This window comes from Carcharodon carcharias, chromosome 34 (genome assembly GCF_017639515.1).
Source record: "Carcharodon carcharias isolate sCarCar2 chromosome 34, sCarCar2.pri, whole genome shotgun sequence".
In the NCBI taxonomy this organism is placed as follows: Eukaryota; Metazoa; Chordata; class Chondrichthyes; order Lamniformes; family Lamnidae; genus Carcharodon; species Carcharodon carcharias.
In genome coordinates, this window is record NC_054500.1 from 4,810,988 (window position 1) to 4,871,935 (window position 60,948).

The 60,948-nt window shown below is 44.1% G+C and overlaps 1 protein-coding gene across 1 annotated transcript; it reads left to right on the top strand.

The window, feature by feature from the left end:
• The first annotated feature begins 9,411 nt into the window (after positions 1–9,411).
• On the top strand, positions 9,412–43,335 carry adad2 (adenosine deaminase domain containing 2). The gene is made up of 9 exons (XM_041179136.1): positions 9,412–9,455; positions 9,549–9,565; positions 17,518–17,643; positions 27,295–27,436; positions 31,376–31,543; positions 34,801–35,015; positions 37,229–37,463; positions 40,362–40,494; positions 43,225–43,335. Exons 1-9 carry the CDS (start codon positions 9,412–9,414, stop codon positions 43,333–43,335), a joined length of 1,191 nt encoding a protein of 396 aa, XP_041035070.1.
• The last annotated feature ends 17,613 nt before the right edge of the window (positions 43,336–60,948 follow it).

Below are 60,948 nucleotides of genomic sequence, written 5' to 3' on the forward strand. Positions count from 1 at the left end.
AAAGTTGTACGCAATAAAAATTGAGTTAATGGGTGGGATTTTCCCCTCTGTGCTCTAAGTGCAGTGGTGGGTGTGAGAAGCGATGTTTTTCCTGCCGGGCAAAATGGTGGGTTTTTGCACCATATTGTCTAATCCCTGCCTCACTAATTATGCAACAGCAGGAAGCACGAAAGATCACAGGCAGGCAACCTCTGATTCACCTGCCCTGCTGTGAACTCAACAGATCATCGCTCCAGGTGCCATATTTAAACTGCACCCGCACACAGCCTTCTCAATGTCTGCAGCCCAGGATTGCTCCACGGAAGACATGGCTCCCAAAGGGAAGAAAAATGCTACCCCAAAATTTAGTGACACTTCACTGGCCCACCTACTGGCCTCCAATGAAGCCGGCCAGGATGTCCTCTATCCCCATCGAGGCTGGAGGAGGCCCACAAATCTCACCACTCTAGCTTGGGAGGTGATAGCAACGGCAGTCAGCGCTAACGCTGCACAGAAGAGGTCAGCCACCCAGTGCAGAAACAGATTGATTGACCTCATCTGTTCCACCAGGGCTAGTCAACCAACTCATCGCTTCAACTCACATACTCCCAAGCCCATCAGGCATTTGCAGGATGATACTCCACAGGGATCTTGCAAACTGGGACATCACCACTCACTGTCTCACACATACCTTCACATCTCCATGTGGCCTCATATCCTGTATAGTTACGTCCTCATCCCATATACGGGTCCACTCACCGCCCACAAAAGGCAGGCATCCTTACCATCTGTCTTAGCATGCTTACTGCTCACACTCTATTTGTCTTTATGCAGGACAAGCTTGCCCACAATAGGGCAAAGAGGTCCCAGACCAGGGGTGGAGTGGGTGAAATTAAGGCCCTCACTCTGTATGAGGAGCGTGCCAAAGTGCTGTGCCTGTGGCGACAGTGGGGTTGGCGGTGCACGCCTAAGTGAGGACCCTGCACCAGCTCATCCTTCGAACAACGATGTTGTGTGGGTATTGTCATGTCTTCAAGTTACCTGTCATGTGCTAATTATTTCTACTCCTTTCATGGGCACCTCTGGAAAGCACCCGAGGACATCAGGAAGCCAGGCCTTTATTTCCAGCCCCGGGGACACCTTGGATGAGGAACCAGAGGATAGAACCATAGAAGACCTATCACAGCATTCACCCACACCTTCCACCAATGCAGGCAGACACTCTTTGGTGGGACCTAGTCCTAGAGCAGCCTCAGGGTCACATCCTGGTCCACAGCAGGCGGAGGCAGGGTCCTCCAAGGACACCGGCACTTGGAGGACTGCTGTAGGCTAGGATTCTGTGGAGTCCAAGTTGGATGATGAACCTGTGGACTCGGTCCTACGCGCTGATGTCAACACTGTCCTGCAGTGTGCCAGGAACTGGACTCCATTCGTGCAGGCATTGGTGGCATCTATCAGTGGCTATGCAAAGCGGGGAGGGCAATGGGAAGTAACTTAACTTCACTCTAGCTGCCCCTTCTCAAGGAGTCAGCCAGGGGCCTTTGGGCACCAGTAGGGACAAGAATCAGCAGCTGGGCACCCTGGACCAACCACCCATGTGATTCTGGGAATGTCTAACTGATCCCTATCCCCTCTTCCTCTGACCCCAGCTGCTCCGGCTCCACAGGCTGAGGAGGGTGCACCTGCCCCACAGCAGGAGACCCAAAGTAGGCTGGGGTTCTCTTAGTCCCAGCCATCCAGAGGGTTCTTGCCAAAGTCATCACAGGCAAGGGTGTGTAGCAGTCAGCGGGCTGCCTTCACCTCCGCTGTGGATGTCAGGGATGCACCCAGACAGATAGGGTTAGGAAAGTTAAGAAATATTAGGAGCACAATGGTGACACAGGTATTAACCACATATGTGATCTTCATCAATGTAAATAGAATCGTACCCATTTGACATTTTGTCTTGTGTATGCCCCCTCTTTATGTTGAGCTGTGTTGTCAATCAGGTGTGACACCCCATGGTTCTCCCCCCTACTTATTGTAGATGTCGCTCTCATGTGCTTCTGGTCAATATTGTCTGCTTCCATATCACCATAGTGTGCGCCTGTTCTCAGATAATTTCTCAGATGTTTTAACGCTTGGAGAAGAGTCGCATCTCCTGAAACGCTATGTACACTCTGTCATCTGGCAAGGTTTTCAATCTATGAGCCCGTACTCAGAGCTCGTGTGTGCTCCTGTCTACCTTGCATGTTCCGACTCTCTGAGTGTATATTTGCTAAGCTCACCAATAAATGTGAGCACCTTCCCACCCCAAATGTGCCAGAGATCTTCCCTTCGCAGCTACATTATTGTTCTGGTGCTCGAACTTACAACCTTGAGCATTTCTCACCTTGTAATTGTCTGTATTGTGGTCACAAGGCTTTTGTCACAATGTAGGGATGCTGTGCTTTGCCATACATTCTGCGTAGCGTCCCCTCACCTAAACGCTCATCAAGGTCAATGATGGTAAGTTCAAATGGTGATGCTTTGTGGTCTGTGGAGCCTTTGAGCATGCTCTGGAAGCGCATATGGTAGCTTTAGACAATGTTGAGGACAACAGCAAGATATGAGCAAGGATGTAGTAAAGCTGAGTATGCTTTTTATTATTAACAAAGCATAACCTTGAGGGCTTCATGTTGTCTTAGCATTTTGGAGTTTGCAAGGGCCAAGACTGGCCATGAGAGCAGACTGCCTGTGTTAAAGACAAGGCATTTTAATATCTGGCAGGCAAGTGCATGAACATCGTCATCCTCAGGTGGCCCACATCCATAGAAAGGTCAGGATAAATGCAGGCCCGTAACCATAACTGAGAGCGCCGGTTGTCAATGTAATGGAGATGAAGGTGGCACAGAGGACTGAGTGGTCTCAAAATGAATTAACACCTGCGGAACGTCCTCGGCTGCTTTCGCCAAAGTGTGATCTATCATTATCACCACTGAGGCTGCACAGAATTTGTTGTCCCTTTTCTGGAGATGGATCTCCTTGTGCATTGGCAGACTGAAGGGATACAGCTACAAGTCCATTGAGGATTGTAGAACAGCTCTTGCCTCTACTAGGCTGCTGTGGCGACTGGGATACTGGAGAGATGCTTGAAGAGGTAGCACCTTTTAACATCTGATGCCAGCTGCCCTCCTTCAGTTAGGACCTCATCTCAGCAAGGACACATGTTCCCAAGGCTTCTTCATCCTTCAGTGGATCAGGGCAATGGTGAGCCTAATGTGTAAATATCCATTCTCAGATTGAAGTGCATGGTTGAAATGAGAGGGATAGCAATGCTGGCATTGATGTGGGCCCATGTTGGAGGGCACTTGTCCAAGAGGATGCTCACTACAACTCTTAATCCTCCTTGTGGAACCTAGTGGCTATGAGGGCCTCATGTGCATGCCTGCCTCATCCGGCCCGTGCTATGGCTTCTTCCTCTGCAGCCTTGGCTTGCTGGATCTCATTGTCCTCATCCTTTTCAATGTCCTCATTGGAGAAGAGGTGCAGCATCTTCCTCTATGTTGGCATCTAGCAAACCCTCTCCCCTTTGCAGTCCTAGGTTGTGCAGTGCTCAGCAAGCCACAGTGACCCATGAGACACTTGGGGGAGTGTACTGGAGTGCTCCGCCAGATCTGAGATTACATCTGAATTGCATCTTTAAGATGCCAATCATGTGTTCAGGTAGCACAGTATGAGATTTATATCTTCTCTTAGCTGGATTTAGTGCCTGCCACACGGGCATCATCAACCACATCCTTGTTGGTACCCTTTATTACCGAGGAGCTTACCCTGGGTCCTGGGTGATCTCCCAAAGATGTCCGGTATCTGTGATCTCCTCAAGATTTATGAGTCATGGCAACATTCTGGGTATCTCACACAAACCTGTATGATTTGTTTCTTGTGGTCGCAGACCATCTGCAGATTGAGCAGATGGAAGCCTTTCCTGTTGATGTATTGGAGTACCTATTGCTGTGGAGCTTTTATAGCCACATGAGTGCAATTGATGGCACATTGCACCGGTGGGAATCCAGAAATCGCAGCAAAGACCGGTACTGTGGCTTCCTAGCTTGCTTGATCTCTAATATGGTCATTGTAATTGTGGGCCTTGGCAAAAAGAGCATCTCCTGTGCGCACTTGTGCGTGGAAGCGAGAGATTCGCAGAGGTCCTCAGTGGAGCCCTGAAAAGAGCCACTCACTTAAAAGTTAAGAGCAGCGGTGACTTTCAGAGCCACTGGTAATGAATATCCTCCCAGTTCCTGTGGCACCAACTCCTGCAGAATGTGGCAGATGTGAGCCACCAGATCCCTGGACATGCGGAGGCATCAGTGACACTATCTCTCGCTCATCACGCAGAAAAGACATGCGTGTTCTGTACACCTGTGATCTTTTGAGCTGCCTACATGTGATGTTTCTGTGAGCCTCGTTCTCTGCATCAGGAGGGGACTCTGCTGCCCCTTGCTTGTGAGGATGAAGCTGCTCACTTTGGCAAACCTGGTGCCACCGTCACAATCTTCTTTGCCTTCTCTCCTGCCTGTAAGCAGTTATGCAGCCAGCAATAAATCCAACCTCCATCTTCCTGAAGGTCGTCTCTCTGCAGCATCAATGAGAAAAAGATATGAATTAGCATGAGCCTCCAAAGGCCCTATTTGTGTCGATGACTAATGAGTATGAGTGGGTTCAAGGGCTTGGATCCAGTGTCGGGACCTATTCGCCACTGAAATCCTGGGCAGCACAAGATATATTTCAAGGTGTTTCTCCACCCTTCCCCCTACCCCGTTTACATGACCAACTGCTATGTGATTGCTTTGGCCAGGCACTTGGATGCACTGTTTTCAGGCCAGGTGCTGGGATCCTCATTCACTGCACTCTATGACTGCAGTCCTTGGAATACACAAAAGGGCTAATATTTAGTGAGAAACTAAGATTATTTGAGTGGTGGCTGAGGCTTCATCCTCCAAATTGCTGTCAGAGCCCTCCCCAGCAGAGCTTTTCCTCAGTTTAATTTTGTACTGCACCATTGCTTCAGATTGCAAGATGATGGTGCTGAGATCTTACTATCAGACCAGCTTGGACCCTCATCCTTCCCCATCTTGAGGCCTATTGCGCAATGAAAAATAGAGACCCCCCCCCCCCCCACCTCCCATGAGAGCGGCAAATGCAGATGCCTCCCCTGACTGAGTGTGGCACTTGCGACCCAGTTTTATGCCAGAAACCCCCCCCCCCCCCGGGCCGACATGCCTGATGTTACGACTATGCCCTGCACGCAGCATGCTGAGCATAACTGACACTGGACTGACATACCCTCCCCCTCCTGGACTGGGACAAGACCAGTCTTTGCAAGGTCAGCAATGTAAACGGTGAAGCACTTCTTCACTCTGTGACCCTCCCATTCTGGCCCCAACTCGCTTATGTCCCTCTGTAAGAGACTCTTCCACATTCTGTCCCAGAGGGCACTTGTACCAAGCACCCTCCTAGTCATGTGTCTCAATGCAACCTTCTCCATTTCCCCCCTGCTGCTTCCAGTTGAGCCTTGTTCTCCAGCCCCTTTCCTTACCTCTGTCCAGTTCACTACCGCCTCCCCCCAGTTGACCCTTTGCCCTGCAGCACATTGCAAGCCACACCCCTGTCTGGTAGGAAGAGCCTTGTCTATGAAACCCCTCTGAAAACAATGTGGTGCTGTCTGCGAAGCCTGGGCTGAGCCCGAGGTACCGCGAGTGCTGCACGATGCAAGGTAGGTGAACAAACCTTGAAGTGCAGGTTGCTTATATACATGCCCTGTTGATCCAGTATGGGGGGTAATTCTGGCGAGCAACCATTGTAATGAGTATTGATGATATTCAAATATATTAAAATGGTGTTCCCGACATGATACAGCAGGAAATGTGTGCCACCATTGAAGTCTGGAACAGATGCTCGCAACCTATTTTCCCGCCAACATGAAACTGATTTTTTTTTGCTCTTGCAATACTTTCCACTCACGCCTGCCATGATGCCCACTGTGGGCGGGAGTGGAACATCCCAGCCTACATTTTCTAGACATGTGGTTACACTTGTTCTGCCGGGGTGAGGATTTGCTCAGTTTCTTTTTGTTGTCTTACTAACAGACCAGCTTGGACCCTCCCTCCATCTTTTGTTGCCTGTTCTCTTGTCTGGAACTACAGGTAATGCCCTTGGATGAACTTGGATTGCTGGTCTCACTGTCCTTAACCAGCTATTCTGAGTGCACTGAGCCTAATTGAAGCCAGGTCCTAACCTCCCTGTATATGCTTTGGGTTCAGCCTACCTGTCTTGGACTTGGTTCTCCTGCTATGCTCGAGAATGGAGTCAGTGCAGAGGGCTGGTGCACATATTGCATTGTGACTACTGCCAGGAAGCTAGCTATAGATGTGCATGATGTTCTTCTTAACACAAACATGTTGGATGAGAGTAGAATTCTTTTCTATGCAGAAAAAAATGTCAGTGATGTCTCGGAGCATATCCATGCAGGGCAATGTGAGTGCATTGTCTAGCACCTAGTGTTCTATGGAAGCCTGCAATGCTGATGAAGCCTAATGCTTCACTCTTTCGATGGGAAGAGAGATGTAAGTGTTCCTCTTGACATTGGTGCAGCTGACTCTTTCCAAGCTGCAGCAGGTGACATCAGTGACATTATGGTGGTCTTCAAACTACAGTGTCATTGTTGTCGCCTGCTGCAGCTTGGAAAGAGTCAGCTGCATAAAAATATGGATCACAGTGACCTTCATAATCACAAGGATTGGTATCCATGTTCTGGTCTAAGGCTCAAGTTGTTGCTGCAGCCGGTGACATAACTTGGTGTTGTCCACCCTTGTGAAGTGAAAATGGCTGAAATGTTGCTTTTCATCAAAGTTGAGTAGAAACGCTACCTGGAGTTTGGCTATGGGTACGGCCTCCTATAAACGATTCTCTCCCTCATTTACCTCCCAGTTGTCCCTGCTCCCTCATTACTTGGCCACAATACTTCTGTGTTCCAGCCATAAAGGCCGGCTCTACCAGAGCACCCATGACTGCAGAGAATCAGCACTGCTAAGAGCAAAGAGCTCTTATTTAACTATCTTAATGAAGTCTTAACACTTCTGGCATGTGCCCCGGACAGCTGTGCATTGTAAGGTTGTATGTTGTCTCATGAAGAGGTATAGAAGCTTCTATGCTTGAACCATAAATATTTATTAATAACACACAACTATATACTTATATATAGAATATATATAAGTTCTGACCAGGTGCTATCTTCATGCAACTTCACTCTTAAACTCTGCTACTCCCATGTGACTCTCTACATCACAACATGTGCGGTACTGTTTCCCCAGTCTCACATTAACCCTATAGTCCCGAACATCCTAATACTACACTATGCAGGAGCCCAGACCAAAATGCTGGGCTTCTGGTGCAGGAAAGGCACCCTGCCCACCCTATTGGACACCCAGGATAAAATAGGCGTGGTGTCAAGAATTTCTAGGCCTGTAAGTTCTTCCCAGTTATTAGTATGCTAGTTCAAATAATATTTCTACCATTGCAACCTGGACTGTACCTATGCCATTGTAAAGTTAATCCCTTCTTTGCTATTCTACCATTGATGTTGCTTTCTTGATATTTAAGTTCCAAAAAACATAGTTGGATTATTTAAAGTGGAAACTTACTGCGTACAGCACTTTATGAAACAGTTATATTTACCATTGCAGGTATTGTCAGCTGTAGGCCTTTATTTTCTGCCTATCGAAACACTTCAGTTTCCAAAACTGCAAAGAGTGCAAAATAATGAGGTTGGTCTGATTATATGAAGACAGTTGCAATTACATCTATGAAAGAAGCGCCTAAGTTAATCCCAGGGCAACAACCACATCAAGACACCCAGATGACTGAAATTATAAGAATATATACTTGCCAACTAAATAGCACCCTTTTCTCCTGCAGTACAAATTGTTGTGATCATTTGAAATTTGGCATTCTTGCCTTTGTCTTGATGAGTGCAAGATGAAAAACTTCGGTGACGTGTTTCTCTTTTCAGCAATATTCAAGTTGTATACTACCAAATGACTGTCTATAAGAAAATGCACTGTGCCATTCATGGAAGTGATCTTGATCTATGCTCACAGAAGCTGTCATGATGAATACTGTGCTGGAAGATTAACAGTTGTGACATAATCCTTGCATATCATTAGACCCTCAGTTTTAAGTGATGATTAAAAATTCATTATTGGGGATAAGTACATTTGCATAGTCAATAAATATGACAATATTTTGTCTCTACTATGAGTGCTGTAGTTGTCTCAGGTAAAATGAACAAATTGATTTAGCCTTTTAAATGTGATAACAGGACTGTAACAAAACAAAAACAGGGTTTAATGATTTGCTCTTAATTTGAGGGCGGGTGGCTGTGACAACAAAGTTTAGTGGCAAAGCATTTCACAAATTAATTTTCACTAACTAATTTTAGCTTGGATATTGGAGATGAAGTGAGGAAGGGAAAAAAAGCAGACCGTTTAATACTTTTAAGTGAGATGTATCCTAGTCTCAGATTTAGAAGTTGTTTCTTCAGAACTGATTTTATGTCAAATATAAGGCTGTGTCTTGTACACCTATGGAATTTGTTGTGGTTTAATTTGTGTATGATGCAGAAGCCATGCTAATACAAGGATAACTTTCTTACTGACTTCACCATTCATGTTTTACCTTTTACTTTGAAAGTTCAGGCCTAATCCATGATGGTTAATAGGGTTGTTAGCCTGATGATCCTGGAACTCTGATCTGGAATACTTTCTGTTAAATAATTTTTCATTATCGTGGACATTGACAAAGGTTTTGAAGTGTCTGACTCTGCCTTTTGAAGCAAGTTACTATGCTATAGTTTCCATCCAAAGCTATATGCATATCTATTTTTTTTTTCAAATAGCATTACCTGTTGTTGATGATACATGCTCTGTCTCATAGTTGGGAAACCAAAATCAATTGATATGTGTCCTCGTGCATGCCTTTTCTTAAATCATTATCCACCTCCATTCGTTCTACTCTATACACATTTTTTATATGTACAAAGTAAGTCAGGAATGGTAGGTTTGAGGAACGGGAATTCTTCCCACATTGAGCGTCTAGAATTAGTATTCAGTATTCCCAGTTTGATATATTGGACTGAATTTTCATCTGTGTGCAGAGGTAAGTTTCGTTGCATGAGTGGCCATACTTTGGAATACTTCCACAAAAAAAATCAATTTTCCTCTGCATTCCTGACCCATTTTCCACTGGCCCTTTTGTGGGTTGGGAATGTCCAAAAATGCACATCCGCCCCTGCTGATCAAGTTCCTCATTTTTAAACGGGGGGTGAAAATCTGATTTCTTCCCACACACCATTTTCATCTGGTGCTGGAAGGTTTTGAAAGTCCATTAAAACCACACCAGGTTTGAAAGATCGTGATGAAAATGGAAAGCCTGGTGAGGAGTCAGGAACATTCTGAAAGGTAAGTGTAATTTTTTTAAAAACATTTTTGAATGTCACTGTTAGATGCTGTATTGTAATGTAGGTGTGTTTTTAATACATTGATTGATTATAGAGATCTGTCCTGCGAAGGTAATTCGACCAGCAATGTGGAATTGGTCACATGCATTACTGTACTTTTCCAATGGAGAAAGTATCATTGTGTATTTAAAATATTTTTTAAAATCCTCTGCTGTCATGTTTTTGTGCTGAGATTTAATTGTACTGGCAGATCTGGCTGTCTTTTTTAAAATAACCCTGGTTCTAAAGGTTGAAAATAAATCTGCACCTGCTTATCCTCTATTGACTGATAGGCATTATGGTTGGAAATGGAAATGGATATCTGTTCTGTCAGTGGAGTTGTAAATCTTTGTCATGACAGCTATTTCATATGAATGCTTAGCTGCTTTTCAAAAACTTAAGCTCAGCAGATGGTCTTATTGATCCAAGAACCATTGAAACTTTTATGAGCCTATAATAACAGATGTGGTTTCTTGTTTGTTTGCAAACCTAATAGGCATTTAAGGGATTGCAACTTTATTCCTTTAGGTTTTTTTGGTCTAGTGTCAGTGGTTGTTAGTTTGAATTCATGGTTTTCTTAGATTGTTAGAGGTTTTAATGTTTTCCTTTGATTTTAAAATAATTACCATTTACTATTGCATCGACCCTGAAAATGAAACATAATGCATACGGAGGGAATGGCTATGGAGGAAATAGGACATAGAGGTGGCATGGAGGCATAGAAGTGACATGGAGAATGTGAGGCACTTTGGCAGTGGGTGGGGGGGTTGTGTGTTTTACAGAGCCTTTAAACGATGTTAGGAGCTGAGATGCCTTGTAGGAGAACTGAGGCAGGCCTTCTAACTGGCTCGCCCTCAGCACCCATATTCCTCATGCACTCCTTTGTGCCTTGCAAAATGTACTACGAACCCAACTCCTGTGTGAAAATACAAAAACTCACAGTGAAGTCAAACATGGATCGGGTATGCAATTTGGGAGTCATGAAAGCGGGTCCAGACGAAAAGTCGGTCTATTTTGTTGGTTTTATTTCTTGAAACAACATTTTTTTTCACACCTCTCGCAAGCCCAGCATTCAGCATACAATCACCTATTACTGTTAATTAGCTTCCAGATCACTAAGGGTGCCATTAAGAAACTCTTTTGCTGTTACGCACGACTCCTTCCCTCTCCCCTCCTCCCTGTCCAACTGTTGCTATTGTCAGTGCTTTTCTGAGTTTTCCTCTATTGTTCCTGTATCACAAACAAACTTTCCTAAACATTTTCTTTCCCCACACACACACATTGTACTAAAAAAAAATGCTCCACTGCCTCTTACTTTCCTTCTTTGAGTTTCTCCTTTAACCTCCGTGATGGGGAAGCTTTTAGAAATGATAATTCGGGACAAAATTAATAGTCACTTGGGAAAATATGGATTAATTAAGGTGCAGATAAGATTGACAAGAATGGTTCCAGGGATGTGGAACTTTAATTATGTAGATAGATTGGAGAAGCTGTGGCTGTTTTCTTTGGCGAAAAGAAGATTGTGAGGAGATTTGATAGACGTATTCAAAATCATGAGGGGTTTGGACAGAGTAGATGGAGAGAAAATGATTCCATTGGCAAAAGGATCGATCACAAGAGAACAATACTTCAAGGCAAAGGGCGCAATGGCGACATGAGGAAAAGTATTATTATGCAGCAAGTGGTTATGATCTGGAATGCCCTGTCTGGGAGTGTGATGGAGACCGATTCAATTGTAGCTTTCAAAAGAGAATTGAATCATTATTTAAAAGAGGAAAAAATTTCAGGGCTACAGGAAATAGGTGGGGGAGTGACACTAGGTAAGTTGCTGTTGCAGAGAACTGGCACAGACATGGTGGAACAGTTGGTCTCCTGTGCTGTAACAATCCTATGATTCAAAGCCGCTTACCTGATATTACCTAATCACTACTTCTTGATTTGCTTCATCAGTTTTTATTATTGAATTCAGTGCTAATTCTGCTGATGTGTATCTCATGCCTGGCTCCAAATTTACCTTCAGAAAATCCTGGGCGTTCTCCATTGCACCAATTGGGAAGCAGGCTAATGTACCTCATGGATCTTTAGGGAGTCACAGGCTTCCTTTCAAACCAAAAATTTTTCAGTGGCAAGGCAGTGATTCTCGTTCTCTGCCGAACATCTATGTAGAACATGTGGTGAGGAGGCCCAAGTTTCCAGAGACATTGGATTTTGCTGAGGGGCGAAGACCACAAGACTTGAAACAGCTCTGGCCTGCCTAGCGTAGCGTTTGAATTTTGGGAGGCCAAATTGCTCAAATTAGTTTGGAAGCTAAAAGTACGTTGGATATGTTTGTGACCTCTTACCCTGTCCCTGTCCCCAGAGGAACTTTGAGGTGTCAATGTTGGTTACATACTTGAAAAAAAAAACATAATCTGGTTGCTGTTTGAGATCTTGCTGTGTGCAAATTGACTAGTATTTCCCTGAATCAATTTTTGTTTTATACCTTCTCACACTATTTTTCCCCTTTGGGGAATAGTGGGGAAGTGCAAGCTGATTATATCAACCTGTTTGAACTGTGTCACCTTAGAGGCAGGGGCACTACCTATTGAACCACAAGACGACCTCCCTATATCAGTGACTACACGTCAAAAGTATTTCATTAGTTGTAAAGCACCTTGGGATGTCCTGAGGTTGTAGAAGGTGCTATGTAAATGCAAGTTTTTTTTTTAATCAATGGTATCTGAACAGTTAGAAGAAGTGAAGAAGATTGTGCTCACTTTGCACTTCCTTCAACTTTAGTGACCCAGACCATGGGCTTTGATGCTTCATCTTGAATCCTTAGTCTTTTTTTTAAAGAAAAGGTAGAATTCTATTGTCTTTTTGAAGAGTGATGGGACAATTTTTCTTTTCTCCTGTTAAGCTTTATAATTTCCTCCTCTTCTGTGTTCAACCTTTTATAGTTCCTATATTGTTTGTTTCTCCCAAGTTATTGTCTGAATGATGATCCCTATAATAGATGCTGGTGTTTCTAAAAGACTTGTCAAACTTTGAGAATGCTGGTAAAACACCAAATGCTATTATTATTTATCTGTTTAATTTTTTCCCTCACACGGGCATTTTCCAAATTTTTGCAGCTGAGCATTGGTAAGCTCCCTCCTTGATAGCAGGGAGTCGCTATACATACGAAATGACCTCCCCCCCACCCCCACAAAGAAACATCAACAAGATTAGTTTGTCCTTTGTTAAATCCTTCAGCTCAAGCTCCAGATGATACAAAGCCATCTACAGATGCAAGAGTATTATCTGGGAGAAGACCACGCGTTCCAAGTGGTAAGAGTATCTACAAACTTTGTATTTTACTAAGAAAATTCACTTAACTTGGGATGGGGGGTTGGGGAGGCTGCGGAAACACTTGAGTCCTCCAATTGCTATGCCCTGTGATGTATGAGGAATGAGGGAAATTACTTCCTGCCAAACTTTGGTCACCCAGTTATAGTTCAGAAAATTTTAAACCATCTTTAAACATCTTCCCCTCCTCAAACAAAGCGTTCTTTTTGAAATGGGGCATAATCTTAAGGTCTCCTCGATGTACATGCCAGATTCTACACCAGATTTCCTTCACCCAGCAGTGACCACCACTGGCCGTCCTTTTCCCAGCAGATTGTTGTCTGCCACACCTGCTGCTACTTCCTGAGGACGCCATGTGAAACCCAGCAGTGGTACTGGGAAAAGCCGCAGTAATGGCCCTGACATTGCCTAATGAAGGCCGTGGGCTTGCACCAAGCTCTTGTCCATCCAACCTGTTACCCACATCTTGCTGTACAACTCAATTTCTACTGCGCTACCATTTCTCTAATCTTCAAGGCTCTTCTGCCTTGTTAAATGCCTGACAACCTCTAGTGCTGCTGCAGTCGTGATCCCACTACAATACCATTGACAAGTTCCTTCTTGATAGTGGGGAGCCCACTGTACAAATAAAATGACCCGCAATGCAAAGAATTGGGTAGGGCAGAATTAGGTTGGGAGTAGAGGAGAGAGGTTTTGCTGGAACTCTGCAAAGAAAAGCGAATGCAACCCATTGTGTTTTGTCTAACTTTAAAAGCGCTTGCTTCTGATTGTTGATTTATTTTTAACATGCAAGTTTGTAATTAATCATAGGCATATTGAAGACCTTAGATTTTTGGGTTATCATTTGTAACCATTTCAAAAAATTGTTTTTAAATAATTGTCATTGCAGTAAGCTCTAATATTCCTGCCCATGTGAGGGAATTATAGTAATGTGCACATTGCATCTGAATTCATGCAATTCTGTAACTATAGGCAGTTTTACTTTATCAGTGTGTAGCTGTCAACATTGAGGCTCAGTCTCCCTCTAGATGCTCTACTCAACAGTGTAAAGAGGCTTTGCATTGTAAATGTAAAAGGGAAAGAAAGAAAAACAATTGTATTATATAGCTCCCTTTACAACCTTGGGACTTCCCAGAGGGCTATACGGAAATTAACTACTTTCTTCAAAGTGTGGTCACTGTTTCAGTATAGAAGGTTACCAAGAATGGCTCGGTAGTGCTACTACTGACCTAGTTGGCTGAGTCCTCACCTGTTGACCAGTCACAGGTGCATCTGTCCGTGAGTATTACTATAAGTTACCATGGCACAGACGTTTTGGAGGTAAAGTCCTCTCCTCAATGTTGAGGATACCCTCCATTGTGTTGTGTGGCGCTACCACAATACTACAGGATGGATTTCAAACAGATGTAGCAACTCAAAAGTGGACATCCATGAGGTGCTGAGGGCCATCAGCAGTAGCAGAATTGTATTAAACCACAATCTGTAACCTCATGGTTTGGTATATCCCTCAACTTTACCATTGCCATCAAGCTGAGGGAATAACTCCGGCTCAATGAGGAGTGCAGGAGAACATTCCAGCAGCAGCAGCAGCACCAGGCATACCTAAAAATGAGGTGTCAACCTGGTGAAGCTACAATGCGAGACTACATGCATGCTAAACAGCGGATGCAGCATGCGAAAGAGCTAAGCAATCCCACAACCAACAGATCAGATCACATCTCTGCAGACCTGCGATATTCAGTCATGAATGGTGGTGGACAATTAAACAACAAACGGGAGGAGGAACTTCCACAAATATCCCAACCCTCAATGATGACAGAGCCCAGCACATCAGTGCAAGAGACAAGGCTGAAGCATTTGCAAACATCTTCAGCCAGAAGTGCTGAGTGGTTGATCAATCTCAGGCTTCTCCAGAGATCCCCAGCATCACAGATGCTGATCTTCAGCCAATTCAATTCACTCCGCTTGATACCAAGAAACGGCTGAAGGCACTGGAGGCTACAATGGCTATTGGCCCTGACAACATCCTGGCAGTAGCACTGAAGACTTGTGCTTCAGAACTTGCCATTCCCCCAAACAAGTTGTTCCAGTACAGCTGGAATTTGGCAACACTGGCATTTAGTTGACAGTGAGAAAAATTGCCCAGGCATGTCAGGTCCACAAACAGCAGGGCAAATCTAACAGGGCCAAATATCACGCTAGGGCTCCTTGATACTACGCTCAGTTAAATGTATACTCTCGATCATCAGCAAAGTCATCACTATCAACATCTTGGGGGCTACCATTGACTAGAAACTGAGCCGGACTAGCCATATAAATAATGTGGCTACAAGAGCAGGTCAGGGGCTAGGAATCCTGCCGCGAGTAACTCACCTACTGACTCTCCAAAGCCTGTCCACCATCTACAAGGCACAAGTCAGGAGTGTGATGGAATACTGTCCACTTGCCTGGATGAGTGCAGCTCCAACAACACTCAAGAAAGCTTGACACCATCCAGGACAAAGCAGTCCAATTGATTGACACCCCTTCCATAAACATTCATTCACTCCACCACTGATGCACAGTGACAGCAGTGTGTATCATTTGCAAGATGCACTGCAGCAACTCGCCAAGCCTCCTTAGACAGCACCTTCCAAACCCATGACCACTACCATCTAGAAGGACAAGGGCAGCAGATACATGGCGACACCACCACCTGGAAGTTCCCCTCCAAGCCACTCACCATCCTGACTTGGAAATATATCATTGTTTCTGCATTGTCGCTGGATCAAAATCCTGGAACTCACTCCGTAACAGCGCTGTGGGGGTACCTACACTACATGAACTGCAGTGGTTCAAGAAGGCAGCTCAACACTACCCTCATATCTAGGGCAGTTAGGGATAGGCAATGAATGCCCAAACCAGTGACGCCCAAATCCATGAATGGATTTTAAAAAAGCGATGGAAGGTGTTGTTGAAGTGCTGTCAAGTGACACTTACACAGCAATAACCTGCTCACTGACACTCGGTTTGGATTCTGCCAGGGCCACTCGACTCCTTACCTGAATACACCTGCGATCCAAACATAGACAGAAGAGCTGCACTGAAGAAGGGAGATGAAAGTGACTGACTTTGACATCAGGGCAGCATTTAACCAAGTGTGGCATCAAGGAGCTCTAGCAAAATTAAAGTCAATGGGACTTCGGGTAGAAACTTCATTGGTTGGAGTTGTACCTAGCACAATAGATGGTGGTTACGGTTGTTGGAGGCCAATCATCACAGCCTTGGGACAAGGCTGCAGGAATTCCTCAGGGCATCGTCCTAGGCCCCAACCATCTTCAGCTGCTTCATCAATGACCTTCCCTCCATTGTAAGGTCAAAAGTGTGGATGTTCGCTGATAATTACACAGTGTGCTCAACACCATTCCTGACTCATCAGCAGCCTGTTTCTATATGCAGCAAGATCTGGACAACATTTGGTTTGGGTTGATAAGTTGCAAATAACATTTGTGCCACACAAGTACCAGGCAATGACCATCACCAACAGGAGAATCTAACCATATCCCCATGACATTCAATGGCATTATCTTTGCTGAAACCCCCACTATCAACATCCTGAAGGTTACCATTGACCAGAAACCGAACTGGACCATCCATATAAATACTGTGGCTACAAGAGCAGGTCCGATGCTTTGAATTTTGTGATGAGTAACTCACCTCCTGACTGTCCAAAGCCTGTCCACAGACACGAGTCAGGAGTGTAATGGTATACTCTCCACTTGCCTGGATGAGTGCAGCTCCAAGAACACTCTAGAAGCTCAACGCCATCCAAGACAAAGCAACCTGCTCGATTGTCACCCCATCCACCACAACAAACATTTACTCCCTCCACCATTAACACACCATGGCAGCATTATGTACCATCTATAAGATGCACTGCAGCAAATCATCAAGCCCCCTTCAGCAGCACCTTTCAAATGTGTTGCATCTATCTCCTAGAAGGACAAGGGCAGCTGGCGCAATGGAACACCTCCACCTACAAGTTCCCTTCCAAGCCTCACACCATCCTGTGTTGGAACTATATCACTGTCTTTTCAATGTCACTGGGTCAAAATCCTGGGACAAAATTGTGGGTATACCTACACCACAAGGATTGTAGTGGTTCACAAAGACTGCTCACCATCACCACCTCATGGGTAATTAGGGATGGACAATAAATTCTGGTGTCACAAAAAACAATGGGATAATGACCATTGTTTTTATATTCATTGAGGGATAAGTTTGGAAAGGATACTGGGAAGAATTCTCATGGGAACTTTTATGTCCACCTGAGTGGACCTCTGTTTAATGTCCGATCTAAAATACAGCACCTCTGACAGTACTCAGTCAGTACTGCAGTAAGTATCAATCTAGATTATGTGCTCAAATCTCTGGAATAGGTTTGAACTTGCAATCCTCTGACTGAGAGGCAAGAGGCACACCTACAAAACTGAATGTCTTACAAGTGTAAAATTGAAAGCACTTTGCTACCAGTTAGGCTACTTATTAATTGGCAGTCCTGTTAGATTAGAAATCTGGCTAATTTCTCAGCTAGTAAATGATGTACAGGAAATGGAGGAGAGATTGTTTAACAGAGAGGGAATAACATTTTAATGAATATTAAATCTTCATGTGTCTTAATCCAGTTATTTGAGTGCACCTCTTGTGATTTGTTTCAGAAAATCTAATTATTCACCCCATCCGTTGTGCAGCAGTTAGCAACTGTATATTGAATATGCTCTTGGAGTCTCTTCCCAAATACAAAAGCTGCAAAAGGAGCCTTGCTGCTTTCATAGTGGAGAAAGGTAAGTTAGTCCTCCTTTGCGTAACACTTAAATGTGATGAAAAACTACAGTTTGAGGTGGAAATGAATAAGGTTTTGTACTTCCCCCACCCCCTTTTTTTAAAGTAGTTTTATCAATAAGTTTAACTTGCACTGTGGGGAATGAAAAGCTGACGAAAGAGAATGTTCCTGTTTCCACTAAGTAATGGTGTCAGCCTTTGGTTTGGCACAGAAATGTTTAGAGCCGCCTCTCATATTACCTAAATCATTGACAGGTTCGTGCATTGGCAGTGGTGATCACCAATAGCATCTGTGCTTTATGCCTGGTTACATAGAATGTACAGAAGAGAAACAGGCCATTTGGCTCAACTGGTCCATGCTCCACATGATTCTTCTCCCAACATACTTCTTCAACCCCTATCAGCCTAACCTCCCATTCCTTTCTCCCTCCTGCTTACCTAGCTTCTCCATAAATCATTGGCAGTGATAACTGACGGTGCCCAGTTTTTGAATTTCTCAGGTTCTGGAGTGTTTAGGACTTAAATATCTTGACTTTTTGAATGGGGTGGGTCTGAAATAAAAGATTTTTCTAAAAATCGAATATATTTCACTTTTGGAGTACTGCTTGAGAGAAATAGTATAAATTAGGGGCTGATTTCATCTACAGCACAATAAGAGTTTAGTTATGGGTTAACACAGCTGATATATAGAGGTACATGCCAGAATAACGCTCAAGAGTTAACTAACTTTGGAAAACACCAAACTAAAAATTCAAACTTGTCCATTTTCCTTTGCCTTCCCGTCAAATCAACTTTCTGCCCTAGTGTGAACTATAGCATACATCAAACGTCCTTGAATCCTTAGTTACACTGCCAAGTTGGGAAAGGTGTAATGCCGCTATATTGGAGGATTTCATGATTGCATATATTGTAAATTAGATTGATAAGAGGAAACTCTTTAACTTCAAGTATTTAACTTTTGTTGAAAAGGAGCTTTTATCACCCAGAATTAAATTCAAATCTGACATTTGGGCGCGGGTATCAACACATGCTGGAATCCTAAATATCGCAGCTTTTGTTGATTGTTTGCAAGAAGCAACGTGTTAACCCTTACTCATGACCTAGAATTGTCTTCACTGATGTAGAAGTTAACCTCAGTCACATGTTGGAGCTGTAATCTCTGGAACATTGATTGCTGTATTGCTACAGACCATTAGATGGCAACACTTCTCTTTCACCCTGTTACTTACAGCTGAAACAAAAAGAGAATTACCTGGAAAAACTCAGCAGGTCTGGCAGCATCGGCAGAGAAGAAAAGAGTTGACGTTTCGAGTCCTCATGACCCTTCAACAGAACTAGGTGAATCCAAGGAGGGGGGTGAAATATAAACTGGTTTAAGCTGTGGAGGTGCGGGGGGTGGTTTGGTGGGGGGAGAGAAGTGGAGGGGGGTGGTGTGGTTGTAGGGACAAGCAAGCGGTGATAGGCTATATAGCCTATCACCGCTTGCTTGTCCCTACAACCACACCACCCCCCTCCACTGCTTGCTTGTCCCTACAAACACACCAACCCTCCACTTCTCTCCCCCAACCCAACCCCCCCCACCCCACCTTAAACCAGCTTATATTTCACCCCCCTCCTTGGATTCACCTAGTTCTGTTGAAGGGTCATGAGAACTCGAAACGTCAAATCTTTTCTTCTCCGCCGATGCTGCCAGACCTGCTGAGTTTTTCCAGGTAATTCTCGTTTTGTTTTGGATTTCTAGCATCCACAGTTTTTTGTTTTTATTACTTACAGCTGAATCTTATCGAATTTGTGAAACAGACATTGGCTTCTAAAATGATTTAAAGTAGCAGTTTACTTCCACAGTATAATGAAGCAAATATCTTTAAAACTGAATCAAATATAAAATGGTAAAATTGATGAATGTAATGTAAACCAAACTCCAAACCTGACTTTTGATTAGAAAACAGTAGGAAATTATTCCTCAAACTGAGGAGGAAATCTGTCTTTAATAATTTGCCATTTGCAGATATTGGGAATTTCAATTAAAATCTTTTTTTTTTAAAAAAAGCTGATTTCTTATGTTCCTTTAAGGAAAAAGGGGAGGGGGAGATTGGAGCAGCCCAAATGTCAACATATCTTGGAAAATAAAACAGTTGACTTTTCTGCATTAAATCCAGTTAAGTGCAGAAGAAGCTCTAGAATTCTTTTTGTTCTAAATTGCGCTTTCTGATTTTTCTTTCCTTCTATTCTGTTGTATTTAAGATTTTATTTCCTGCCTACATTTTTAATTAAAAAAAACTAATTATTACAGTTTACTTTTTGCAAAATTTATTGCATTAACCAAAGCGAGGATGACATGGGGAATGGGATACTTTAGGCTTCAAGTGTTGATCAAGCAGCCCCAGGCCTAGTATAGCAGATTTCTCCCAACATACAGCCCATCGGCCACAATTCGCCCACCAAGCCCCTCTATCCGGCCCACCGGTTCACTGTTCAAAATGCAGGTAAGTGGAGTTGACAGATCTGCAGGGAACTGCTCTTCTAATCATAGGCTGTTTCTCTCTTGCATTTGTTGCTGATAGGCTCTCCAAAGAGCCCATCAGCAGCAATTGTGGAAGAGAAACAGTCTGTGATTAGAGGAGCAGTGTGAGGGTGAGTAGCTTCTCTTTTGTTTTCACATCGTGCACTCTTTCTGCCTTTGGCCATGATCTCTTGCACAGGCACCAGCCCCCTCAAGGAGCTTAAGGGTCAGGATGGTGGGGTGGGCCGGGAAGGCCATGAGGAATGGCTGTCACAGCAACATTCCGGGTCAGCTGAAGTCTCAGAGAGGGCGGAATGAGGAAGCGCATCTGAACACCATCACAGCTGTCCCGAATTCCTCTTGAGGTAAATCTCCAAACCCCCTGAGCCCGGTGTGAGAATCTGTGTGAGTGAATGTGTGATTGAGAACCCTGAGACTGGAAGTGAGGCGGACTCGCGCAAACCCTTCCCTTCCTCCTCCTTTCCCAAAAGCCAATCCCCAAATCAGGCCAAGAGAGGAGAAAACCCAGGCTGAAAGACCCCCACTTTTGTATGAATTCCACTGAGACCAGCTTGGAGTGTGCGCACCAGAGGCGAATGCAAGGTCAATGTTAGTTAACCCAAATCCTTAGCTTTACCCTGGTCCACGCTCCTTCCCTAATGACCAGGACTTGGAGAATATCCTCTAGCATGTCTTAAGTGAAAAGGCAAAAAAGGTTTAGTTAGCTCTGTTGTTTAGCACTTTTAATGGTCATTCTTATTAATTACTCTTTTTAAATTAACAATTTATTGCTTTGACAATGATATTTTTCAAATTCATGTTTAATATGAACATACGAATTAGAAGCAGGAGTAGGCCACCTGGCCCCTCGAGTCTGCTCTGCAATTCAATAAGATCATGGCTGATCTTAATGTAACCTCAACCCCACATTCCTGTCTACCCCGATAACCCTTCACCCCTTTGTTAATCAAGAATCTATCTAGCTCGGCCCTAAAAATATTCAAAGACTCTGCTTCCACTGCCTTTTGAGGAAGAGTGTTTCAAAGACTCTCAACCCTCTGAGAGAAAAAAATTCCTTATCGCTGTCTTAAACGAGCGGCCCTTATTTTTAAACAGTGACCCCTAGTACTAGATTCTCCCACAAGAGAAAATGTCCTCTCCACATCCACCCTGCCAAGACTCCTCAGGATCTTAAAGGTTTCAATTAAGTCGCCTCTTACTCTTCTAAATTCCAGTGGATACAAGCCTAACCTGTCCAGCCTTCCCTCATAAGACAACCCGCCCACTCCTGGTATTAGTCTAGTAAACCTTCTCTGAATTGCTTCCAACACGTTTACATCTTTTAAATAAGGAGACCAGTACTGAAGACAGTACTCCAGATATGGGCCGCGATTTTCTGTGGCCGCCAGCATGGGACATGTTTGATGGCATGAGCGTACAATATGGCACGATTGGTTTCAGGACGGCGTGAAACCGGTTTGCAATTGTCTGCTCGCGGGCTCCCCGCCATCGGGTATTGGGAACCTCATTGTAATACAAAACAAAAACAGAATTACCTGGAAAAACTCAGCAGGTCTGGAAGCATCGGCGGAGAAGAAAAGAGTTGACGTTTCGAGTCCTCATGACCCTTCGACAGAACTCATTGTAATACATCTGTATATCATTATTAGGGCTCCTGCTGGATCGTCCACCCACACTGGTGAGAAAACAGGCTGACGTATTTCACAACAGCATATGAGCAACGTGCACCTGACAAGCTGCACTTTGCTCAGGACATCAAGGTTCGTTTGCCTATCTTGCTTCAGTCAGCACTCGCAATCATCAGTGCCAGGCTTCACAGACAGCACCACATCACTTTTAGGAGGGTTCACGGCAGGTCTCTGCCTACCAGATCAGCTATATGTGGGTGGCTTTTCAATGGCTGCAGGGCTAGGGCTTGCTTAGGGAAGGGAGAGAAGTGGCCTCAGGCAAGTGAAAAGGAAGCAGGACGAGGGCTGTACTGGGGAAGGAGGGTAACCCAGGTTCTGTGTGGGGGCATATGTTGATCTGTGCAAGTGGCCTTAAGATGGTGAGGGCTGAGGAGGCTATCTCCAGGGGAGATGAGGCCACATGGACATGTGAAGGTATGTGTGTGAGAATGGGTGGTGATGCCCCTTGAGCTGGCAGTGGGTGAGATGCCAGTGAATGTGTGATGGGCTTGAGTGTGTGAGTTTAGAGTGATGAGATGGTTGCCAAACCCTGGCTGCACAGAGGAGATCATTTATCCTCTATCTGCATTGGATAGCCAACCTCTTCTGTGCAACATTGGCACTGAACACCACTCCCACCGCTTCCCAAGCCTGGTTGGCCATGCCACTGCCCCTCCTGTGGCCAGAGCTGGGGTAGAGGACATCCCAGCAGGCCTCCTTGGCGTCCAAAAGGCTTTCCATTGACAGGTCACTAAACCTGGGGGCTGCAGTCTTTTTGCCTTTCGTGGACATCTTCCCTGCACTAAACTTTGGCTGGAAGCACTGAGATGTGTGCACAGATCTGAACTTTAAATATAGCACCCAGTGTGATGAAGCAGCGAGGTGATGACGTGGCGGGCCAGTGAGAGCCCACCCGCCATCGAAATGGTGTGTTTCCCGGGAATGCATACCTAATGCGGTGGGTTTGGGATGATACAGCGTGAAAAGCCGCCATTGTGGCCGACGGGTAAAACATCGTTTTACCCGCCCACTATCACACATCGTGCAAATCTGGGATGATTCCATTAATCTTACCTATGCTCTGCACTTTTGTAATCAATCCTTTCACAATAAATGATAACATTCTATTAGCTTTCCTAATTACCTGCTGTACCTTTTGTGATTCATGCAGTAAGACACCCAGACCCCTCTGAATCTCAGAGCTCTGCAATCTCTCACCATTTAGATTATAAGTTTCCTTTTTATTCTTCCTGCCAAAATGAACAAATTCACATTTGCCCACATAATGCATCATTTTCCAGATCTTTGCCCACTCACTTAACCTAACACTTAACCCATCAATCTCACTTTGTAGCCTCTTGAAGTCCTCTTCACAATTTACTTTCCTACCTATCTTTGTGTCGTCAGCAAATTTAACAACCATTCCTTCGGTCCCTTCATCCAAGTCATTTATATAAATTGTAAAAAGTTGAGGCCCCAACATTGATTCCTGTGGCACACCACTTGTCACATCCTGCCAACCAGAGAAAGACCCATTTATGTCAACTCTCTGCTTCTTGTGAGTTAGCCAATCTTCTTTGCATGCCAATATGTTATCCCCTACACCATACGCTTTTATTTTCCGCAATAGCCTTCAATGTGGCACTCTATCAAATGTCTTCTGGAAATCTAAGTACAATATATCACTGGTTTCTGTTTATCCACAGCACGTGTGACTCCTCTAAAGAACTCCGGTAAATTGGTTAAACATGATTTCCCCTTTACAAAACCATCTTGACTCTGCCTGATTGAATTTTCTAAGTGCCCTGCTATAACGTCTCTGATAATAGCTTCTAACATTTTCCCTATGACGGATGTTAAGCTAATTGGCTATAGGTTCCTGCTTTCTGTCTCCTTCCATTTTTGAATAAAGAAGTTACATTACCTATTTTCCAATCTAATGGAACCTTCCCCGAATCTAGGGAATTTTGGAAATAAACTAGTGCATCAGCTGTTTCACTAGCCACTTTTTTCAAGAGCTTGTGGTGCAGTTCATCTGGACCTGGGGATTTGTCAGCCCGCAGCCCCAAACATTTGTTCAATATCACTTCCCTGGCGATTGCAATTTTCCCAAGTTCCTCCTTCCCTTGCATTTCCCGATTTACGACTATTTCCGGATGTTACTTGTGTCCTCTATTGTGAAGACCAAAGCAAAATACCTGTTTAATTCATCCGCTATCTTCCTACTTTCCATTATCAATACCCAGGTGCACACTATAAGACCAATGCTCACTTTGTTAATTCTTTTCTTATTTAAATATCTATAAAAACTCTTACTATCCATCTTTATATTTCTAGCTAGTTTTCTCTCATAATCTAATTTTTCCCTCCTTATTAATATTGTCATTTTTTGCTGTTCTTTATATTCTTTCCAATCTTCTGATCTGTCACCTGTCTTTGCGTAATTATATGCTTTTTTTCTTTAAGTTTGATACTGTCTTTAAATTTTTCAGTTAACCACAGATGGTGGACCATCCCCTTGGAATTTTTCTTCCTCCTTGGAATGTACCTATTCTGTGTATTCTGAAATATCCATTTAAGTGTCTGCTACTGAATTTCTTTTGACATATCCCTTAACCTCATTTGCCAGTTTACTTTAGCTAACTCTGCTTTCATGCCTTCATAATTGTCTTTAAGTTTTAAAATACTAGTCTTGGATGCACTTGTTTGTCCCTCAAAGTTAACTTACAATACAATCATATTATGATTGCTGCTATCTAGAGGTGCATTCACTTGGAGGTTAGCAATTAACCCTATCTTGCCACTCAGTACCAGGTCTAGAAAAGCCTGCTCTCTGGCTCCAGAATGTGCTGTTCTAAGAAACTATCCCAAAAGCATTCAAGAACTCCTCCTCTATGCCACCTTTGCCCATCTGATTCTTCTAGTATATATGTTGATTAAAACCCCCCACGATTATTGCTGTACCTTTCTGGCAAGCTCCTATTATCTCTTCTTTTATACTCTGCCCTACTGTTGGCTACATTTAGGGGGCCTGTAAACCACTCCTACATGTGACTTCCTGCCTTTATCATTCCTCATCTCAACCCAAACCATTTCTACATCCGGTTTTCTGAACTTGGATCATCCCTCTCTAATGTGCTAATACTTCAATTAACAGAGCCACCCCTCCACCTGTTCCTAACTTCCTGTCTTTCCTAATTGTCAAACACCTTTCAATATTCAGGCCCCAATCTATGTCATCCCGTAGCCATGTCTCTGTAATGGCTATCAGATCGTACTTATTTCTGTTTGCGTTATCAGTTCATCTGTTTTGTTTGAATGCTATGTGCGTTTAGATATAAAGCCTTTAGTTTTGTCCTGTTATTATTTTTGTAGCGTCTAGCCTTATCTGCTAATTTACTCTTAGATTTGTACTCTCTATCCCTTCCTGTCACAGTTTGTTTATCGTTTCCCATATTAATATCTGTCTCTCTTGCTTTGTCTTTACTCTTTGATTTACCACATCTTCCCAAATTTGATCCTTTGCCCCTACTATTCAGTTTAAAACCCTCTCCACTTCCCTAGTTAGGCAGCTCGCGAGGACACCAGCCCAGCACGGCTCAGGTGTAGACCCTCCCAACGGTACAGATCCCACTTTCCCCAATAGTGGTGCCAATTCCCCACAAACCGGAGCCCCCTTCTCCCACATCAGTCTTTGAGCCATGTATTCATTTCTCTAATCTTATTTGTCCTATGCCAGTTTGCGGCTCAGGTAATAATCCAGAAATTATTACCTAGAGGTTCTGCTTCTTAATTTGGTGCCTAGCTCATCATACTGACTTTGCAGAGCTTCATTCCTCATCCTGCTATGTCATTGGTACCTACATGGACCACAAAACTGGATCCTCCGTCTACCACTGCAAGTTCCTTTCCAGCCCTGAGCAGATGTCACAAACCCTGGCACTAGGCAGACAACAAAGTTGTCTGGACTATCACTCTTTGCTACAGAGAACAGTGTCAATCTCCCTTACTATACTGTCCCCTATTACCACTGCATTCCTTTTTGCTCTCCCTATTTGGAAGGCTTCCTGTATCGCAGTGCCATGGTCAGTTTGCTCGTCCATCCTGCAGCCCCCCAGTCTCATCCAAGAAGCTGAGAGAGCCTCAATTGCAGAGGCTCACACTCCTGCCCTCTGGGTCCCCTTTCTTGCCTCACTCGCAGTCAGACCCTCCTATCCCTGGCCACTGATCAAATCAGAAGACCCTATCCTAAGTGACTGCCTCCTGGTGTAAAGCATCCAGGTAACTTTCCACCTCCCTAATGTGTCAGTGTGTGCAACTCTGCCTCCAGTTCAATGACTCTGAACCAGAGTTCCTCAAGCCGCAAACACTTACTGCAGACATGTTAGCCCTGAATCACGGTGTTATCCAGGAGCTCCTGTGTGCTGCAGCCTTGACACATCACCTGTCCTGCCACCCTTAATGTGTTGTAAATAATTACTTGACCATAATAATCACTTACTTATGTTGTTTTCTTATATGTTTTATTAACTTTACCACCAAATTGTGTAGTATTTTAAACCTTAGGGATAGAATAGGACTTACCCACTTGCCAGATACTCACCAAACAGCTAACTGCTTTCCCTGTAGTAGACCAAGAACCAATTTCTATAGGGTGAGAAAGATAGAAAGAGGACACGAACAATTCCCCATCTCACCAAACTCCCAAGTCTTCACTCAGTTAGCTCAGCTGCACTCTGTTTGCCTTGGCTGTAGTAAAGAACCCTGAATTTATGGTAAACTAAACTGGGGCTACGGTAACTAGATTCAACCAGTTGGCTGCTCCAGCTGAAAGTGAGATTATCGTGTAAACTGCAAGAAAGAAGGAACTTAACCTGCTTACACGGTACTTTCCAGTTACTGCTAATTACAGACTACATTAAATTTTAAGAGCAAAATTTAAGAACAGAATTAACACTTAAAACTCCCCTCTTGGCAAACTCTAAGCCTTCACTCAGTCAGCTGCACTCCGTTTGCCAAGGCTGCACTAAAGAACCCTGAATTTATCTTAAACTATTTATAGTAATGCTCTGCTAAACTTTATCTTTCTGAAATTTGTTCATTGGCACTTTGAGTGAGAAAAAAATTGAAATGTGGCACCTCACATGGAAAGGTTGGACAACCCTGCAGTATAGCATTGGGTAGCTACAGGATCTTTCTCTATACTGCAATAATATGCTTCAATTCTGGCTTTAAAACTGCATCCTTTTCTGCGCTTCTATGAATCCTTGTTCTCCTCACTCCTATTGAGTCGGATTGTTGTCATTTTATGTCAAACTACTGAGTTTTGTACTGTGGACCGACACCCCGATAAGTGTACTAAGACTCCCCAAACAGATTAATTATGTATCCTCTACATCCAGATAGCATTTCCATATTGTTCCTGTAAAGAGGATACTCATTCCATTTTTTTGACTTCACAGTGACAGAAGATGGCAACAGTGAACAGTATGAAGTGGTTGCGTTGGGAACAGGAGAGACATGTTACAGTAGTTGGATACATTTTGATGGTCGTTTACTCCATGACTGCCATGCTGTAGTGGTTGCAAGACGGGCATTGCAAAGGTAATGACACACACAATTCACTGTGTAGAGAGATTTCCATAAATTGAAATATGTAATGAGACCCCCACATCACATCCATAATACACACACTGCTCCAGTATTTGGAATATTGCTTCATAAGTAGTTCACACAAGTACAGAGACATGGCAAACATTGGCATCTTAGAGACACTGCAGAAGAGAGCTTTGAGACCAATCCCTCGTGTGAGGGAGCGAATTGGAAGAGGATGCTGGAGAAACTTAAACTTTTCACTTTGCAGTCATTCGTGGTCAACCATGAAATGACTGAAAACGAACTTCAGAGATCTAAAGGGAAAATGTACAAAAGACATAACTGCATCAAAAGATCAGAAATGAAGATGTTCGCTATTGATTGCACAATGTTCAATACCGTTTACGACTCAGATACTGCAGTTCATGTCCATGTACAGCAAGACCTGGATAATATTCAACCTTGGGCTGTTAAGTGGTAAGTAACACTTGCGCCACACAAGTGCCAGGCAATGACCATCTCCAACAAGAGAGAATTGAACCAACTCCGTTTAACGTTCAATGGCGTTACCATTGCAGAATCCCCCGCAATCAACATCCTGGGGTTTACCATTGACCAGAAGCTGAACTGGACAAGCTGTATAAATACTGTAGCTGAAGAACAGGTCAAAGGCTGGGAATTCTCCAGCAAGTAACTCCCCCCTGGACTTCCAAAAGTCTGTCCACCATCTATGAGGCACAAGTCAGGAATGTGTTAGAACATTTGTCTGGATGAGTGCAACTCCAACAACACTCAAGAAGCTGGACACCATTCAAGACAAAGCAGTCTGCTTGATTGGCACCCCATCCACCATCTTCAAAGTTCACTCTCTCCACCACCGATGCAGTGGCAGCAGTGTGTGACATACACAAGATTCACTGTAGCAACTGACCTAGGCCCCTCCACACCACCTTCCAAACCCATGACCTCTACCACCTGTAAGGACAAGGACAGCAGATGCATGGGAATACCGCCACCTGCAAGTTCCCCTCCAAGCCACACAGCACCCTGAATTGGAACTATATCGCTGTTCCTTCACTATCGCTGGGTCAAAATCCTGGAACTCCCTATCGGCACTGTGAGTGTTCCTACACCACATGAACTGCAACGGATCAGGAAGGCAGCTCACCACCTGAAGGGCAATTAGGGATGGACAACAAATGCTGGCCTACCCAGCAATGCCCACAGGTTGTGAAAAGAATAAAAAATCATTTAAAATAAAAGTGCGATTGCGCAGGAATAACTTTAAAAACTATTGAGTTCTGGTGGTAGACTCCTCGTTATTCGAGTATGTCCGAACTGTATGTGGCTTCATCGTCTTCAGTGCATCCTCTCTTACTGAAGAGTCAAATGCGAGATCAGCATAGAATTCCACTGAACTGGCAGTTCATGTGCCATTGTTGGCGCTTGGGGCATCTGCAGCTGATCCATCTCTAGCCTTCCTCTGGATACATTGGAGTTTGGCGGAGATAGTTTTCAAAGCAGGCTGAACCGAGTTTCAGTGCTTCCCTGTTGGCTGCTGTTTTTTCTTAAGAGGGAGAGTCTGCAATGCCGAAGTTTGTAAGGTATCCTTATATCCTTTGTACAATGGAGGGAACTACATTGCACCTAAATGGATCCATTGGCCTTTCTCACAGTATCTATCTTGACGCAACTTGTATTTTTCTTTTTTATTCTGGGGAAATTAGCAATTCACACTTTTTACATCTTTTTAGATAGCATTTATGCACTTATGTGGCTTACATTGGCATCTTAATAATTAACCTCCATTCTGTTTCCACATGAGGTAAAATTGACAGCACTAACAGGGGTGTCAGCTGTATGCTGTGTAGTTTCGGATGGAATGACTGATCTTATTTCCTCTAATGAATATACTTCACTGTACTATTGTCTTCTGTAGAGACCCTGTGCCTTTACGAAACCCTGAAATGAGACTTCACATTCATCCCAAAGGTTCTACTTTTGTTTTCAGCAGTAAACTGTTGCCATTGTGTGACGGGAATCTATGTCTGCTCTATAATTGAGGGCGCTACATTGCATCTAAATTAATCCAGTAGCCTTTCACATCCGTATCTACCTTGGAACAGCTTGTATTTCTCGTGAGATAATTTTTAACTATGGGCAAACGGGCAGTTTAATTTTTTATTGACTTGGTCCATAAGTGCTATGCTATAACTTCCAAAAAACTTGAGCTGAATAACTACATCCTTGTTCAGACAGATATCCTGACAAATGTACCTGTAAGAGGTATGTTTTGGACTGAGGGAGCAGAGTTAGCATTGCCCCAAAATTTCTGGTACTGTATAATGCAAACTAGCCCAGTGTGTACTCTGGCTAGCAGCTCTGACTCTACACAATATCTAAGCAGATTGACCCATGCATGCAGTTTTTGGACCACATAACATAATACCTCCCTCTACGATGTTTTGCAGACATTGCCGAGTAACTTCCAGTTTCTCAATTTCAGGGTTTCTAACATTTTAATGCTGAAAGTGATTATCTAGACACTTGTTTTCAAGCATAAAACAATTCACCCAGTGGAAGACCAGTAAGTTCAAGTTTGAGAATGTGTAGAATTGTGGCTTCCCCAAGACCACGAGTGAAAGCAAGGCAGACATGAATTGGAGCGTGTGTGGTATAAAAACTCTTGCATTCACACAAACACACAGATGTTCTGATCCTCTTTGTATATTTGCTGTTCTTTCTTGTAGTACCTTGTCTAGATATGGAAATTGGTGATGTGGCTATTCAGTGTTTTCTTCTTCCCCTTGCTTTTTCTCACTAGAGTGAGAACAAACGATAAAATTGTCATAGAGACAAAGGTCTTTTTTTTTGAAGAAAATATACTTTATTCATAAAATATCTAAAAGACCATTACAAAACATATCAAAATGACCATCACAGAAATTGCAGTGATATTCAAATTATCTAAATAGATCACGTTGCACTCTGAGATGCTTCAATACAATAAAAGGAACATTACAGACATTTCAAAATGGTCATTACATGCTGTTCAAATTATCTGCAGCCAGATAATGTTGCACTCTGAGGTGCTTCAATATAATTGTGATACATGTAATATTCATTGCATACGTTCAAGTGAATCATACAGCCCGAGGGGGTCTATACAGTTCCCTGCCTCTCAGTGCACTATGGCTGAAAGGTCTTAGACAGCGAACTTTCCCCATTGCACCTCTGCAGTGACTGCCCCAAGCTTTAGTGCATCCCTCAGCATGTGGTCCTGGACTTTGGAATGTACCAGCCTGCAACACTCTGTTGGAGACTATTCACTTTTCATTTGATCCTAGACACTAATTGTTGGCAGCTACACAACTTCAGGGGCATAACAATGAAATAAAAACAAAAAAACTGCGGATGCTGGAAATCCAAAACAAAAACAGAATTACCTGGAAAAACTCAGCAGGTCTGGCAGCATCGGCGGAGAAGAAAAGAGTTGACGTTTCGAGTCAACTGGTAGTTCTGTGGAAGGGTCACGAGGACTCGAAACGTCAACTCTTTTCTTCTCTGCTGATGCTGCCAGACCTGCTGAGCATAACAATGAAGTCTGATTCTCTCTGCAATGACACCTTTTTACAGTTTCTACCAGGGATCGTGGGCAGTGATCAAGAGTGAGGATTAGGACCTGTTTCTTTTATACCACTTCACTGCCCTTGCAACTATTGACTAACTGAGCTCAGAACCTGGGATATATCTGATCTGTGTATTTAATTATCGCAGCATATTGGAACTGTTTGAAGTTTGGTTTCCAGTCGAACACAGATCTTTGTTAGTATGGGGTTACAGGGGGAGAAGAAACAAACATGATAAGAAAAGGTTTTACCTTTTGTAATATGAATATATAGTATTGTGATATCCCTTCTATAGCCAGTAACTTTGTCATTTTTGCAGATATTTGTTTAAGCAGCTCCTTCTGTTCTGCAGTAATGACCCTGTGGGTTTAGAAAAATGTATTTTCTACAAGTCTTCAGGAAGCGATTTACTCTCCTTCAAGAAAAATATTTTTTTCCATCTCTACCTCAGCAAAGTTCCAAAGGGGGCTGCTCAGAGCATTCTCATGTAAGTGTGTTCAGCCATTTCTCTGGTTGTTCTTGAAAATGATGAGTCTGTGAAATGCAAATGGAAATATTCATCCATTAACTTCTGATATTTTTACAATAAATATTAAAAGGAATGATGACACCAATTATGAAAACAAAACCCTGGCAGATTGGTTCTAGGTATAAAAGCCCACTTGCAATTTTGATTATACACACCACATTACGTGCAGGTATTCGTTCAATCCTTTATGTCCTGCTTGGCTGGGGGACATCAAAGTTCCATTAAGCAACAACAACTACTTTCATTTATATACCTTAGCATTGTAAAACATCTCAAGCAAAATCAAACAAGCTTTAATGCCACAACCTGCAGGTTGTCGACAGAAGAGTTTGAAAGATGCATATACGCAAGTGCATGGGGAGAATTTTGTCCCCATTGGGCGGGCGGTCCGGGTGCGGAGCTGACCATTGCCTGTGATCGGCTGTGCGTCGCCATTTTGCGTGGGCGGGCCAATTAAGGCCTGCTCAGCGCTACCTGTGCGGGGAGGACGGAGAATCGGAGCCTGCACTCTTTCGCGCACGCGTGGGAAAAAGCGCTGATTTCCCCTGAGGCATGGAGCTGCCTCAGAGATTAATTTAAGAACCAAACATTGTAAAAAAAAAGAGAAAAAATTATTCAGACATGTCCCCTCATGTGACAGTGTCATATGAGCTGGGACATGTTTATGTATTTAAATAAAGAAATTTATTTTGTTTATAAGCCCTTCATGAAACCTCACCCCACCCGTAGATGAGGTTTCATGAGAAATGCAAAGTCTGCCTGGGCTCTTCACCTGCCCGCTAACCTTAAGGCTGGATGGGCAGCCCAGACAACCAGTTTAATGAGGTGATTATCAGCCTTAACAGGCCTTTGACAGTTCGGTGGGTGCGCAGCCGATTCCGGTGCGCGCCTGCGGAACTGAAGATCGGAATGACGCACGGTGACGTCAGAACACACGCCAGACATCACCGCGCGTCATTTTACATGTCAGCATGCGGGGCCCACCCCTGCATGCCGACCAGAAGATTCAGGCCCATGTTTTCAAATGTTGGTGTTGATTAATCAGTTGAAATCAAGATACTACTAACTGCTACTTACAAGACATTATTCTGACTGGCATGCCCAATGACATTTCACCTAATACAAAAGCTGAATATTGTGGATTCTGGAAATCTGAAATAAAAGCAGAAAATGCTCGAAACAATCAGCTAGTCTGGCAGCATCTCGAGAGAGAGAGAAACGAAGTAAATCTTTCAGATCTATGATCTTTCATCAAAACTGGGAAAAATTAGAAATATGATAGGCTTTGAGCAAATGAAAGGGAGATGGTTGGGGAAAAGAACAATAGGGGGAAGGTCTGTTAAGGTGGAGGGAGGAGAGATGAAATGATAAAAACATTCATGGTTCTAGGCCAGAGGGAATTTTAATGGAACAAGTACAGAAAAGATGTGCCTCAAAGAGATGTGAAGGGCAGGACCCTGATAAGCTGCCGTCTAAAAGAAAAGGAAATAGAAGAGAAACGAGAAAAAATTCAAACCAGTGAAGCAAAACAAAACAAAATAGGGGCAGAAGTCTCAGTCAAAAACTGTTGAACTCTGTGTTGAGTCCAGAACATTGTAAAGTGCCCAGTCAAAAGAAGAGGAGCCATTCCTCAAACTTAATTGAGCTTTTTTGGAGCACTGCAGGAGGCCAAAAAATGAGAGATCAGAGTGAGAGCAAGGTGGAGAATTAAAATGGCAGGCGACTGGAAGTTCAGGATCACACTTCTGGGCTGAACAGTGTTGTTCTGCAAATCATTGTTTGTTTTCCCCATTGTATAGCAGATTGCATTGTGAACAGCAAATGCAGTGTACTAAATTGAAAGAAGCACAAGTAATTCATTTTTTCACCTGGGGGAGAGTATTAGGAGTCTTGGATGGTGACAGGTGAGGTGGCAAAAGGGCACATGATGCATCTCTTGTGCTTGCATGGGAAGGTGCGGTGGGAAAGGGAAGAATGTTGGGGGTGACAGGAGTGGTCCACGATATCATGGAGGGAGCGGTTCCTTTGAAATGCTGAAAGGGGGCGGGAAGATGCTATTGGCATCACCGTGGAGGTGGCTGAAATGGTGGAAGGCGATCCATTCAAAATTGAGGTTGGTGGGGTGGAAGATCAGGGCAAGGGAAACCCAATCATGGTTCTAGAAGGGCGGGGAAGGGATGAGAGCAGAAGTACATGACAAAGAACAGACACTGTTGAGAACCCTACCAACCATGGCGGCGGTGATTCCTTGGTTGAGGATGAAGGGAGATATATTGGAATAAATGGTGTGGAAGGTTGACTCATCCGAACAGACGTGACTGAGATGGGAAACTGAAAGAATGGCATAGCCTGGCTTACACGAACCAGGGTGTGAGGAAATATAATCAAGGAGGCAGTGGGCTTATATTGAATATTGCTTGGTTGCCTCCATTTCTGACAATAGACTGAGAAGTCAAGGAAAGGAAAGGTCAGGGATGGCCTTGTGAAGACAAAGGAAGTGTGAAAATTGGAAACAAAGTTGATTTTAAAAACCTTCAGTTCAGGAGTGGGATAAAGAGGTGAGGGAGGGACCTGAGTAGGACTGGAATAAGAATGGTTCACACTCCAACAGATAGCTAGGACCCATGCAGATACTCACTGCAACATCCTTTGTTTGGAGGAAGTGAGTGCAGTTGAAGAAGTCATTCAAAGTGAGAACAAGTTGAACCAAGTGAGGATGGTGCTGGTGGGTGGAGGCTGGTTGGGCTCTTGTTGGAAGAAGAAGCGGACAGCTCTCAAACTGTCCTTGTGGGGCTGGGGCTGGAGATGTAGATGGATTAGATGTTTCTGGTAAAAAGGTGTTTAGGGCCAGGAATCTGGAAACTGTTAAAGTGACGAAAGCATCAAAGATAAAGGATATAGGTGGGAAGGGAAGAGACTGGACAAGGGAGAAAAAACACCGAGACATGAAGAAATCAGTTCAGTGGTGCATGTTTTATCCATTTGTTTATTCTGGGAAGATTAGCAGTTCGCACTTTTTATACATTTTTTACTTTGTACTTTTATGATTTATATTGGCACCTTATTACTTAAGATAACCTGTTCACCGTTTTCACATGAAATTGTCAGCACAAACAGGGCACATGCTTTTTTATCTTGTCAGATCAGTTTCAGATGGAATTACTGATCTTTTTTCCTCTAATTAATATACTTCATTTTGCATTTGTCTTATGTAGGGACCCAGTGCCATACCGAAACCCTGAAATGAGACTTCACATTCATTCCAAAGGTTCCGCCATGCCAGCAGCAAACTGTCGCCCTAGTGTGACAGCAACTCACGTCTGCTGCATGACTGCAAGTGATAAACTGAGCCGATGGATGGTGCTGGGAGTCCAGGGAGCCCTCCTCAGCCACTTTATCAAACCTCTCTACATCACTAGTGTTGTCCTCCGTAAGTACAATGGATTTCATTTGGAGAAGTAACATGAGAATAATGTTGTCATTTTTGCATGGGGGTTTTGAATTGAATAGAAACTGAATTGGCACTATTGTGGCCTATTGCCCTTGAATCATCTGCTGTGTGCCTCTCCATTGTCTGTGGCTCTTGGCAGACTGACTTTTGTTTGTGTGCCCATGGCCTATCTAATATGTCATCGGGCCCAGATTAAGTGTCATTCTTGTGGCAAAACGCAAGGAATGCTGTACAGAGATGGGGGATCCTTGTGTCCACAGAGCAAGTAAAAAAGCTGTACTAAAGCTGTAAGGGATATAGTTTTCACAGATTATTTTTCGTATGGCTTCTCAAATTCAGCCATCGCCCAAGATGATTACCCAGAATTCTCAATTGAAATAAGGGCTTCAATATGTTGGGCACAGATCAGGTTCTCTCATGGTGTGAATCAAGGCACTTGAGCTTTTGCAAGATGTTGCAATAGATTGTGACTGAACAGAATATTACTGAGACACTCTGTCTTAACTAAGTTTTAAAAAATACATTTGAATATTAAGTACTATGGGCCTGAACTTTCTCGGTGTGGCAATCAGCATTGGATTGCTGCAGTGCCCTAGTTCTCTACCTTAATATTTTTCCCAGTCTGTCTTTTTTTTATTCATTCATGGGATGTGGTGTCACTGGCTAGGCCAGCATTTATTGCCCATCACTAATTGCCTTTGTTCAGAGGGCATTTAAGAGTCAACCACATTGCTGTGGGTCTGGAGTCACATGTAGGCCGGACCAGGTAAGAACAGCAGATTTCCTTCCTTAAAGGACCTTAGTGAACTAGATGCATTTTTACAATAATTGGCAATGGTTTTGTGGTCATCATCAGACTTTCAATTCCAGATTTTATCTAATTCAAATTTCACCATCTTCTGTGGTGGGATTCGAACCTGCGTCCCCAGAACATTACAAACAAAAACAGAAAATGCTGTATAAACTCAGCAGGTCTAGCAGCATCTGTGGAGAGAGAAACAGAGTTAACATTTCAAGTCCCTATGACCCTTCTTCAGAGCTCTGAGCTCATCAGAACAGAGGCTGCCAGACCTGCTGAGTTTTTCCAGCATTTTCTGTGTTCTTGTTTCAGATTTCCAGCATCCGCAGTATTTTGCTTTTATCCCCAGAACATTACCCTAGGTCTCTGGAATACTAGTCCAGTGTTGATACTACTGTGCCTCTGCCTCTCCCAAACACCGGAAACTTGGCAACAGTGGGATTCGATCCCAGGCCTCCATAGAGACTGGAACCTGAATCCAGGGCCTTGGACCCTTCGCCACACTATCTTTTTTTTTGACTCAGGCCAGGTGATACCCAAACAGTGCAGCGCATCCCTGGGGCTTAGGGTCAAAGGGCAGCTCTGTCGAAGGAAAGGAGACAACATCCTCTTTTTTACGGCACTACTATCGTAAACCAAGTGAGTTAAAGGTCCTTGACAAGCCAGGGAGGAGGTAAGTGTATACGGTAAGTGGGTATTGTGAGATGCGGTGGTCAGAGAGGTGTGGGTAGGTCGGGTGGTGGGGGGGGGTTGCATTTGGGAGATCAAGGGGATGGGGAGAGTGAGGATGGGGAGGTCGGGGGTGGGGGGGACGAGTTCCTGTGGGAGTGGGGGGAATCCCATGGGTTGGGGAATTCCTGTCAGGGTGTATTCCCTTGGGGGTAGGGGGAGCCCTGTGTTGGGGGGTGTTGGTGGGAGGTAGGGGGAAATCCCTGGGAAGTGGGGGGCTCAGGGAGCATGGGGGAGTGCTGTGAAGTGGAGGGAATATTTGGGGGTGTGGGTGCGTCCCATAGATCTGTACTATAGTTACCCAGAAGCTGGGAGAGGTTTAATTCTTCTAACTTTTTGCTGGGTAAGTATTGATGCAAGCCAGTTGGAACCATCCGAAGTTTGCAACTTAAATCGCATTTCGGATGGTTCCCAGTGTAGGGCAATTGCCCAAGGGAGGTTTGCACTTCTGGGCAATTGCTGTGCAAGCCTTACCTGAGAACATCCAAAGGAGATTCCATGGCACATGTCTGGGTGTCCCCACCCCTCCCAATATGACACCCTGGAGCTCAGAAGTTACAGCCCTATAATTTCCAACCCAAACACATGAGCAGGAAAGTGAAAGATAACTTAGGGAAAAATAATTTTCTCAAATAGTGAATACTTTTTTGTATTTCTAAATCAGCTGGCCAATTCCATCCAATGCAAATCGTCACAAAAGCAATCAATCAGCGTGTGGATGAGAGTTTGAACGAGAAGCTTCCTGACCTGTTCACTGCTGTGAGGGCACACTTCTCCCATTGTGGCGAGGAAGAACCAAAGGAGGCTGAACCACTTTATAAAAGGCTGAGTGTAAACTGGTGTCGGGGGGATAACACCGTGGAAATAGTGGATGGAACAACAGGGCAGATCACAGAAGAGTAAGTCTTGATGATCCTGCTTTAATAGCAGGGACTGCACTATGCCTGAAATATAAACGTTTAAAACTAGTGCATACAATTCCTTTTTAACTGGCCAAAGGTTGTTACTTTTAGGGTAGAACTGACAGTAGAAGTTATTCTCAGGTGAACACTCATATCAAATTGGACTCTGCACTATTTTGACATGGCTGTTAAAAGAGTTGTCAAATATTTTGGGCGTCAGCTGGAAAATGGAAGGTAAATACATCACAGCTCTCAGACACTTAAAACTATTGACAGGATCTCCTCACTTGCTGACTCTTCAGGGGCTGACAGGTGGTCTTTCAGTCCAAGATCTGTCACCAGACTTGGGAAAATTAAGTTCCCTCTCTCTGATATCACTTTTAATCCAGAGTAACAGCTACACTAAAATATCACAGAAGGATTCAGTGCAAATGAGTTGAGTGAACAGCGGGGCATAATTTCTACGATGTACTGAGAAGCTAAGTTTAAGGAATTGTGATTTAGGAACATAGGAGCAGGTGTAGGCAATTCAGCTTCTCAAGCCAGCCCTGCCATTTATCTAGATCATGGCTGATCTAACTCAATGCTATCTTCCCGCACTATTTCTTAGTGTCATTGTATCTAGAAATGTATTGATCTCTGCTTTGAACATACTCAATGACTGAGCTTCCACAGCCCTCTGGGGTAGAGAATTCCAAAGATTTACCTCGCACTGGAGAAATTCTTCCCCACCTCGGTCCTAAATGGTTTGCCTCTTATTCTGAGACTGTGTCCCCTGGTTCTAGACCCCACCCCCGCCCCAACTAGGTAAAGCATACTTGCTGCAATTACCCTGTCAAGCCCTATAAGAATTTTGTACACTTCAATGAGACCACCATTCTTCTAAACTCTAGACAATACAGACACAGCGTCCTTGATCTTTCCTCATAGGACAATCCTAGCCATCCCTGGGATTAATCTGATGAATCTTTATTGCACTCCCTCTATGACCAGTTTAGCCTTTCTCAGATAAGGAGACCTAAACTGCACACATTTGTGGTCTCACCAAGGCTCTACACAACAGCAGCAAGACTTCCTTATCCCTGTACTCAAATCCCCTTGCAGTAAAGGCTAACATACCATTTGCCTTCCTAATTACTTGTTGCATCTGCATGTCAGTTTTTAGTGACTTAGGAACAAGAACACTCAGGCCTTTTTGAACATCAATATTTTCCAATCTGCCCCCATTCAAGAAGTACTCTGCATTTCTGTTTTTCCTGCCAAAGTGGATAACTTCACATTTTTCCACATTATATTCCATCTGCCATGTTCTTGTCCATTCCCTTTGTCTGTCTAAATGTCCTTGAAGCCTCTTTGCATCCTCCTCACAACCTGACATTCCCACCAAGTTTTGTGTCATCAGCAAACTTGGAAATATTACATTTAGTCCCCATATCCAAATCATTGATACAGATTGTGAAAAGCTGGGGCCCAAGCACAGATCCTTGCGGTACCCCACTAGTCACAGCCTGCCAAGCAAATGTTGCTACATAACAACCCAATAATAAATCAACATAAGGAAGATGTACAAGTTGAATACTTATAAATACTGATGTCCTGGGGGGGGGTTACAGATCACTTAAACACCTGTGTATATGTGATGCTGTATTAAGAGACCATCTGTTGTATGACATTCTGCACAGTCTCAAAAGTAATCGTTTTCAAAGAATAATGTCATATCACAGAAAGCAAGTGGTAGGTATTGAACTATAGGTATCCAGGTTTAAAGCATGCACTAATAGTGCGTTTTTTGTTTTAGCATGATTTATAAATGACGGAGCTTCCTTGAATAGTGCTGCTTCTATTTTCATTTTTGCGTGGGTACTGCTAAAGGAACATAACTCACCCTTATTACATGGGCCTGAATTTTGCCCACGTCGGGCAGGCTCGGCGGAAGCGGGCAGGGCCGGTCGTGGAACCGACCACGATTGGCTCTGCGCTGCCATTTTACATGGGCGGCCAATTAAGGGCCGCCCAATGTAAGACGTGAGCAGTAGCGCTCAGTGCTACTACCTATATGGGTAGGGTGAAGGGAGGGAGAGTCGGGACCAGTGTCGTCTTTGCATGTGCGCAAAAGAGTGCTTCAGCCTCTCAGTCTCTGTGGCTCAGGGAGATTGAAGTGCTTTTGAAATAAATAAATGGGGAAAAAATTGAATTAAACATGTCCCCTCATATGACTGTGTCACATCAGATTGGACATGTTTCATAAAAGCTTTAGGAAACCTCATCCCACTCGTGGATGAGGTTTCCTAAAAAAAACCATAAAAGCTGCTTGGCCTTTTCGCCTGCCTGCCAACCGTAAGGTTTGACAGGCAGCATTTAAAGTTGACCTTAATTACTTCACTAATAGCCTTAATAGGCCTTTTAAATATTGGCGGACGCGCAGCCGACTTCGAACGAAACATCGCGAGACAGTGTAAAGACATCGGGCTGCCCGCCAAATGTCATCCCTCATCGTTTTTTGCGCCAGCGTGTTGGGGCTGCCCCCACACACTGACTGAAAAATCCTGGCCATGGTTTCTGATGGGAAAGCGATTTTCATTTATCATGTTTTGATTTAATGCGCCATTTTTTACGATTACATTAGGAGCGCTAAATGAAGGATAGCTGTACTAGGTATAGCACTGCAAATTGTTGGTAAGTGATAGGTGTTTGTGCAAAAAGCACATTTCAATGAGGAATTAATCATAGAGAATGTTTATGATTTCTTTGTTGGCAAAGGTCATAAAAATGCTCGACTTGCAAGACAATTTTGTTTTTAAAAAAACTGGGGATTATACTGCAAACCAAGTTTTCTAATTCTTGGATGGGTTTGCCTTTTTAAAAATTATATCTTTACTTTTTTTATTATTCTAGTTCCCCTTTTAAAAATGGAGTCAACACTGCCAGTCGTTTGTGCAAGGCTGCAAAATTGTATTCCTTTCGACGTGTAGCAAAAGAAATGAACAGGCAGGACTTACTAGACCTGTCAACATGTCACGAAGCCAAGGTAAACAGAAGTTTCCATATGTCGAAGGAAATGTTCATGTTGGGGTACTTTATACTTAAGTATTTAAACAATGGGCAAGTCACTAAGTTAAGCCTATATTTGAAATGAAGGAACTAAAATAGATGAAACAGAGTAAAAGAACCCCATGGATCCCACCTGTCACAATGCAAACCATATCATTGGCTAAAATTTTATTTTAGAAGTGGAGCCTGCAAGTCCTGTTCAGTCTGTAAAATCTTTGATCAATATTTTAGTGGATGTTCTCTAACACCTTATAATTGATCCTGTTAAAAACCGTTTTCTAGCCTGTTGACTCCAAGAAACGACTACGCTGAAAATTGTGTTCAAAAATTAGCAACGTGATGCATCTCTTCAATCACCAGTACTTGATTTGCCCATTTCTTCTCCTCCAGCTACCTCAAAGCTGGGAGTATTCCCTCCTATGACTGTCAGTGGAGCACTGGATCCATCTATGAGAGGGCACTCAAGTGCCCTGTACTGAGTTTCCTAATCTTCCCAAATCTTACTTCTGAGATGAGGAGGACCCTACAACCTTCCGTGGCTTTTGAAACCCAAGCTGATCACCCAATCACTTTTTTTTTTAATTTAACTTGCTTTCTGACCCAATTGTAAACTTTAGTGTTCTGAATTATGAACCTTGGCCCTTCACCTAGATTTCTCAATACTAATTAGGTATGTTATGTGGCGGAAACATTTCGCAACCATTTTGAACTCTCCCTCTGCAGTGTGCCAAAAAGGTCCAGACTCAGCAAAAATAACCAAGCACCTGGGACCTTTTGAAGTCTCGAAGAAATTAGTTCAATTAATATTTTGTGCAGTTTAAAATAAAATGACAAAGTGCTTGTAGTTTGAAAAGATATTTTACCAGGAGTTTTGCTCTACAATTTACTGTGGCAAATTTTCTTAAGAAAACATATAAAGGATATAATAGGAGTTCAGTGAAGGTTATCGTGACTGAATCCTGGATGAAGGAGTTGTATTATGAGGAAGGTTGGGCCTATACCCATTGGAGTTTAGAAGAATGAGAGGCGATCTTATTGAAGCATAAGATCCTGAGATGAGAGGATGTTTCCCCTTGTGGGGTTGTCCAGAACTAGGGGATGCAGTTTAAAAATTAGGGGTCTCCCATTTAAGACTGATATGAGGAGAAAATCTTTGTGGGTCTTTGGTCTGTGGCATTCTCTTCTCCAGAGGGCAGTGAAGGCCGGGTCATTGAGTATGTTCAGTGCTGAGTTAGATAGATTTTTGATTGACAGTGGAGTCAAGGATTAGGGAGTGTAGACAGGAAAGTGGAGTTGAGGCCACAATCAGATCAGCCATGATCTTATTGAATGGTGGAGCAGGCTCGAGGGAATGAATGGCCTGCTTCTAAATCTTGTGTTCGTGTTGAATGGTGATGCTTTGACTAATCCTTAAATGAACAGAACTAATTCCCACATATCAGTCTTCCCCAGATATGTTCAAAATAACAAAATGAATTAATTTTGTTCTACCCTTAGCTGCCTAACCTAGCAGTAATATTCATCGCTTCTCCCTCCTAATGATTTGCTGTTATTTCATCCAATATATACATTTTATTTTTAAATCTAAGTTGGGAGTTTTTGTAATAGGGAACAAAATATTTTCTACTTTTGGTGCCTGTGCCAGAATTGGGCATTCCCAGTTACAGTACAGATTAAAAGCAAGGTTAGATTCCCTCTTCTCCCACTGATATATCAGCACCCTGACCTCAAAATAACTTTCACTAGTATAACGCTTGTATTTCCCACAACAGCCTCTGAGTGACACTGTGAATGCTTAAGTTTGCAAATGCAGTCACACTTATTAATGTTCTCTGTTTCCCCCCCAGCCAAATCTTTGCTTTTCCAGATCTGTTTATTATTTTGTAAAGCATGGATCTGCTTTCTATATTTTTGCTGGAAAATAGTGTTAAAATTCAACATGCATTGATCATTATTTGAATTTCCAATGCCTACACTTTCTACCAGTGATGTAAAGATCTCAAACCTTTGTGGCAATAACTTTGGTAAAGCAAAGGAATTACAGCAACTGGGGAGTTCCTGCAAGGGAAGCAGTTTTCCATATAGTCGATTAGAATTGTTCATTTGTGTTAAAAATTATTTTCTTAATGTTAATTTCGCATCAGTTTCATTTAATACCAAATATTTACTTAAGCTTTCAAAATCTATAATGTGTTGGCACAGATGCTGCAAGAGGAGCCAAGAATCTTCGTAGGGTGTAGTTTTCTGAGACGTTTAGCCAGAGATAGCAATGATCCTACTGAAATGTGAATAGGTAGTGTGAATGTCCATGACATTGTTTGCAGGTGCAAATAGGCTGAGTGCTTTGGCACATGTAAAAGCCGGCTGTGTTGTTAAACCATCAATTCAGGTTTGCACTCAGGGAACAGTAAATTAAATCTGAACAACTACACGTGCACTTTTGTTTCACTGGTGCTGGCAAGACACCATGCAGTATAAATAGGGTGGTCAATGGCTGGTGGGCCATTTTGACGTGTAAGGCCTCAAAAACCTTGTAAACCTGTTCTTTATGTAAACTTAAATAATTTTGCTACACTTAGCGGAAGAATTTTTACCAAAGTGGTGATATTGCTATTGCCTACCTGATTTGGTGATCAAAAATTACAGAAAAGTGCCTATACATTTCTGTATTTAAGTAGGTGACCTCTAATGATTGTCCCCATTCTAGATGAATGCCAAAACTTATCAAGAAGCCAAGGGCATCCTAAGTTATCATTTCATTTCCACTGGAGCAGGGCCATGGCCACAGAAACGACTTGTTGACAACTTCAGCAAATAAATCTCACTGGAAGTAGAAGAAAAATTTAACTGATATTTTTGGCTATTGCAATAAAGAGAGGTCATTTTTCCCTTTGTTCTTAAAACACTTCTGTTTGAAATGATTGTGAATTATGTTTTTTTTCCTGAAGGACTTCCAGACTAATGGGTGCTTTCTGGTGTAGTGTTAAGATACAGTTTCAGGCCAGGTGTATAATGAATAAAATCTGTGTTCAAATTTCGTTCAAATAAAAAATGTTGCAATATGGTTTACACATCATGCTGGAATGAGTATGGTTGTAATAGAAAGTAAATTCTGTTTTTTCCACACCTTCCTCCATCAGATTATTTTAAATCCTCAGAATAACATCAGCTAATCTCTGTTTGAGGACATGAGCCCAAGTTCTGCTGAAGTGAAGCCCACTAGTCTATCCTAGCAAGAACATAAGAACAGGAATAAAACGTTTAGCCCTTGTACCATTGAATGAGATCATGACTTAACTCTATGTGCTCACCATTGCCCCATACCCCTTCATAGCTTTGGTTACAAAAATCTATTAATCTTAGATTTAAAGTTAAGAATTGACCCAGCAGTTTTTTTGCAGAAGAGAGTTCCAAATGTCTGCCACCCTTGGGGTGCACACGTGTTTCCTAACTTCAATCCAGAAAGACCTAGCTCTAATTTTTTAGGCAATGTTTCCTAGTCCTACATTCCTCACACAGTAGAATCAAGTAGATTGAGAGAAACGGTAAGTTCCCGTCCAAAGCCAACAGACCTTTGGCTGCTCCATCAAATTTTCTGTCCCACTCTGATGATTGCTACCGCAGGTGGGACTGGAAAATCCCAGCCTATGTTCCCTTTTATGTCATGAAAATCTTGATCATATCATTGCTTAATCTTCTAAATTGCATGGAATGTGAGCCTAATTTGTGTTATCTCTTTTAATAATTTGACCCTTGGAATCCAGCTGGCATTTTAGTAAATCTATGCTGGCTTCCTCCAAAGCCAATATATCCTTCCTCAGATGCTGTGCTCAAAACTGAACACAGTACTGGAGGCGTAGTCTGACCAAGGCTTTGCAGAGCTGAAGCATGATTTCTATTCTGTTGTTTTCTTGTCTTTAATGTAAAGCCCAGCATTCTATTGGCCATTTTGAATTTTTTTTATACTTGTCCATCACATTTAATCTGTGTACATGGATCGCTAAGTCCATGGATTGGACCCTCCATTAATTTTACCTTTTAACATTTTAGAAACTTCTTTGATCTGTACTTTCTGGATCCAAATTAGATAACCCTTTATCTGCCTATCTTGAAATTGTCACGAAAAGTCACAAATTACTTATGGGCATATTGAACTTTTTAAGGAAGACTCGTGTTTTTAAAAAAATACAAGCAAGGACACTGAACAAAAGATGGCTGATAATATAAAGTGGCCGCTTTCTGGAAAATTCCTGTGTGGATTATACTGACAGACCTGTCCTGAGAGAACATAGAATGTTGCACCTGAAAAGGTGTCATGGCCTTCTTCAAGAAGAGACACTTGAAAGGGAGATAGGAAAGATGCAAAAGACTGAACTTTAATCTCCTGTGGTCGCAGAGACAAAAGACTGACTTGCATGTCTCAGCAGCCACCGAAAAATCCATCTCCTGTTGATTTAAACAAAAAAAAAAACTGCGGATGCTGGAAATCCAAAACAAAAACAGAATTACCTGGGAAAACTCAGCAGGTCTGGCAGCATCGGCGGAGAAGAAAAGAGTTGACGTTTCAAGTCCTCATGACCCTTCGACAGAACTTGAGTGAGTCCAAGAAAGAGTTGAAATATAAGCTGGTTTAAGGTGTGTGGGGTTGGGGGGGTGGGGGGAGAGAGAGAGAGAGAAGTGGAGGGGGTTGGTGTGGTTGTAGGGACAAACAAACAGTGATAGAAGCAGATCATCAAAAGATGTCACAAACAACAGAACTGAAGAACACATAGGTGTTAAAGTTGGTGATATTATCTAAACGAATGTGCTAATTAAGAATGGATGGTAGGGCACTCAAGGTATAGCTCTAGTGGGGGTGGGAGGAGCATAAAAGATTTAAAAATATTTTAAAATAATGGAAATAGGTGGGAAAAGAAAAATCTATATAATTTATTGGTAAAAAAAACAAAAGGAAAGGGGAAACAGAAAGGGGGTGGGGATGGAGGAGGGAGCTCAAGATCTAAAGTTGTTGAATTCAATATTCAGTCCGGAAGGCTGTAAAGTGCCTAGTCGGAAGATGAGGTGTTGTTTCTCTAGTTTGCGTTGGGCTTCACTGGAACAATGCAGCAAGCCAAGGACAGACATGTGGGCAAGAGAGCAGGGTGGAGTGTTAAAATGGCAAGTGACAGGGAGGTTTGGGTCATTCTTGCGGACAGACCGCAGGTGTTCTGCAAAGCGGTCACCCAGTTTACGTTTGGTCTCTCCAATGTAGAGGAGACCACATTGGGAGCAACGAATGCAGCAGACTAAGTTGGGGGAAATGCAAGTGAAATGCTGCTTCACTTGAAAGGAGTGTTTGGGCCCTTGGACGGTGAGGAGAGAGGAAGTGAAGGGGCAGGTGTTGCATCTTTTGCGTGGGCATGGGGTGGTGCCATAGGTGGGGGTTGAGGAGTAGGGGGTGATGGAGGAGCGGACCAGGGTGTCCCGGAGGGAACAATCCCTATGGAATGCCGACGGGGGGTGAAGGGAAGATGTGTTTGGTGGTGGCATCATGCTGGAGTTGGCGGAAATGGCGGAGGATGATCCTTTGAATGCGGAGGCTGGTGGGGTGATAAGTGCGCACAAGGGGGACCCTATCATGTTTTTGGGAGGCAGGAGAAGGCGTGAGGGCGGATGCGCGGGAGATGGGCCGGACACAGTTGAGGGCCCTGTCAATGACTGTGGGTGGAAAACCTCGGTTAAGGAAGAAGGAGGACATGTCAGAGGAACTGTTTTTGAAGGTAGCGTCATCGGAACAGATGCGACGGAGGCGAAGGAACTGAGAGAATGGGATGGAGTCCTTACAGGAAGCGGGGTGTGAGGAGCTGTAGTCGAGGTAGCTGTGGGAGTCGGTGAGTTTGTAATGGATATTGGTAGACAGTCTATCACCAGAGATTGAGACAGAGAGGTCAAGGAAGGGAAGGGAAGTGTCAGAGATGGACCACGTGAAAATGATGGAGGGGTGGAGATTGGAAGCAAAATTAGTAAATTTTTCCAAGTCCCGACGAGAGCACGAAGCAGCACCGAAGTAATCATCGATGTAGCGGAGAAAGAGTTGTGGAAGGGGGCCGGAGTAGGACTGGAACAAGGAATGTTCCACATACCCCATAAAGAGACAGGCATAGCTGGGGCCCATGCAGGTACCCATAGCCACACCTTTTATTTGGAGGAAGTGAGAGGAGTGGAAGGAGAAATTGTTCAGTGTGAGAACAAGTTCAGCCAGACGGAGGAGAGTAGTGGTGGATGGGGATTGTTCGGGCCTCTGTTCAAGGAAGAAGCTAAGGGCCCTCAGACCATCCTGGTGGGGGATGGAGGTGTAGAGGGATTGGACGTCCATGGTGAAGAGGAAGCGGTTGGGGCCAGGGAACTGGAAATTGTTGATGTGACGTAAGGTGTCAGAGGAATCATGGATGTAGGTGGGAAGGGACTGGACAAGGGGAGAGAGAAGGGAGTCATGATAACGAGAAATGAGTTCTGTGGGGCAGGAGCGGGCCGTCCAAAGTTGGGCGACTATCAGGTTGGAAGCTGTGGGAGGAAGATCCCCAGAGGACATGAGGTCACTGATAGTCCTGGAAACAATGGCTTGATGTTCAGTGGTGGGGTCATGATCCAGGGAGAGGTAGGAGGAAGTGTCTGCGAGTTGACGCTCAGCCTCTGCGAGGTAGAGGTCAGTGCGCCAGACAACAACAGCACCACCCTTGTCAGCGAGTTTGATGACAATGTCAGAGTTGGACCTGAGAGAATGGAGTGCAGCCTGTTGATTTATATCTGTGTGTAGATAGTCATCTTGGATTCATATCAGAACTATTTCCTCTCCTGGAATGTGCAGGAAAAAAACAGGTTAAAAAGTTAGCTGCAGTGCAGTGTGTGCTGGTGTGCTGTGAGAGTCACAGCACAAGAAGACCAACTAGTTACCCTTGCAGTTGTAAGCGAACTCTCTCTCTCTCTCTCTCGCTGGAGGCAAGGCTTAGCAGAAGCCACAATCAAAAAGGAAATACGACAACCTCTTCAGCTACCCTGCAGAACCAAGTGTCCCCAAACCAACTGCGAAACTGCCAAAGTCAGCTCTACTGGAGTCACCCAACTTAACGGCTGCAGCATAGCGCCATCTATGCCTCATAGACAAGCCAAAGACAGATTTGTATATTTTATAAACTTTTATTTGGACTCTCAACTTCTCCTTTCTGATCTGTGTGTATGTGTATTGCATTTTTTTCTCAGGTTTTAGTTACTAATAAACTTACTCTTTCCTTGACTCAAGAAAGCCTGGTTAAATTGGCTCCTTCTAAAAATAAATACATTTGGACTGGGTAAAGGTATCCACGGTGAGGAGGGGATCCCTTTTAAATTAACTTTGTTGTGATCAACCGAGACAGTTCAATAAAGATGGGGAGAGCCAGCTCATTCCTCCTCACCTGGGAACATAACAAAATTGGGGTCCCATTTGGGAAGCTAAGAAATTTGGGGACTTCGTCTGGGAACCGGTCGTAGCAAAACCCATTGACCATGGATTTTGCCCACTCGCCTAATCTAACAATTTTTTAAATATTTGTTCACAGAATGTGGGTGTCACTGGCTGGGTCAGCATTTATTGCCCATTCCAAATTGCCATTGAGAAGGTAGTGATGTACTGCCTTCTTCAACTGCTGCAGTCTACGTGTTATAGGAACACCCACAGTGCTGTTAGGAAGGGAATTACAGAAACTTGGCCCAGCAACAGTGATGGAATGATAATTATTGTTCCAAGTCAGAACGGTTTGTGGCTTGGAGGGAACTTGTAGGTGGTGGTGTTCCGATGCAACTACTGCCCTTGTCCTTCGATGTGGTAGAGGTTGTGGGTTTGGGAGGTACTGCCGAAGGGGCCTTGGTGCGTTGCTGCAGTGCATCTTGTAGATGGTACACACGGCTGCCACTGTGCATCAGTTATGGAGGGAGTGAATGTTTACTGTGGTGAATGTGGTGCCAAACAAGCAGGCTGCTTTGTCCTGGATGGTATCAAGCTTTTTGAGTGTTGTTGGAGCGGAGCTTATCCAGGCAAGTGGAGAGTATTCCATCACACTCCTGACTTGTGCCTTGTAGATGGTGGGCAGGCTTTGGGGAGTCAGAAGATGAGTTACCCTCCGCAGAATTCCTAGCCTCTGACCTGTTATTGTAGCCACAGTATTTATATGGCAGGTCCAATTAAGTTTCTGTTTAATGGTAGCCCTCAGGATGTTGAGAGTGGGGGATTCAGTGATGGTAATGCCATTAAATGTTGAAGGGAGGGAGATGGTTAGATTCTTTCTTGTTAGAGATGTTCATTGCCTGGCAGTTGTGTGGCACGAATGTTACTTGCCACTTGTCAGCCCAAGCCTGAATATTGCCCAGGTCTTGCTGCATGTGACATGGACTGCTTCTGTATCTGAGGAGTTACAAACGGTGCTGAACATAGAAACATATAGAAAATAGGAGCAGGACTAGGCAGTTCGGCTTTTCGAGCCTGCTCCGCCATTCATTATGATCATGGCTGATCACCCAACTCAATAGCCTGCTCCTGTTTTCTCCCCATATCCTTTGATCCCTTTTGCCCCAAGAGCTATATCTAACTCCTTGAAAACATACAATGTTTTGGCCTCAAACTACTTTCTGTGGTAGTGAATTCCACAGGCTCACCACTCTCTGGGTGGAGAAATTTCTCCTCATCTCAGTCCTAAAGGGTCTACCCTGTACCCTGGTTCTGGATTCCCCCACCATCGGGAACATCCTTCCTGCATGTACCCTGTCTAGTCCTGTTAGAATTTTATAGGTTTCTATGAGATCCCCCCTCATTCTTCTGAACTCCTGTGAATATAATCCTAACCGACTTAATCTCTCCTCATATGTCAGTCCCACCATCCCAGGAATCAGTCTGGTAAACCTTCGCTGCACTCCCTCTGTAGCAAGAACATCCTTCCTCAGGAGACCAAAACTGCACACAATATTCCAGGAGTGGCCTCACCAAAGCCCTGTATAATTGCAGCAAGACATCCCTGCTCCTGTACTCGAATCCTCTGGCTATGAAGACCAACATACCATTTGCCTTCTTTACCGCCTGTTCACCTGCATGCTTACCTTCAGCAACTGGTGTATGAGGGCACCAAGGTCTCGTTGCATATTCCCCTCTCTCAATTTATAGCCATTCAGATAATAATCTGCCTTCCTGTTTTTGCTGCCAAAATGGATAACCTCACATTTATCTACATTATACTGCATCTGCCATGCATTTGCCCACTCACTCAGCTTGTCCAAATCACACTGAAGCATCTCTACATCCTCCTCACAGCTCACCCTCGCACCCAGCTTTGTGTCATCTGCAAATTTGGAGATATTACATTTAATTCCCTCATCTAAATCATTAACATATATTGTGAATAGCTGGTGTCCCAGCACTAATCCCTGCGGTACCCCACTGGTCATTGCCTGCCATTTGGAAAAAGACCCATTTATTCCTCCTTTTTTCCTGTCTGCCAACCAGTTTTCTATCCATCTCAATACACTACCCCCAATCCCATGTGCTTTAATTTTACACACTAATCTCTTATGTGGGACTTGTTGAAAGCTTTCTGAAAGTCCAAATAAACCACATCCACTGGCTCCCCCTCATCAACTCTACTAGTTCCATCCTCGAAAAGTTCTAGTAGATTTGTCAAGCACTTTAGTAAATCCATGCTGACTCAGTCTGATTCTGCCACTGTTTTCCAAGTGCTCAGCTATTAAATCTTTTATAATGGACTCTAGAACTTTACCCACTACTGACGTCAGGCTGACTGGTCTATAGTTCCCTGTTTTCTGTCTCCCTTTTTAAATAGTGGGGTTACATTAGCTACCCTCCAATCTGTAGGAACTGCTCCAGAGTCTATAGAATCTTGGAAAATGACCACAAATGCATCAACTATTTCTCGGGCCACTCCCTTAAGCACTCTGGGATGTAGATTATCAGGCCCAGGGGATTTATAGGCCCTCAATCCCATCAATTTCCCCAACACCATTTCCCTATGAATACTGATTTCTTTCAGTTCCTCCTTCTCACTAAACCCTGTGTTCCCCAACATTTTTGGTATGTTATTGATGTCCTCCTTTGTGAAGACAGAACCAATGTATTTAGTTGGTCAGCCATTTCTTTGTTCCCCATTATAAATTCCTCTGTTTCTGACTGTAAGTGACCTACATTTGTCTTCAATCTTTTTCTCTTCACATCCTGTAGAAACTTTTACAGTCAGTTTTTATGTTCCCTGCAAGCTTACTCTCATACTCATATTTCCCCTTCTTAATTCAATCCCTTGGTCCTCCTTTGCTGAATTCTAAAGTGCTCCCAATCCTCAGGCCTGTTGTCTATTCTGGCCAATTTGTTGGCCTCTTGGATCTAATACTATCTCTAATTTCTCTTGTAAGCCATGGCTTGGCCACCTTTCCTATTTTACTTCTGCCCCAGATGGGAATAAACAATTGTTATAGTTCACCAATATGCTCTTTGAACGTTTGCCATTGCCTATCCACCGTCACCCCTTTAACATTTCCAAGTTCATTATAGCCAACTCGCGCCACATACCATCGTAGTTTCCTTTATTAAGATTCAAGACCCTAGTCTCAGAATCAACTACGTCACTCTCCATGTTGATGAAGGATTCTATCATATTATGGTTGCTCATCCCCAAGGGGCCTCGCACAACTAGATTGCCAATTATTCCTTTCTCATTACACAATACCCAGTCTAGGATGGCCTGTTCTGTAGTTGGTTCCTCAATGTATTGATCCAGAAAACCATCCTGTATGCACTCCAGGAATTCCTCCTCTAAGGTATAGTTACTAATTTGATTTGCCTAATCTATATGCAGAGTAAAGTCACCCATAATTACAGATGTTCCTTTATTGCATGCATCTCTAATTTCCTGTTTAATGCCATTCTCAACATCACCACTACAGTTTGGGAGTCCATTTCCACCCCCACTAACATCTTTTGCCCCCTAGTGATTCTCAGCTCTACCCATACCCAGAACATTGTGCAAACATCTACAAACATCCCCACTTCTGACCCTGTGATGGAGGGAAGGTCATTGATTAAGCAACTGAAGATGGTTGGTCCTAGGACACCACCCTGAGGAACTCCCGCAGTGATGTCCTGGGACTGAGATGATTGACCTCTGACTACCATAACAATATTCCTTTGTGCTGGGTATGACTCCAGCCAGCGGAGAGATTTCCACCTGGTTCTCGTTGACTTAAGTATCACTCGGGCTTCTTGATGCCACACTTGTTCAAATGTTGCCTTTATGTCAAGGGCAGTCACTCTCGCCTCTTGAGTTCAGCTCTTTTGTCCATGTTTGTACCAAGGCTGGTGGAACCCAAACCGATCATCAACGAGCAGGTTATTGCTGAGTAAGTACTGCTTGTCAGCACTATCGACAACACTTTACTTCGCTTTGATGATGATCAAGAGGAGGCTGATGGGGTGGTAATTGATCAAGTTGGATTTGTCCTGCTTTTTGTGAACAGGACATCCCTGGGCAATTTTCCACATTGCTGGGTAGATGCCAGAGTTCCAGCTGCAGTGGCTAGGAGTGTGGCTAATTCTGGAGCATAAGTCTTTAGTACTATTGCTGGAATGTTGTCAGGGCCCATAGCCTTTGCTGTATCCAGTGCCTTCAATTTTTCTTGATATCATTTGGAATGAATCGAATTGGCTGAAGACTGGCATTTTGTGATGCTGGGGACCTCTGGAAGAGGCTGTGATGGATCATCCACTCGACACTTCTGGCTTAAGATTGTTGCAAATGCTTCAGCCTTGTCTTTTGCACTGATGTGAAGGGCTCTGTCATCATTGAGGATAGGGATATTTGTGGACCCTCCTCCAATTAGTCCACCAACATTCACAAATGGATGTGGCAGGATTGCCGAGCTTAGATCTGATCTGTTGGTTGTGGGATCGCTTAGCTCCCTACTGCATGCTGTTTATCCTGTTTGGCACGTAAGTAGCTTCACCAGATTGACAAGACAGGAGTGTGATAAAATACTCTCCACTTGCCTGGATGAGTGCAGCTCCACAACACTCAAAAAACTTGGGACCGTCCAGGACAAAGCAGCCCACTTGATTGGCACCACATCCACAAACATTCACTCCCTCCACCACCGATGCACAGTAGCAGCAGTGTGTACCATCTACGAGATGCACTGCAGAAATTCACCAAGGATCCTTAGACAGCACCTTCCAAACCCATAACCTCTACCATCTAGAAGGACAAGGGCAGCAGACACATGGGAACACCACCACCTGGAAGTTCCCCCCCAAGTTACACACCATCTTGACTTGGAAATATGTTGCCGTTCCTTCACTGTTGCTGGGTAAAAACCCTGAAACTCCCTCCCTAATAGCACAGTAGGTGTACCTACACCACATGGACTGCATTGGTTCAAGAAGGCAGCTCACCACCATCTTCTCAAAGGGCAACTAGGGACGGGCAGTAAGTGAAGCCCACATCCTATGATTTAATAAAAGAAAAAGACCTCATTTTTAGGTGTGCCTGGTGCTGCTCCTGGCATGCCCTCTTGCATTCTTCAGGGTTAATCAGCTGGCTTGATGGTAATGGTAGAGTGGGGGATATGCAGGGCCATGAGGTTGCAGACTTTGGTTGTATACAATTCTGCTGCTGATGGCTCACAGTGCCTCATGGATGCCCAGTTTTTAGTTGCTAGATCTGTCCAAAATCTATCCCATTTAGTATGGTAGGTAGCGTGATATGGGGAGGCAGTGGTGGTAGCGGGTTCGAATCTCACCACGGCAGTTGATGGAATTTGAGTTCAATAAAAACCTGGAATTAAAAGCCTAATGTTGACCATTTGAAAAAAACATTGCCGACTGTCGGAAAAATGCAACTGATTCACTAATGTCCTTTAGGAAAGGAAATCTGTCCTTTCCTGGTCTGGCCTCCATGTGCCTCCAGACCCAGAGCAATGTGGTTGACTCATAAATGCCCTTTGAAATGGCCTAGTGATCCACTCAGTTCAAGGGCAATTAGGGATGGGCAATAAATGCTAGCCTAGCCAGCGACGCCCACATCCCATGAAAGAATAACAATTGCACAACATAATGGAAGATATCCCCAGTGTGAAGGTGGGACTTTGTCTCCACAAGGACTGTGCAGTGTCATACTGTCATGCGCAGATGTATTTGCAACAGGTAGATCGATGAGGAGAAGGTCAAGTAGGTTTTTCCCTCTTCAGTTATGTCCTTCAGGGCTTGGTCAGTAGTGGTGCTACCAAGCACTTTTGGTGATGGACATTGAAGTCCCCCAGCCAGAGTGCATTCTGTACCCTTGCCACCGTCAGTGCTTCCTCAAAGTGATGTTTAACAAGGAGGAGCACTGATTCACCAGCTAAGGGGATCGATAGGTAGTAAGCAGCAGGTGGTTTCCTTTACTGTTTGACCTGATGTCATGAGGTATTTCTTTGTAATTTTATGCTTCCATCCACCTTGCTTTCAATGCCATCTATCTTTGTGTCACCAATAAAATTGAATATGTGGCTCTCTCGCCCAAGGATTCCTATACTGTGGGCCGCAACCCCTCACAGGGTGAGCAATTGGGTCTTGAGCTCCCTCTCCTCCATGGCAGCAATTGTGACTGTGGGTTAGAGACTCAGATGGACAGTCCTGGGTTTGGCTCCAAGGCCCCTTGTCATGTGTGTGCATGATTATTTTTCTGTATTTTCTTGCCTTGGTCCATTGGGTGTGAAGTAATGAAATCAGCTCTGAGGCCTAATTGCTGCCTCCAACAGAGCCTGCAAAACGGTAGATGAAAGAAACATTGCTGCCTGCTCTAAACGCAGCCTCCCCACAACTCACACCCCCCACCATCTCTGATCCTGGGGTCACAGCAATTTTCAAGCTTCAAAATGGGGTCACAGTGGGAAAAAGTTTGGGAAGCACTGCTCGAGCTGGTCATCTAGGTCATTAATAAATATGGTGAATTGTGGTTCCAGCCCAGATCCCTGTGCTACGCCACTAGCTGCACTGGTTAAGACTCCCTGTCCATTACCCTACACTCCCCTGCCATTCAGCCAATTTCCTTTTCAGGGATTGGATTTTCAGATTGCCCCCAGTGGTGGGAACAGAAGCGGGGGCCCCAAAAATGCTGGCACCAGGTCATTTTCAAGAAACCAAGCCCTGCCCCAGCAATCATCACCATTGTGAAAGACCGGAATCACGCTCTCCTTCCAATTGAGACCAATTAAGATGTTGAACAGCTCATTAAGAGCTAGCAAAGGGGTGCAGTTTAGATTTTAGCGGTGGACAACTATCCTGCGTCTTCAGAAACTGATCAGCTGAAGGCAAGCAGGTAAGAGTGGGGAAGCAGCCACACTGTCCCAGGGCATCACCCAGGCTCCATAATAGGATCAGCAGGACAAAGGGTGACTGGGCACTTGGTAAGTGGGGTGGGGTGGGGGGGGGTGGGGGCCTTGATGCTGCGGAATGGGCACTCAGTGCTTGTGTTTTGAATAGTTTGGCATCCTCTGGTGTTGTGGGAGCTAAAGAGCAGGGGTCAAGGCTGTTAAGGACAATTGGGCGGCTGCCTGCCCAGGAGGAAGGCTTCAACTGGTAATGAAGGCATGGCTGTCAGATATTGGGGTCAGTGGTGATCAACAGCAACACCCTTTGCTGGGAGGGTAGAATGCTGGGCATCAGGAGGGCTCTGGAGAGGAAAGAGCGGCAGAAAGACAACACAGGCCACATCCCCAATAAAGGATCTACCACTGAAAATGGTGCTACATGGATATGATCGAGAACCAGTGCCACAGGAAACTACGGCAATCTGGGCAGATGGTCTCAGACATTTGTGCCCTTGTCGCTGAAGACCTTGCACTTTTAGCACTGCTTGCCATGCTCTGGCAATGGCCTTCAGGTCACTGTGTCCTTGAACTTCTGGCTCCTTCCAAGGATCAGCTGTGGACCTTAGTGACATCTCAAGATGGCTGCACACCACAGTATCTCACTGGTCACTGATGTCCTCTTTGCCAGAGCTGGACAGCACATTCATTTAACAACAGATAAGACCTCAGAGAGACAGAGAGCATTGAGTTTCGCCTTAAATGCTGGATTCTCCAAGATGCAGGGTACTATCAGTTACACCCATGTGGCCATCGAGGTACCCAGCAAAAGCCAGTGAGATCCCTCAAGAGAAAAGACTTCTGCTCCCTCAGCATCCAACCGGTCTGTGACCATCACAAGAGCGTTCTCCATTTTTGCACTTGCTTTCCTGACAGCTGCCAAGACTCCTCCACCAGTCCAGGCTGCCTCCAATCTTCACTTCAACACCCCCACAATTGCATGGTTGAGTCCTAGGGGACAAGGGATAACCCTTGAAGAGATAGGTTCTGACACTATAGGCTGTGATTGCATTGAAGAGGGTGCAGAGGAGATTCAGGATGTTGCCTGGGCTGGAGCATTTCAGCTACGAAGAGAGACTGGATAGACTAGGGTTGTTTTCCTTAGAGTAGGGAAGGCTGAGGGGGGACCTGATAGAGGTATACAAAACTATGAGGGGCAGAGATAGGATAGATAGGAAGAAACTTTTCCCCTTAGCGGAGGTGTCAGTAACCAGGCTGCATAGATTTAAGGTATGGGCAGGAGGCTTAGAGAGGGGTGGTTGGAATCTAGAACACACTGCCTGAGGGGGTGGTAGAAACAGGAACCCTCACAACACTTAAGAAGTATTTAGATGAGCACTCGAAATGCCATAGTATACAGGGCTATGGGCCAAGTGCTGGAAAATGAGATTAGAATAGATAGGTGTTTGATGGCCGGCACAGACACGAAGGGCTTGTTTCTGATGTTGTAAAAGTCTATTACTCTATGACCTCTGCAGGACCCCCAGACAGAGGCACAGAGGTGGCACGACCAATGCCACATACTCAGTAGGACAATCATTGGGTTTCTGGAGATACAATTCTGATACTTGGACCAGTCAGGTAATGCCCTCCTGCAAGGATCTCAGTGGACCTTGAGGACAATGACTTCCCGGAAGGAGACAACTCATCAGGGCAGGAGCATGAGGTATGAGAGGAGGAGGAAGTGGGGACAGAGTGAGATGATGATGAACAGAGGTGCGCTGTTGCGTGATGAGGTGGTCTCCTCCTGCCACCTTCCAGGAAGAGGACCTTCCTCCTCTCCCTCACAGCCTCCATTATTAGATCCAGGTCAGCATTGATGAAGTAAGAGGCTGCTCTGCCCTGGTGGCCAGGCCTCCAATTCCCCTCTGGTTCAGTAAACGGCTCCGGCACAAACTGCAGATCTCTCCCTTGGGACAGTCAGCAGCCTCTGTGATGGCTGCCGTGGGAGTACCTCACTTCATCCAACCTGCCTCTGTTCTCAGCCCCACTGGCCCAAAGTGGACAGGAAACCAGTCTCCATACCAATTACGGGCTTCCCCACGTGAAAATCTTAGCTTTAATCAGTTTCCCACCAGAGGTGGGCTTCTGACCCAAAACCAGACCTGGCTGCTGTTTCCCACCTTCATAATGAAAATTCAACCCCAAGCCAATAATTTGACCTCAATTCCATGAGCTTCAATTTTAGCTAATAGTCTCTTATAAGGGACTTTATTAAATGCCTTCAGGAAGTTCATATAAATAATATCAATAGCCATTCCCCTATCCAATGCTTTCATCATCTCTTCAAAAAATTCAATCAGGGCCATTAACCATGACTTCACCGATAAGCTGAGAGTTTTTGTGGTGTTCAGTCCCTCTTTCTTAATTAAAGATTCTAGAGACCAATTTTCATGGTGATCAGAATCAAATGTAGGCGGGACTGGAAAAAAATGCCAGTCAAGCAAGATGGCTGGGACCACCATTTCTGCCCTTGACCATTTTCACGAGGGCAGGGAAGGGATCTGGCCCTAGACCCTGCCTGCACCAATTAACAAGGCAACTGACACCATTGTGGAGTCATTGAGTGCCTGTCCCCCAGGTAAGGTTTTTTTATTTTCATGGAGGCAGTTGGACCTTAGGGGCTGTGAAGTTTTTTTATTTGTTTACAGGATGTGGGCGTCACTGACTAGGCCAGCATTTATTGCCTGTCCCTAATTGCCCTTGAGAAGGTGATGGTGAGCCGCTGCCTTGAGCTGCTGCAGTTCGTGTGGTGTAAGTACACCCACAGTGCTGTTTGGGAGGGAGTTCCAGGATCTGACCCAGCGACAGTGAAGGAACCTGTGGAGAGAGAAACAGTGTTAACATTTTGCGTCCACATGACTCCTCTTCAGAGCTCAAAACGTTAACTCTGTTTTTCTCTCTCCACAGATGCTGCCGGACCTGCTGAGTTTTTCCAGCACTTTCTGTTTTTATTTCAGATTTCCAGCATCTGCAGTATTTTACTTTTATCTTAGTTTTGCCTCCTTTATAGTTCATCATTAAATGCTGTGGCATAAGTCATATCCGTGATCAGTAAGGTGAGTTATGAGAGTGCTGTGATTGGAAGATATAACTACCCCTTAAACAATGTGTTTGCTAGGTTGTAACTTTTACAAACTGGCAAGCTGTCAAGCAAAAGCTCGTCATTGTAAATCAGATAGATTTAAAAAGTTAATTTAAATAAAAGAGTAGGGTACATTTCACATTATTGAAAGGGTAGCCTTGTAAGATAACTACGTGTAAATATTTAATCTTTTCCTATTGCTTTCATGCATTCAGTCTAGACATCAGTTACAATAGCAGCTCTGAAGTCTGTTTGTTTATTCAGGGAGTTTTATGGTCTCTTGGCTGCAACCCAAGTGCCTAATCATTTTAGGAGTGCTTGACTTGTTTACATTGATGGTGAGAAGAGTCTCTTTATTTACTCAGGGAGTTTGAGCTATACAAGGGCTTCCAACTGTTACAATAGAGCTTGTGAGTTCTGTTCAAAAAATGGATAAGGGGTGAGAGGGGTTGAAGGGGAGGAGGCAGGATGATTGGCATTTAAGGTGGTGTGAAGTTTTAACTGTAGATAGATGAGTGAGTCAAAGTTTTTGGGAATGGAGGAGGACCTTTTAACCTGCCTGCCCTGGACACGGCCGAGGGTGGCAGTTCTCTCTCAGGCTACTTAGGGCCAGGACCCTGTAAAATCCTGGGGCAGAATTTTTCTCTTGTCGGGCGTGCTCGGCAGGTGTGAGCGGGAGTGGTCGGGAAGCCGCCTGCGGTTTTACACTGGCGGGCCAATTAAGGCCTGCCCAGCGTGAAACGTGCTGCAACACACAGCACCTACTGTGGGCGGGGAGAGAAGGGCGAGCACACAAGTTTGTGCATGCATGCGAGTGCACACAATGAAAGTTCCCCGAGGCACAGAGCTGCCCCAGGGAGGTGAAGGTTTAAAAAGTGAAAAATAAAATTTTTTAAATGTTAAAAAACATGTCCCCTCATGTGACTCTGTCACACGAGCAGGGACATGTTCTTAATGAAATGTTAACATTTTTATTTAATTTTTAATTGCTGTTGGAAACCTCATCCTGCCCGTGGAAGAGGTTCCTAAAAAAAAATCCAAAGGCCGCTTGGCTTTTTCGCCTTCCCACCCACCATAAGGTTGGACGGGGAGCGAAAATTTAATTTAATTGGTACTTTAATGGCCATAATAGGCCTGTTAATTTTCAGCGGGCGCGCTGCCGACTCCCGTGCTCACCTGCCAACTGAAATATCGCATGAGTGCACAATGATGTCGGGACGCTCGCCCCACGTCATCGCGCGTCATGTTACACTCATTCAGGTCGGGTGCACTCCCACCCAACGAGCGAAAAATTCCGGTGCTGCTTACCCGCAGTATCGAGGGGGAGGCAGGAGCGCAAAGGCAGGGTTAGTCCCGTCTCTGGATTCCCACCTGTGACATTAAAATTTAACCCTAGCAATGTCCTGACAACAGATGTTAGGCTAACTTTTCTACACTTTCCTGGCTTCTCCATCTCACCTTGTTTAAATGACAGTGACCTGTGTAGTTTTCCAGCCTAACGGCAGTGAACTGAATTGAGGGAATTTGAAATCATAGGGGCATGCTTAACATTCTCCCTTCCTTTCGAACCCTATGAAAACCATCTGGCTCTGGTGATAAGTCACTCTTTAGTCTCATGTTTTTAATCTGCTTACATCAGTTATGGTGAGTCTCTGTCCTTGATTCAACATTTGTTTGATTGCCCATAAGCACTTTCCTTTCCCCCTATTACATTTGTAAACATTTTTGGCGTCCCTTACTTGTTTTGTTTCTTATGCCCTTTTTGCAGCTTTTCCTATCTGTTGTTACCTTTTGCCATTCTTTGTTTCTCCCCCTTGTGCCAGTGCTTTTTATTTTGCTCTCTTGTGTGCTTTTCCTTTGTTTTATGTTTCACCTTCCAGCATACCAAAACACATGCCCAAACTCACAAGTACAGTGAGATTTTTCCAGGTAATTCTGTTTTTGTTTTGTCTCACAAGTACAGTGTTGGCTCTCCTGTGTCATTAGCAAGCTCCTTAAGCAACCCAGGCGTAGGCCTACACCCTGCACCTCCAGATCCAGCAGCAACAAGGAGCCTAGCTGCAGTTCCAAGGTGACAGCAGCTATGCACCAACTTTTTTTTTAACTTTCTGCTTATTGATCAAAGCTAGAAGGCCCTAAAGGTCTGTTGTTAACCTGGGAACATTGGAAGGGGGAGAAATGTTAACAAAATTCAGTTGCTGCCACCCAGATCTTTGGGATGCACCCCAGGCATAAGGACCACAATATCATATTTAACTGTAAGGAGATTAAGTAGCTGGGTTATATGAATGAGGCATGGAGTATAAAAGTGGAGGCGATGCTGTCTATTAGAATAGGACAAGGTTGCGTATTTCTGCAGTGAGTGACTTGCCTCTTGCTTCCCAAAAGCTTTTCCACCACTTACAAGGTATAAGTCAGGAGTACGACAGAGTACTCTCCGAATTGCCCAGCTAGGTGCAACTGCAACAACACTCAACACCATCAGGACAAAGCGGTCTGTATGATCAGCAGCCCAATCACCATCTTGCACACTGGTTGCAGCAACTCTTCAAGGCTTCAACAGCATCTTCTGCACTCATGATCTCTACCACGTAGAAAGGCAAGGACAGTAAGCGCATGGGAACACTGTGACCTCCAAGCTCCTCTTCAATAAGTCACATACCACCCTAACTCAGACGTCTTCCTTCATCATCACTGGGTCAAAATGCTGGAACTGCCCACCCAGAAATATTGGGAATGCTTTGATCATGGAAGACTACAACAGTTCATGAAGAATCACCACCACCTTCTCAAGGCAATGTGTTGACTTTACCAGCACCAACCACCACTGCCTGAGAGTGAAGGGAGCTGTCTCGCCACTGTTTGTCATGCTCTCAGGCTCCCTTTAACCAGCAGTTAGAAAATTTGAAATAATAATTTATGTCTATTTAT

Coding starts and splice junctions, on each gene's coding strand:
- adad2 (XM_041179136.1), top strand. CDS start 9,412: ATGAAAATGGAAAGCCTGGTGAGGAGTCAGGAACATTCTGAAAG. Junction 35,016..37,228: donor CATCACTAGTGTTGTCCTCC/GTAAGTACAATG, acceptor TTTCTAAATCAG/CTGGCCAATTCCATCCAATG. Junction 40,495..43,224: donor CAACATGTCACGAAGCCAAG/GTAAACAGAAGT, acceptor TCCCCATTCTAG/ATGAATGCCAAAACTTATCA.